This window comes from Alosa sapidissima, chromosome 21 (assembly GCF_018492685.1).
Source record: "Alosa sapidissima isolate fAloSap1 chromosome 21, fAloSap1.pri, whole genome shotgun sequence".
In the NCBI taxonomy this organism is placed as follows: domain Eukaryota; kingdom Metazoa; phylum Chordata; class Actinopteri; order Clupeiformes; family Clupeidae; genus Alosa; species Alosa sapidissima.
The window spans coordinates 29,211,760-29,281,932 of record NC_055977.1 but is presented as its reverse complement, the minus strand read 5'-3'; the positions used below and the strand labels follow the sequence as shown (position 1 = coordinate 29,281,932).

Here is a 70,173-nt window from a genome sequence, read left to right as displayed (position 1 = left end):
AATCCCATTGGCCATGGAGGGTTCTACAATGGCCTAGGCTTCAGCCCTTCCCCTGGACCTGTTGGACACTCCCACTCACTGACCCCACCCCCTTCTCTGTCTAACCACGGCTCCTCCTCCAGCCTCAACCTTGGTAAGAATTTGCATATTTGTTTTACGTTCCATCATACTGAACCTTTAACTAAGCCAACTCCTCATGCATCTGTGATTGTGTTGTAATCTGAGAATCAAACTAATTCTGTATGCGAGTAGCATATTGCCCAGGCATGCAGTATTTCTGGGCTCTATACATGTCATGATGTATCACTTTATCTGTATGTGTTCTAAATGTTCTGTGTCCCACATACTCTGTATTCTGTTTCAAATCTTGTGATGAGGCATCTCTCGCAATCGCAATCTGACTCAATTTCACCTTTTCCTGCTGTTTGCCTCCTCTTTGATAGGTGGTTTGACCAACGGGAGCGGTCGTTTCATCTCCGCAGCCCCGGGGGCGGAGGCCAAGTACCGCAGCTCCACCTCTGGCTCCTCCCTCTTCAGTCCCAGTAGCCAGCTGTTCCCATCGTCACGGCTACGCTATGGAATGTCAGACGTGATGCCATCTGGTCGCAGCCGCCTCCTTGAGGACTTCCGCAACAACCGCTATCCCAACCTGCAACTGCGAGAGATCGCTGGACATGTCATGGAGTTCTCCCAGGACCAGCATGGCTCCAGGTTTGTGTGTTAGAATTGTGTGTTCTTTTCCACAAGGTTTATGAATGTGTTAGAAGAACATAGGGCTGGGGGGCACTGTGGCGCAGCAGGCTACAGTGCCTGTACCATGTACGGGACCGAGTGCCCACGGGGACCCAGGTTCAAATCCGACCTGCGATCATTTCCCAATCCCACCCCATCTCTCTCTCCCACCTATTTCCTGTCACTCTTCACTGTCCTGTCCAAATAAAGGCAAAAAAGCCCCAAAAATATACAAAAACCAAAAAGAAGAACATAGGGCTGCACAGTTAACAAATTGTAATCTTGATTTTGGCTTCTCACTACAAAATAACACGATAGTCGGACATAAAAAATGTGTGCTCCTGTCTGGTCATGTGCCTGCATGTCCCAATCTCAGCTGTAGCGTGCAGCCTGAAGTTTCCTGACTGCGCTGTGGACAAGTAGTATTGTGTTAAAAGGCTAAACAAAACATAACAGACGGTCAAAACAAATATCAATTGTCTGCCACCGCAGAAGGAGAAGAGCTTGTCCCTTGAAGTAAATCATCCGTTGTTAGAAAATATTTCATATTTAGGCCAACTAATGTTAACCAAGAGAAAAGCAAAGCAGGGCTATCAACTGACATCGATGTGGGTAGCATTTCAAGATACAGCAACACTCAAAACGAGCACAAAATCGTTCAAATTCATGCACCAGTGTTCGACTTAATCAACGAATGACTGAATGACTAAACTCATGCTAACTGACTGCACAGTGTCAGTGGTGATGTTTGGCTGCTCTTGCAATGCTCATGTGAACAGTAGGAGTGTAGTGGGATAACCGCACCCTTCAGCGTCATGACCTGACTGAAGAATTGCATGTCTGTTCACTCACTAATTGTGAGCATTTTCTGTCGGTTTATGACGTTTTTGGGAGTTGAAGACGGTGCAAGAAACTTTTGAATCCATTCCAGTTATTGCTTATCTCATAAGTAGAAAATAAGAATTCTAAAGAATACCAAATATGGCGACATGGTTCCTCATCCCTTTGACTGGCACCCAGGCAGATGTAGTGATGTCTGGCTGCCACTAGGTGGTGCTAAAAGAAGAGCATCTATATTTTGACTCATATTTTGTTTACCCTGTTTCTGCCAGTTCCCTCCCTTCTCAGACTGTCCAGTTGTCCATGAATGGTCAGTTAGGGTGGATTTCTCCCCCAACAGATTTAGTGCTAAACGTGTTTAAGTATTGTGCACCCTGTCAAACTAATTGCATTAATGACTCCTAAGAAGCATTGTGCATGAGCAATGATGGTGTATCAAATAACCAATGTTGTGGTTTGGTTGTTGCTGCAGGTTCATCCAGCTGAAGTTGGAGCGGGCCAGTCCGTCTGAGAGGCAGCTGGTCTTCACGGAGATCCTGCAGGCTGCCTATCAGCTCATGGTGGACGTGTTTGGCAACTACGTCATTCAGAAGTTCTTTGAGGTGTGTGGGTCTGAAATTGCCCACAGACATTTCTGTGGACGTGTCCTTTTGTGTGGCCCTGTAAAATTGACTGACTGAGTTGGTGATTTGGTACAAACTAAATGATCAAGCCAACAGCTAACATAAGTAGTCTAGGATTTCTTAGCTGAAAGGGGCTGCTTTACTACGTAGAGGATTGATATCATACCTGGTGATAACTGAAGTGGTCTGATTTTTTTTTTTTTTTCACCTGTCGTTGTGTGGAGCCTAATATATTATTTATACTTGTCGTGCATGCAGTCAAGAGGCCCACTGAAATTGTACACCTTTTCCCTTGTGCCATGTACTTCATCCTCAGTACTGCTACTCTGTGTGGATCTAAATGTAACTTTAAGGGTAAATGATACTGTACTTCCAACCTGTTTCTTTTGCTTCTTGATCCGTTGGTATGTGCTGGTCTGCTGCTGATGCATTTCCCCCGTGTGTTGTCCACAGTTTGGTAGCCTGGAGCAGAAGCTGGCCCTCGCTGAGCGGATCCGGGGTCACGTCCTGTCGCTAGCGCTGCAGATGTACGGCTGCCGGGTCATCCAGAAAGCCTTGGAGTTCATCCCCTCGGAGCAGCAGGTCATTGTGAGTACAGGCTTGCACCAGCACTTCAATTTGTCCTGAAATGAAAGCTGCTGTTTTTGTTTAGGGAAATTGTTGTAAGGTTACTGTAATGTGTTTTGGAAGGAGTTTGTTGCCTTAAGTGGTTCCACAAAACCAGTAATGGAAAGCCTGTTGCAACAGTCAGCTAGAATGAGCAGTTCAGTTATATAAACAACACTGTAATAAAAAGACAGAGGTCAAAGAAATGATTTACTCATAATACACTCATTGTTGCTAAAACAACATTTACCCTGAACTCTGTTTGTGTAATCGATTTTGTGTCAGAGTTAGCGGAAGGTGCAGACGTGTGCTGCAGGCAGCTTAATCCAAATTACAGGAGCTGTCCAAACACATTTGGACAGCTCCTCATAATATTGTAGATTGATCTGTTTTGTCAGCTGTTTGTATTGATTTGTTAGCAGTTTAATAGTAACAAATGCAAGAAGTGGCCTATGTAAGTCACTATGCCTTCAAAGTGAAAATGGTTGTAAGTCCAGAGGCATTTTTTTGTGTTTTCTAGCACAAAAGCTAGACATTGCTTCTTTTAAAATCAACTGTTTTGCATTACTTATTAGTATTAATTTCTAATGACCTATGTCTGCTTGCACAGAGTGAAATGGTGCGCGAGTTGGATGGGCATGTCCTGAAATGTGTGAAAGATCAAAATGGAAACCATGTGGTGCAAAAGTGCATTGAGTGCGTCCAGCCTCATGCCCTCCAGTTCATCATCGACGCCTTTAAAGGACAGGTGGGTCTTCTTCCAGACAACTGACCACACCATCTTGTTTTGTATAGTGTGTTTTATTTTGTTTTTCTGTGTGTGTGTGTGTGTGTACATCATTAGGGAACTGTAGATTGTGTATACGTTAGGGATGCACGATATATCGGCGGCCGATATATTATTAGCCGATAAGTGAAAAAATGAAAATATTATTATCGGTCCGATAACAGAATTCTGGCCGATAATTTGCGCCGATATTTCCTAATTTAGGCCTACGTAAGGTCTGTCTGGCTACACTGAGCTACTTGAGCTTGGTTGGCTATACTTTTTCCTCAATATAATGTCAGCGGTGTGAATGTATTTCACCACTCTAACGAAATCTGTGGATATGCGTTCATTTGGGAATCTGTGCATCTCAAAATCCTCTCGTGAATGATCCGCCATTTAACCTTAACAGAGCGGAGCTCAGCCCTATCTAGAGCCGTCTTGTGCTGGTGTGTTTGCACTTTACGCGCTGGTCGGGGAAACAAATAAACAAACTCGTTAGTGGGACGAGTACATAAGTACGCCTAGTTCTAAGTTGTGTTTTAGTATTATATTTGCATTACTTTAGCTTGGGTTTTGTATTATTACCTAGAAATATGCTAACCATTCGTGCTTCAGTTGCAGACAGGTCATCATAATAAGTTATTAAAACCTTCGGGGCTAACCCCTTTCATTTCTGCTGCAGCAGGTTGTGCGCAACAGAGTAGACGGACATAAGATACAGTCTGAGGAGTTGCAGCTTTATTCAGTTACCCTCACAAACTCTGATTTAGTCGCTATACTGTAGCTTATTCCAAGCTGAGCCGTTTATGAGCGTTTAGTCCTAAATGAAAACGATTCAAACTCTTTAGCCACTCACTAGCAATTCACTGACGTCAGGTTCACTTAAAGGAGCCACACACTGTAGGGCTAGGCTACTGTTATGTTGTTGACTGCCGTACTATTGAGGACTAGCCTATTATGAGTTCTGTCCATTATTTGGTGGTAGGTAAAATTACTGCAATAAAATTATGCTTATTAAATGCTTTCCCCAAATCACTTTTCACAATTTTTTTTCAAGAGTAATATTATCGGTTATCGTATCGGTATCGGCCACAACAAACCAATAAATATCGGTTATCGTTATCGGCCCTAAAATTCCATATCGGTGCATCTCTAGTATACGTGTGTTTGCTGTGGCATTTGTGGATGTAACTGACTGTGTGTGTGGTGCGTAGGTGTTTGCTCTGTCCACTCATCCTTACGGCTGCAGAGTAATCCAGCGGATCCTTGAGCACTGCCTCCCCGAGCAGACCCTGCCCATCCTGGAGGAGCTCCACACTCACACAGAGCAGCTCGTGCAGGTCAGTTTAGACCACTTTAGACCAGTTCAGTTCATGCAGTCAACATCTTTCACTTCAACACTGGCAAACTCTGTGACAGATTAATCATTAGTGTAAAATAATTTAATTGTAGGTGTACACAAGATACTGAAATTTAATTTGGAGTGTGTGTGTGTATGTGCTTACTGTGCTTCTTACTTGCTAACAAAAGGTAAGGGCTCAGTAGATTTTTCAAATGTCCTCTGTTTAGACTGTAGATTGTCAGTAGATTGTGGGATCAGTGTGGTAATTATACGACCTCTTCCAGGACCAGTATGGTAATTACGTGATTCAACACGTTTTGGAGCATGGACGAGCTGAAGACAAGAGCAAGATCGTCTCGGAGATCCGTGGAAATGTTCTGGGACTGAGTCAGCACAAGTTTGCAAGGTAAAGCACACGCCCTGCACACACCAACACATAACAATAATAACGTAAATAACATTATGGGTGAGGAATGAGGATCACTTAAAGCCTTTGAGTAGTAGATTGTTGAAAGATGCTCATGAAATCAGAATTGGATCAATTAAATCACAACCTCACATTTTTCAGTAGATTTAAGCCTTGTTTTAAGCCATGCGGTTAGAGGTTTTCTTTAAGCCCTAATACATTTTATGATCAATATGATGCATTTTATTTTGCTTCATAGTCTTTTACCTGATGAAGGTCTAAACCAAAATGTTGTATTCTAAACAAATAATTACTTGCGGAATGGTCAGTGTGCGGGATTCTTTCTAAGCTTCATAGTCTTGCGATGCCTCTTGAGAAGGTGTAAGCACTGTCATGTAAATCTTGAAAAGCATCATAAACAAATCCAATGCGGTTGTCTTGGTCTTCCTTTGGCCAGTGTGTGATACTTTGTGCTGGTTTGTGTGGCGCAGTAACGTGGTGGAGAAGTGCGTGACCCACTCCCTGCGTGCTGAGCGAGCTCTGCTGATCGATGAGGTGTGCAGCATGGCTGACGGACCCCACAGTGCGCTCTACACCATGATGAAGGACCAGTACGCCAACTACGTGGTGCAGAAGATGATTGACGTCGCTGAACCCACCCAGAGGAAGATCGTCATGCACAAGGTGAGTGAGGGAATAGATGTTTACTGCATGTGTTAGTGTTTTGGGTGATACTCCAAACCTATATATATATATATATATATATATATATATATATATATATATATATATATATATGCCTTTTGGTGATTTGAAATGGATAGACAATGAAATTATGTCAAATGGGTTCTCAGATGTTAATTGTAAGATTAATGTAATTTGTGATGAATGTAAATCTGTTGGTGAACAATTTGGTTTTCCACGTTAGAATTTCTTTCTTTGTAGGAAATTGGGCTGAACCAGGTTGTGATTATGTGTGAAGACATATAAATGTCTTATTTCTGCTGTGCGTGTGTGTGCCTGTGTGTGTGTGTGTGTGTGTGTGTGTGCGCGTGTGTGTGCGCGCGCGCTTGTGCACAGATTCGCCCTCACATTGCCACCCTGAGGAAGTACACTTACGGGAAGCACATCCTAGCCAAGCTGGAGAAGTACTACATGAAGAACGGCGTGGACCTGGGCCCACTGTGTGCTCCTCCCAACGGAATCCTGTAAGCCCACCCCCCTCCGTGGGCATGGTGCATAAGGTGGCCTTTAAAGGCCCACCTTCAATTGTAACATCATGGATCTCTTTCAGTTATTTTGTTTATCTCTCTACTCTACCCTCTATGAAATTAAAGTGTTTCATTTAACTACTTTTAAAATGATACACATGCACATAAACTTTGGCCAGCACACAACCCAACACTCACTGATAATACAGCCACACTCCCTTTAGCTAACAAATTCATTGTCCTTAAAGGCTAACAGGGCATAATCTTTGAGCATGGGAGAAATATACTCAAATCTTTTTTCTCTAAATGTACGTATTGTATTCTATTTCTCTCTTTCTCTCTCTCTCTGTCTCACAAGCATACTTACACACAGACACATGCACATCTGGTCTTGCTTCTTTAAATGTATGTAGTGTACTCTTGCTGTAGACCTTTGCATATACTTATAAATATATACATAAAGTTTGTAGTTTTTCTCTGGTTTTTGATGTTGACCTGTATCTATACTGTATCCCAGTAGTGCTGACTGCTGTATAATTGTATATTTGTAAACCTTGTGTAAATGTGGAATCCTTTTTGAGGAAACAGATGATAAAAAGCGATTGATTACCGCTGTGAGCGTGTGATAGCTACGCTCTGTAAATCACTGCATTTGCTGTATATTGTAAATTGTAATATCAAATATTTTGTTTTGTTTTCAAAATAACATAACAAGTTGATGATGATTTTTTGTTTTTGTTTAGTTTTAACATCAGCATCACATGCTCACTCTTTCCACCAAACTTGCCCATAATGCTCTTCTCTCTTTTTAACCTCTTTTATAGTCCCTCTCTCCTGCAGTGGTGTGGATGTGGGTGAGAGGTTTAGGTTACGCTTACGGCGAGTGTGTGTACAGATTTTGCCATTCTGTGGTCTAATGTAAGTGACTGTATAAATCTGTTCATTTCTTTCCTTTTTTTTGATTTGTTATTTACTCTTTTGCTGCAGTGTACATTTAAACAGCGTTGTGTAAATTTCCTGAGTCACACACACCCTGCAGCATCTGTGTATAGAAGTGTGTGTAGTGAGGCCTGGCAGCAGCGTGCATAATGATTGCCTGGATGTTTTGTATCTCCTGTTGTAGATGGTCTCGATACGCTGTGTGACCTTTATTTTGAGACAAAAAAAAAAAAAATCAAAAATTGTAAGTGGTGTCTTCGTGTCTTTAATTATTTGTGGTTGAAATGTTGTCCCATACACTCATTCGCTACACACACTGGGGCACGTCGTGAACAAGCCTTTTTCTGTTGTGGCAGTAAAGGAATCCTTTAAATGACATGCTTTTAGTGTTGTGGCAGTAAAGGAATCCTTTAAATGACATGCTTTTAGTGGATTGCTGAGACCAAAGACCTTAGTGGAGCGTAGCGCTGCAGAATCTTTAGCCAGGACTGATTGCAGAGTGTCAATGTTTCATTAATGTAGTGCAAGATGCTTTTAATGAAGATCCTTTATTCTGCTGTCATCATCTGTGGGTCAGCATGCATATCAAATCATTTCTTCCTGTTTTCAGTTTCACAAAGCTTTTAGCCACTTAAAATCTGACCGTGTTGTTTTGTCACCTCAGACATGACCGCTGTAAAAGAGGGATTGGCCCAAAGAGCAGTCACAACTGCACTGAACTTGTTGGTCTTTAAGTACATCATGTACTCTTGAGGTGAGTTAAGGGCTAGCAAAGTATCCTCAGAAGAGCGATGACCCCATTGACATGATGGTGATTCCTCTTGAAAAGTCATGTTCTTCAATTAGAGAAACCATTTTCATGGTTATTTTTAAGAATACAAAAAAACTCAAATATGAATATATGATTCCACAAAACCATTGACCAATTTAGCATTTACTGCACAAACAGGCACATGCAGTATGAACCCCATTACATGAGAGTTCCACAAAGTACATTGTACACACTGACTGTGATCCCTGAACTGTGACACTAGAGGCCCCTGTTGAGTAATCACTGAGTGCAGAACTCCTGTGTGTAGTATCAAGTGCAGGATGCTTTTGCAAATTCTGTTTGTTGTCCTACCACAAAAGTTTTTTCTGCATATATCTAATGTTGAGGCTGAGTGTGTAGCGATGAATGCTGCAGCCTTGGTGTAAATGGATGTGCATGCACATTCTAAAGAATAATGTTGAGCCCTTTGGAAGTAAGCAGAAGGTAGCCAACAGTTTACACCATATGTATACCACTGTCAGATGGAATTGCATGTGCCTTAACATTTCAGTCTGGGCAGTTACACTGTAGTTGCATGATCAGATATCCCCTTCATATCCGTTTTAGTGCCAGATACGGATTAGGCAGGCAAGGAATATATCAGATCTTCCATTTCATTGTGTTACATTTACCATGTAATATAAACAACCATTTTGAAAAGGATAAGGCTCCTATTTTGCATAACAACTGAAGGCATTTTAACACTCACATCTGTTTGCGTAGATGTTGTAACACAAAATGCACATTAAATAGAAAAATAGAATGTATTACAGAGTAACGGGTTATGAGAGAAGAGTTATGACACAGACTATATACTTAAAATACAACCAAACAGCACTGTGCATGTGAGAAAACTACAACCATACCAAATTCAATGTCCCTGAAATACCAGGACCCATTCTTTTTGAAAAACCAGCAAAATGCCAATTGAATATTTTTGTACAAAAGTAGTGGCCAACTGAAGCTGTCCTTGTGTAAAAAATAATAAGCAGAATGGACAAGACTGATCAAAGAAGGGAGTAATTATGGAGTAGAGAACACTGACACAATTTTATTTTGTCAGACCCCTTTCAGTAAGTGATGCTGCGTTGCATTTTTTCAGATGTTGGATATCCATCTGCACTGGAAGAGAAAGGGGAGCTTGTGCACACTATTTTGTGTACAGAGCCTGGACTCTAAACTCATGCAATTAACCGCTGTTAGTCATCTGGAAGAGAAATTTGGAACACTGAAATCAGAGCACTTCTGACAAATCGTGACTTTAGGGCATGAATTTACAAACGACAAAACAACAGCCTCTTTAAGCAATGCATGACTTGTTCGCCCTAGTGAATGTAATAAGATTAGCTAGTGGGGAAGAAGAATATGTTCCATGACTATTCAATATATATCTATGGTCTGCTATAGACTTACAGCCACAACAATAACATCAGAAAACATACAGCTCCATTAAGGGCTTTCAGACCAGCAGTGTTTGGTCTTTAGTACGATTACAGACAGTGATGGGAAAACTGCTCACCATATGCTATGCGGTTGTTGGGCTTCTAAGGTGTGGTCTCCTGATACAGTCCAGGTGAGGTTACACACCACATCTGTTACACTGAATCAATAGAAGCTGGTTTAGAAAAGTATGTGTGTTCCCAATCCTCTCAGGTCTCCTTCGTACCTGTGTGTCCAACCCATAGAAATATTCAGACAAAGTGGATCTGACCGCAGCACTCTTGTAAGATAACTTTTCAGGCCATTAAGGAAGGGCCCTGACCTCATCCATAGTTTTACGTGGCTATGGGGTGTGTTTCAACCGATACAGGGGGGAAATGCACTCTGCACTCAATTGGATAGACCTAACCAATCAGAGCAAGGAAATAGCTTACCATGAATCCTGTAGGAAGAACACTCAAACCATCCTTCTTCACAAATGCCTTAACATTGTTTTCTGGTCGTTTTTTGTTTTTGTTTTTAAGTTAGGCCTATTGTGGCAATATTTTGTACAACAGACACATTAGCGAAATCTGAATGTCTAGCACAGCATTTTTGTTGCAAACAAAATCAACCAAAGCGTGCTCAGGCGACGTGATTGACAATGTACTGTTGCTCATCTGTCCATCATCATATAAAGCCCGCCCAAACAATTTGATTGGTTCGAACCGCTCTGGTTCTGGCAGAGTTGCTTCTCAAAGGAATAAGTCCAGACCGTACTTCAAGTTTGGGCTGTCTTGGGCAGGCTAGACTTACCCATTGTTACTATGGACAATTTTTCGCTGGTCACTATTACTGTTAAAAGAATACTACAATATTAATTACAAGGTGATAACAAGGTAACACTATTGTCATGTAAGGTCTCTGTCTGCCCCTTCTAGATATAATAAATAAGGGCTATCTTACTTGCAGTGCAATAATAGAATGCTCTCTGTCCCAAAATATATTGATGGAATTCCCTTAATTGCATTTGTGTTGTTGTGAGATGCTTCAGGCAATCCAACAAACTTTGTGTGCCACTTTCTGAAGCTGTTTGGATCTCATTAGCAAGTACTGAAACCAAGGAGAAACTACTTTTTTACAGGGAGTTCTCCAACGTCTCAATCAAAACAATATATATATATGTTAATTGATCATGCATTTTCTTAATAATGATATTAAGAAAATGCAGAGGCCTTTGGAGGGGTAGGTTCTCAAATTGAAAAAAGGCACATGGAATAAGATTTCTAAACCTTATTATGTGAACATAATTTACATCATACTGCCCTGCTGAAAAAAACAGCTAGAAACCAGCTTATGCTGATAGCTGGTTTTAGCTGGTCTTTGTGAGTTTTCTTCCAGCTCCTGCTGGTCTTTGCTGGTGTAGCTGGTTGGGCCACCAGCTGGATATGCTTGCGTGACCATCTGTTTTTTTCAGCAGGGTGAAATTAAAGCCCTATAATTTACATACTGTATGTTTAAATATTAAGAAATATTGGTAATTGTATACAGTTTAACTTGATGTTTTGATGAATAGCGCATTGTGACTAAGAGAACAACTCTAGCTTTCCCTAAAAAAAACAGCCTGGCCAGCTTAAGGTGGTTTGCTGGTTGACCAGCTTGTTAACCAGTTTGTTTGACCACCCTATGATGGTTGACCAGCTAGACCAGCAAAGCTCTTGCGAAAACATACCTTCAGCTGGTTTACCCAGCTTACGATGGTAATTCAGCTGGTTTTGCTTGTTGTACCACCTCAAGCTGGTCATTTTAGCTGGTGTTGCTGTTCTTGCTTTGCTGGTTTAACTGACCATGCCAGCTTATGTTATGGTAATTTTAGCAAACCAGCATGACCATCTTACACCAATGTCAAGCTTGGCATGCTGGTCACCAGCATTACCATTTTACACCAGCTGTACCCCACATGACAGGCTGGTCACCCCAGCAATGACTAGCTTCCTCAAATGGTCATGCCAACATGTCCACTTGGTGGCTCAACCAGCTACACCAGCTTAAAACAGCTACCAGCATAAGCTGGTTTCTAGCTGTTTTTTCAGCATGGTTGTTTGTTTGTGCCACATTGATAGCACTATAATAACAATAACATGCATTTTTGCTCTTGCATTGTGTATGAGACATTAGACCTACAGCCATTACAGCCTTGTTTGTAGTAGTATTACAATTATGTTAATAATTGCTGATCGCCATCACTGAAAGTGGTAGGCTACTCAATGTAGGACAATTAAACTGTATTGAGACCAATTACACAAAACGAATTTTTGAAGGCTACTTTTAGGCCGATTGCAGCAATATATGCTGAATTATTTTATGAAGACAATGCTGTGCCTTTGTTTTTCTATGCCTATGACAGGTAATTTCCAAAGCCGTTTTATAGGAATGCCGTATGGAAAGGGCATTGCATACTAATGTGTTTTTTAACCATGATCTTTACGCACAGCTATATGAAAAAGTCAGCTGAGGGGGGTCTGCATTTTGAATTATCAATAGCCGGAGTGTTTACTCTAATTGCCAGGTTGGGGTATTTCCACAGTCATGCTACTGCTCTTGCTGGCTACAGGGGGCATCCGCATACACAAGAGTAGTGTCGGCGCACACCATCCTGCACGCGTTTAGTAGGCTAGAATCGAGGCAGGAAAGCAGCAAGTGAGAGGGTGCAGTCTGGCGCCTGCCGACTGTGCATCTAGCAGGTCTCGTAGACTGAACTAGTATCCTTCAGAAAAAAAACGGGAAGGCCGCGCACAGATCGCTTTGGGTTTCAATAGCCGCGCATGAGCTTTAGCGGGATTAAACCGACCAAGATCACGGGAAGCTGGATGTAGGAACGGTCGCGCTCATTGAACCAGGATATTTAAAACTGAAGGAAAACCTATTTCATTCACCGAAGACCGGGCGGAGGAGGCTCGAGGCTGCAGCATCATGAAGCTCGTGTGCTGGATGGCGTTAGCTCTCCTCCACGGGCATGCCGCATCGGTAAGCGCGAGCAGTACTCCTGGCCATTGTGTTCTATTGTTCCTAGGAAAACCTCGGACCTGCATAGTCCGTCGCCTAAAAGGGGTAACCTAACGCCCTCTTCGGATTGTAGGTTATGTGACTGTGCGTGAAATTGGTCCTCTGGACCTTGGGTTTGGGTTACCGAGTCAGAGCGCATACGGATACTCTGTGTGTGTTTGTGTGGTGTGTGTGTGCGTGGTGTGTGTGTGTGCGTGAGATAGTAAGTGTGTGAATGAGAGCTGGATATGCTATGGTGATAACGGCATTAGAGAATCCGCTGGGGTGCTGGTGTGTGGGTGTGTATTAGTGTTTGGGAGGGTTAAGAACCCACTGTCGCCTCTCTCCCCTCCCCCAGCGAGACTGAGACAGCCTGTTTGGGTAGCGCGTGCGATCTAACTTAATTGCCGTGTTGCAGTTAATTAGACTAGACTAGGCTACTGTTTAATTATGCAATCACTGGGTTTTGTTTTCCTGTCCTCTGCTCACGCCTATATTCCTCATTCGTCAGAACTAGCAGGTTACTCCATCACAATCGCACGTGCAGAAGGGCCTACCTGACACAGGGGATAGCTGAGGGAAAATGTAGGTTATCTTAACGACTGCTCCTCACACGCAGCCATAGCATGGAGGTGGGGTTTGGTTCGTAGTGGTGGTGGCTGGGCAGACAGGGTGCAGAAGCTCGGGGTGGGGCACAGCGGTGCTAAACCCCGCCGGGGACCAAGGAGGGGTGGGAGGGGGTGGCTGGGTCGATGACGACATCGTGAACCGATTAGTGAAGCAAGATAGCGGAACCATGCCTCTTTCAGCTCTCGCGAGAACGGGTTTGGGCAGTAGAGAAATTAAGATAATAGCCTATATTTTAAAACCTTACGGGAGATTCGATGACGCAGTTGACAAAAAGATGTCTAGTAAGCTAGTGTTCAGGTAATCAATATCCATTGGGTGTTAAGCTATTGCTATTGCTGGATGTTCCTCCATGGAAATATGATAGCCTAATCTACTTAGGTTATCCTCCATCTAATTTAAAAGAGGGGAGCGCTTTCTTTACTGGGAAATTGAGTACAATTCAGAATATTATTCTGCTACACAGCAATGACAAGCAAACCTTATATGGGTTACTACTACTGCCATACATTTGGGTAGATAGGGGAAGAGTGTACTGGCATGGACACTTGAAAAAAACAAAAACATAATGCATGAACAGGTGTGAAAGACTAAAACAGATTTTACACACATACTTACTTTTGTAAAGTAGCCGTAGGTCTATCTTTAAAACAAAGTTGAGCTAGAGTGGAACTAGTGCAGATTTACTTTGATTTACTTAGATTGTCTCATCATTTGACCTAAAGGACATGATGAAGGTAAAAGATGTGATAAGCTACTATATATCTATATTGCCATATTTATTTATCTATCGTATTACTTTATAATGTCTTATGGATTTCCCTGTAATATAAATATATGGATTCCCTCAGATTATCTGTGTGCCCTCTGCACGCATGTATAAGTATGACGCACAAATCAAGTACAATCTGATTAAATATTCTCAGTTCATGCTTCAAAGCGAAAGACCACCAGTTAGGGGCATCTCTTCACTAGTCCCCCAGTGTTCTTTCTGACCCCTGATATAAATCCCTGTTCCAGTATATCTGCAGATTGTCTTGCGCTTTACCAGTTGTTGAAATATATCAGAAGCATATTTATGCAACAGCACTTTAAATGACTGTGTTAGTGCTTATAGACTGAGCCAGTTGAAGTACCCTGTTATTTTTGTCCCTCCACTGGCATTTGTTTAGCAGGCTGCAACAGGGGCGGAGAGCTTTGGAAATTGAGGGTGTCTTTAAAAGGCAACTGTAGACTTCCTCGAACAAGTTTATAGAAGAATAAGTTGCAGCATTCTCTAAACACACACACACACACACACACACATTCATCTGATGGGAATTGGGTCAGTCATTTTGCGTAGGTCTCTATCTTGTGTTGATATCCTGGGGTCTTTTTGTCTGTGTTGTTTCTCAGAATAAGCAGGAGTTTAAGAGACCCCTCTATATTTAACCTAGAGCTCTCCTGTGTGAGCAAAACAGGCAGAATGTGGAGCGTGAGGGTGTGTATGAAATTTCATTTCATGTAAAAAAAGCAACGTGTTCTCTCTAGTTACTGCAGAAATGAATCAGTGTTTTGTCTCTCAGTCCACAAAGACGACCATAGAAAAGAGAGAGAGGGAGAAATCGAGAGCGTGTGTGTGTCTGTGTGTGCGTGAGTGTGTAAAAGAGAGTGTGTGTGCATACTTGGAATGTATGACCAGAAATAAACAAACTCAGGAAGTGCAATTTTTTTTGGAAGGGATATTTCCCACACCGTCAAACACTCCACATAAAGAGTGTCTTGTCAGCGGGACAGTGATAAACCAATCCTTTACCAAACCAATACTAGTCCTGGTTGGTAGGCAAGCATTGCTGTGGTCTGAAGTGAAGAAATAACCCAAGCATTCAAGCCCCTCTATACCTATTTTTACATACCCCTAGGGTTTTGTAGATCCAGACAGTTAAACCTCATAACAGTGTTACAAAGAAATGCGGTGAAATTGTATTGTAATTGTAGAAAGTATTGGAAACCTTACAGAATAAATGAGAAGATGTTTTAACACAGGTCCGTGCATGGTAAGCTCTCTCTCACTGTATATGTACCACAGAATAGGCTAATACCTGCAGGATCATGGTATTTGTTGAAAATTATGGGGCAGTGTGTTAGACATTCTGTCTGACCTTGAGGGTGTTCCAAAACATTCATGATTAAAGCAGTCAGTTCAAGGTCTAAAGGAGCCGAATGTGAAATCATTGTGGCTTATCAAACAGATGTAAATTTCCTTAAGAACTCACACAGACTGCATCATCAATTTGAATGATTGTGAATTATTGTGAAAAATATCTATAAATGTTTCCTGTCAGTGTAATATTTTAATATTCAAATACCTTAATAATTACTAGGTTGTTATTCTGACCAAATAAACATATGCACTGGAGGAGAGCCCAAGAATACCACAATCCAGTTGAGTCAATCTCATATGAGCCACTATGAGCCTATACACAATCAATTTTCAACCTTAACCTATATAATGTGTACATGAGAGTGAACATCAAAAGATGTGTTATCTCAAAGAACTGCAATGCCTCAGGGACACTTTTATAAAATATACAAATCTTTTGTTTATCACATAAATAACTTGATCTTATATGTTCAATTGATGTGCAAGTAAACAAAATTAATAAAAAATTAATAGTTTTAAAACATGGACAGCAAGGTTTTGCAGTGAGCTCTTTACATAGAGAATATAGAGTGGGCTATATTCTCTATGCACATTTGTTGCGGTATCTGGACTTTGAAATAATTGAGATCTTAAAACAGTACCATAATTAAAGGAGCCGTATGTAAGAAAAATATTTCAATTAATCATAAAATGGCCCTGATATTTCACTAGACATGAAGAAATCATGTTCATTTCAAATACTTATATCACTGACAACAGTAGTCCGGCCAGGATATTGTCATTTAAAAAGTGAAGTTGCAGCCCTCAACTGATGTTGATGTTGTGTTTTGTCATGTCATGTTGTGTTTTGGCCTGATGCGCCACCCTCCACCTATCTACTAATCACGAAGTCAGTAGTGTTTCGCCATCCGGGTTGGCAACCTCGAGTCGGGGGGTGGGGGGGGGGGGGATACACCTCTCTTCAGTATTTTGAAAGTGATTGCCGTACCAGTTTTGGCCACAATCTTACATATGGTTCCTTTAAGTCTTTTTCTGCCAGGTCGGGATTCCGGTTTGTTAGATCCTTAGACACAATAAACTCTAATAAAACTCCCATTGGTGCTGACAGAGCAGAGCATGGGGCGCTGGTGTTGCAGACTAGAAACTTAAATAGGTATAAGATACTAATTACAAGGCCAATTAAACTACCAGATATATGAGAGAAAACGATTCATTCTCTGCTTTGATGGAACACCAACCCAAGTCAATAGCTATAACCTATATCCTAGCTCTAAGGTTAATGTGATTGTGATTCTACCACCCCTCTGCCCTGCCCTGGAGTCATTGTGTTGTTCATATCTCAAGTTGTGGACTCCTTGATCTCAAACAGAGGCGGATGTTTCTTTTTGACGTCCACTGTCAAAACAAATACATCAGATTAGAAGCTTCATCTGTCTCAAGGACCCCTTGTTTATTTTTTGAATCATAGACATTTATCTGTGCTGTGCAGACAATATGGATACGTCAATTGAGATCAAGAGATTTTACAATTCTACAAGGTGAAACAATGTAGTGCTTCAGTCAACACAGACTACATCTAATCAGGTGATTTTATTTGACATAACAAGTAGCCTACTATACAATATATTTGGACATGTACACATCAGAAGCTTCATTGTTCATTTCTGTCCTGTTTCCTTGCCCATCTTGACAATTCATATTCTTGTTGATTTGGTACCACAAAAAGGCCTTGACCTCTTTCATGTTGACGAGTTTACACCAGAGTTTTCTATTAGCCAAGATTCCAGTGTCTCATTGCAATGCGTTGTGTGTTACATCACACAGCTCACTAGAAGTCTCGGGTGCATCTATTCAGTCAAACATAAAAAAGTTTTAACTCATGTTGTCTCAGCTGGCAGTTTCTTGTTTATCTTTTCCCAAGTGTGTAAATGAAACCACGCCAAGAAACCAGTAGCAGACTGTTGTTTTTATTTGAATTCACCAAAGGATTTATCCTTTTTTGGAAATTATAATGACCTTGGATCTCAGGACTGATTTTCTTTCCAAAGATAATAATCAGTTGTGCCGCTCCCTGAATAAAGGTTGCCAGGTTAATCAGATGTGGATGTGCTCTGATCACTGTTTAAATTGTGACACTTGTACTTACACATCTTGGCTAGTGGAGACAAGCAGTCTGATGTGAATTAAAGGAGTTCAAACTCGACAACAGCTCAAATTCAGCCATGCAGCACAGATTTTCCCATTTACAGCTGAACAGCCTTCAAAAACATTTCAATGCTTTCTGTTTCCCCTTATCAGTTTTTTTATGAAATTGCTTTTTACCACTTTTAAATATGCTCTGTTGACTTGGAATCGGAAATTAAATGGTATAATGTGAAGTTGCATGTTTTTAAGACTCATACAACTTACTTACTTTTTGTAGTTTTGTAGTCCAAGACTACAGAACTACCTACGGCATAGTGAAGGATACAAATAGGTTTATCTGACCTTCACATGACTGTACAATACACAAAATGAATCGGAAGATGATACCAGAACTAAATCTATTATTTGTTCCTATCAGTGCCAAGGAGATACTGCATTGTGTTTTCTTCCTGCTGCTTGCGAGCCATGGCACCTTCTGCATGTTCTGATCAGGAACAGGAACCACCCCCGTAGGACCTCTTTCAAGGCCATTTGCAGGGGAGATCTATGCGGCCCTGAAACTGTTGGGTGGTTGACGCTTTTTGCTTAAACAAGACATTAGTGGGAAAACAAAAAACAGCACCATCAAAACAGCCAGAATATTTGCATCTGACCTTCCAGTGCAAGGGAATTAGGGGAGTTAGCATGTTGCGGTTAAGGTCACTGCGGTATTATACAATGTGTAAGCAAACATACAGCTTATTATTAGTCAACAGTAGTGTCATTTATCAAGTAATTACAACTGCGTTGGCTACTTTATTGCAAAATTCAACTGCTGAATAGACATCGGGGTAGTCCTACCTGTACATGTAACGTAATGTAATGTTGATGCTACTGCTGGAAAACATATTTTGTGGTGCTTGGAGCAAAAGCTGCACCAAGTAGGTGCGGTAGCTCTTACACCACAATGGAAACAGAGTGGCTGAAAGGTCCCATTTGGGGGTCGTTCCTGTAAATATTTGGTGTCTCCTGGGAGGAGCCCCAAGTTCCTGCAGGGGAAAGTGCCTACTCTCTCAAGTTGCACACACCAAGACTGACAATTTCACTCATGCAACACCACTAATGATAAATACACCACTGTCTGTTTAGCCTGTACTTACCTTTATTAATATGTCTTTTTTACTCATACTATGTGCTTTTTTACTATTGTGCTGTTCCTTCTGTCGCCGAAACACTGCAAATTTCTTCATTGTGGGATCTATGATGGAGTATCTTATCTTTAGATAGTCTATGGAAACTAACTCCCACCTTACAACATAGAGATGAGGTTAACTCCATTCCTTTAAATTTCCCTGTGCTTAGTTAGACATCTCCGCAGAGCATTACAGTAGATATGGTTTGGTTTATGTAGAAGATGATGCATGATACTTCTACACTCTCTTGAAGATTATTATATTGCAATATTAGTTGAAAAGGAACAATAAACTTGTTAATGAATAATACAGTGAAAACTCAGTTAATATCCTGGACTTTTATTTGGTTCAATCACCAATCTCAACTCAACTTAAATTTTGGATAGGTGTCCATATGGGCCAGTCCTTTATTCATTTCACACAAAACTTTTGCTCAGCAAACATGGGAAATACTACCAAATGGATTATTTTAAACAGTATGAACATTTGCCTACTTGTATAAAGATTAGGCTATCCAATCAATTGTACGAATCATTCAGGTCTATGCAGTCCAGATAAACCGAGAGAGTCAAACAGAAAGAGAGAGAGAGAGAGAGACCTTTATCAAAATACCAGTAGTCTGAAAGGATGAATCGAGGAATGGACACATATTCAGACTTTATGACCACTTTGAATTTGCTCAATGCAAACAGTAATACGTTAGTCATCTTGTCCTAAATTCAAGAGGAATCATGTTAAACTTTTGTTAGGTAGTAGTAAATGTATCATTCACAAGGGCTGATGGAATGAGTAGTTCCTTCGCTCTGAATTTTTTTATATCCTGTAAAACTACCAATGAGGAACCTAACACTCACTGGAGATGTGTTGATGAAAAGGAACTGGCCTTTATTTCTGGCCTATATATTTGTTTCTGGTTCAAACACTTTTCATTGTGTTAGAGAAAAAAGTATTTTTTGGGGCTGAACGCTTCGTCTTGCATTACCCTGTGCCCAGTACAATATTTTGTTTAGGTTGAGGGACAGGGAATACCAACAGTTACCAATTAAAGAGGATTCATTATTTCGCTTTTCCAGACTTTGTAGCAAGCTAAATGCCATTAGATCATTATGCCTTTTGCAATAGCATTGTCATGATGCTTCTAGAGTAAATGTAGCAGCACCTTACGTATGGTAGGGAAATAGACAACATTGAATCATTCATTACATGTCAACATTTTCTGGACTGAAGAAGTACTTTGCTGTTATTTCTGAGGAATGGAAGAATGGACAAGACAATTGAAACACACAACATCAGGGTGTGTGTGTGTGTGTGGGGGGGTGGGTGGATGTGTGGGTGTGTGTGTGGGTGCTTATACAGGGCAGAGGCCACAACACATATCTGTGTATGGCTATATCTGCTAGCGTCCTAGCCTTGAGGATGTTCCAGCACATTCCAAATTAAAGCAGTCAAAATAAGGTTTAAACAGACCCACAGTAAACTTACCCAGACTAAGCAGAGTCAAGTGTCTCGCTGTGTTTTTGCAGAACTTCTCACAGAATTGAGCTGAAAACACACCCAGAACTGTCAGTACCTGAACTAGTGTTACGCTGGTACGTGATGTCCCATGGAAGACCATCTGCAAAACACAACTCCCATGGTTATGTAAGGAGGTTCACTGTGTTATTCAGATCAGTCTAGTCATGGATATCTTGAATAATGTTGAGTAGTAGGGGTGCTTTGCACAGCCCACACCACATTAGTCACAGCCTCCTACAGCAGATTAGGCTTTTAAATGCATAGCTAAAGCTGTGATCTATGTGCTGCTGACACACTGCTGAATAACAGCAATAACAAACCCCCAGTGCCCTTAAACAGCAATGTTAGACATTTGGCCTTAATCCAGTGTACACACACATCTATGACCCTCTGCCCTGTCCTGTGTCTCCTCCATCTACATCCCTTGACTTAAGTTGACTCTTGTCTTGACTTGTTTTGCTCCTATAGAAGATAGTTCTCTTTGGATGAAAGCGTCAGCTAAATGAATGAATGCAAATCTAATGTGAACATTCTACCAGTCCACTCCATGCGTTGGCATAGCTCACAGTACTGAAGAAGGATGATTATAGACTCCAGAAGTCCAAGATTGAGTTACTCGTGGAATGCTTGACCACTGTTGTTTAGAACAACACAGCTGTACTCCCGTGTCTCTGTGGCAATCAATTTTGAAAACATAGAAGTGGGTATAGAGTTCCAGATAGTGCTTCATAATGATCATGTTCAATGAAGACTGTCTGGAAGTGAGGTGTATAGTCTAGAAAACGCTCTCTTATTATAGTGCCACTGACCGGTAATGTGAGGGTGCTCCATGGAAAGGGCTGTGACAAAAAGGGCATGATGGCTCACTAGATGATGACAATGCTGTCTTTCTGAAGAAGACAATGCCCAAAACAGTGTTTCATAATATAGCCATCTTTCAATTTGAGTGTTTTCTATATTGTCAGATTGATGTCAGAAGAATGTTTTGTAAGGGTTCATGACACTATTGTGGTCTAGCGCTGTGCCTGGCGTCTGATTTGTTTTGTGAAGGTGGCACATTCTGTTCTCTATTCCCAGTGAACTTAAGAGTCACCCGAGCAGATGTCCCTGCTTAGTGCGCGCTGTTTGTTATAGCCTCCACAATGACCCAGCCAAAGGTCAAATCGTGCTAATAACACTTCACTCTTGCATATGATGCAGGGCAAATGTGCTTCACTGATTTATTTATGCACTCACACACACACACTCACACACACACACCTATATTGAGATAGAAAGGCTGCAGGATGGGGTTGGCTGGAGGTGGAAAGGAGAATGAAATGAGCAGCCATGGAGAGAGGGATGAATGAAGGAGAGAGAGAGAGAGAGAGAGAGAGACAAGAAAGCGAGCGATGCTTAGATTTGGGATAGGCCTGCTCTCTGTATCCATGACAACTAAAGCTGCTGTCATCATTCCTTTCCCTCTTGTTTTCTCTCACTCTTATTTTCTCTATCCCTCCATTCTCTGTCTCCAGCACTCACAGAGCTAATTAAAATTCTGCCCCACAAGTCTGTTGGGGGAGGGGAGCAGAGGGGCAAAGCAGGAAGTAGAGAGGGAACGGAAGGGGAAAGGGATTTTTGTGGGATTGTGTGTGTGTGTGTTTCTGTATGTGTATGTGTATGTGTGTGTATGTATGTTTCTGTGTGTGTGTGTGTGTGTGTGTGTATGTGTGTGTATGTATGTGTGTGTGTGTGTGTGTATGTGTATGTGTGTGTATGTATGTTTCTGTGTGTGTGTGTGTGTGTGTGTGTGTGTGTGTGTGTAAGGGAGAGAGAGCGCATGAAGATCTGACAGACTACAAAGGATTCTGGGATTTGAGTACTACTTTGAGATACACATCTAAACAGCTAACTTGCTGTATGTGTGCCTAGTAGTCTTCTCCTCCCACAGTTGAGTTAGATGTGTGTGTGTGTGTGTGTGTGTGTGTGTGTGTGTGTGTGTGCTGCTACTTGTTTGTTTGTTTCAGTTGCTCTTGTGTGTATGTGTGTGTGATAGTGTGTGAGTGTGATCGTTTAGAGTTTGGGAATGCGCTGTGATATCCAGGGTGGAGCCATTTGAAATCTCCGGAAATTTTCTGTGTGGTGAAATGTCAAAGTTCTTGTGCGCTCACACGCACGCTTTCAAGCATGCACGCACACACACACACACACACACACACACACACACACACACACACACACACATCTGTATCCATGTCAGTATGGGGTTAAATGGAGGGCTGATATATTTAGCCCCACTGATGTTTGAGATTGTCTCTGTTCGTATGTGACAGGGTGGGGGTCTCCTCTGTCTCGAGGACTTCCTGTAGGGAGGAGTCTGAATAATTGACTAGATACAGTAGTGCAGGGATCTCCTAGCCTGGCTCTGCCAAACCACAATTTATTCCATTCATCGCAGACTGGAAGTGTTTGATTGAACTCTAATTGAGAGAGGGGCGTATGAGTGTCACTCCAAATTACAGTAACCATTAGCACTAGCATGTGTAAGTGGTGTAAAAACACAGGATTTAAGAACACATTAAATAAAGTGTTTGTTCGGATTCTAGTCTGATTTCTGTCTAAAGCTGCCACTGGATTTGCTGTTTTAGTGGTGTTATAATGACCAATCATGCAAAGGGGAAGGTGTTCACGAAGCTGTTGTTCCCCGCCCAGGCCACTGACCTAGGGTGAACGATTTGGGGATAATTACAATTTTTTTGAAAACTTTTGATCTGGGCACCCATTTAGCGCTAAGGAGGTACCCAGTTCATCAAGGCCATGCTAATACTTGCACATACAGTACCCTCCAGAATTATTGGCACCTTGTTGACTAAAAACAGGCATGAAAAATAATCTGTTGGTGATTTATTGTACTCTCACAATGAAAACAATGAGGCATCAAAATGATGTTATGCTAAAATAACTAGCCTTTGTTTCTTTAACCAAGCTTGGAATCCCTCCACTGCACATCTGTTGACTATGGATATTTGTGTGGTTAAAAGGCATGTGCATATAGTGAAAATCATGAATAAGAAGCAATCATGAATGGTTTCAATTAAAAACTTTCACAACATAGTCTGAAGGGCCCTAACACTGTAGAAGACAAAGGCCAACATGTTTGTGCCATGAGCTCTGTGTCCCACTGAGGAAGTATGTGTGAATAGACCACCTTTTTCCAGTTGTCAGTGCCAAGATACACGCATGAAATACAGAACTATGGCTTCACACCACTGGGCCAAATATGCACTGCAGCAACATCCTGTCATATTGTGCTGATGCAGACAAGTGTCTAAGAATAACTACACTGATACATAAACTGTATGTATCGGCTAAAATGCTATCGGCTGGTCTCTTTTCCATTTGTTATATTGAACATTTTTATTAATGGTTTTTAAGCCACTATTGACTTCCTGAATTTCCTGAATTTCCCCTTGGGGATCAATAAAGTATCTATCTATCTATCTATCTATCTACTTTTGGCCACTTTGTGTACCCTGAAAGAGGAAAACACCAGTTTAGGCTAGCAGTCATCAAATGATAAATAATTAAGCCTGTCTGTCCAAGAGACGAGACATGTAATTGTATGTGTTCAGCTGGAGTCCAACTGGGTTTAAAGACTATGTATGGAACTGTATGAAGTGTTCTGCTCTTCAAATGTAGTTGTGTTAATGAAGAAATCACATTTAGATTAAACTTGTTTCCTTGCTAATTTCCATGCATTTATATACCCGACACTGTTGAGATCTCATCTCACCACTACCAGTATCACGCACAAGGGTGAACTGGCAGCAGCCATTGTCTGACACTGTGGTCATAGCCTGTCGGGTGTGTTGGGGAGATGAGCAGACACATAAGCAAACTGGTGGAGTCCAGGCCAATTTGGGAATAGTCTGTGGTTGTGAAATAAAGCGTTGGGGCAGTCAGGGTCAGAATTCTGATATTATTACCGCTGACTTCACACGGATGTGTCTGGGGATATTGGGACCACACTGGGACCAGTCTCATAAAAAATGAAAAGCTTCATTTTTATGTCTCACCCTGTTAGAACACAGTGTTCCACCACTGCAACAGGGCAGTAGGGTCCAACCTGACCAAAGTAACTGACCCCATCGCTTTTCTCTTCACCAACTTAATTTCCCTGAGGAAGTTTTCCATCCAGGCTTCAGCATGTTACTTCTTGTGAGCTATGGATTATGACAGGGCCTCGCTAATATTCCATTCCATTCCAGGTGGAATATTTGCTTGAGCTGAACAATGAGTTTTGTATTCCTTCCACAAATTATTCCATTTTCTATTCATTGTTGAAAGGAAATAGGTGATTCATGGGAGCCCAGTACACAGCCATTTTCTAATATATTTTCATTTTACTGAATGCAAAGTCACCAACTGCAAAGTAAAACCACAACAAACTAAAAAGGGGGTTCCTCTGCATGTTTGATGTTCCAGGTCCGCTGCCTGACAAGCTCTGTACAGAAATGTATTTTTATTAGTGTACAAATTGAAGTAGCTTTGATGTGAAGTGGCACCATTGGCAGGGTGAAGTGAAATGGGATTTAATGTTCAGGGCCCGTAATCCACATAGACATTCTCCCTGTTTACTCACTTTAGATGCCACTGTCACACACGCAATGTATTTTCAACAAGTGCACACATTTATAAACATGCAAATCAAAGCTCAGAAGCTCACGCAGGCACTCACATGCACAAAGGCAGTGTCCCAACCCTCTGTTCATGTTGCATTTTTTAGCGACTCTGAAAAGTTTCTTAGAAACGCCAGACACCTCATAAAGCCCCGGAGAGGCAGCCGTGAGGGAGGGAGAGAGACTCCATTCACACACACACACACACACACACACACACACACACAGGGCCCATGAGCCCATTAATCAGGTCAGCCTTCAGAAAACACACTCTTATTGCACTCACATATCTCACATGCTTATTTTCACTAGACTAAACACTTAATATTGCTAGTGTGCATGATCAAGACAATATACACAAACAGATGCATATGGGACTTATTTAACACAAAACCCTTTACACTCCATGGACATGGCACTCTGGCATTACTCCAAGACTGCAACTTAACAGCACATTTGTATAGTGCTCAGGCTTGTATCCACAAATTCCTATGCGCTTACCCATGTCACTGCTATTGTATTGCCATTGTTTCCTCCATAAAGGTTTATCTTATTTAACATAATCAGAATGATTTGCAACTGTAAAAACGACATGTCATTTTGTCGTCTAACTTACTTTTTTGTTGGTTTGTGTTAATGGCTTCCAATATCTATTTGAAATACTAAAATTGGCATTTGCAATATTTGTACTGTTATTAAATGGACTCATGGCTCCCATTGCGAGGATCATATTGAAGTAATTGGGTATGAAAGCGCTGATTCTCAATATGTTTCTATATTGGTTGTTTAATCACCATGCAGTTCTCATGAAGAGGTTGCGTAAAGAATATCTTGCATGAATAAAATCCTAATAGTTTTTATGTTTAAGAGCGCAAACACACTGTGCATAACAAGGCAATAAAGATGAATAAGAGGAAGCCCACCACTGGCACTCTGAGTCATTTCCACTGGGGGGGGTGAGAGACGGATGCACCTTTCACATGCATGCTGTTTCCACTGTGGACTGATGTCCCACACCAGACTTAGTAACAGCTAAGGGGAACATGACAAGCTAATATGTTGTGCCACCACTTTACTACACCACCACATAACAATGCCTTCATAAACTGTCACATGCTAGGTTTATATCACTAAACATTTGATATCTAAAATGTGCTGTAACTAATAAAAGCTGGCAGTTGCAAATGAAATGATAGGATATGAGATTATGACGGGGCCATATTATCCACGCCAGCCTTCAGCAGCAGTGATTACCGTGGTTTTGTTCCCACTTTAGTTTTATCTCTCCATTTACTGGGTGTGTCAAATCAAAACAGCACGGACTTTGGCTTTCTTATCTGATGCGGTGCAAATTTGTACCGGATATTTGCCGACAATTGTTTGCTTATATTGCTTTCATCTGCTATGTCTCACTGTTTTCCCACATATTTTCATGATGTCTTGAGAACAGCACCTTGCGAGGGTGATGATTCTGATAGTTATGGATGGGAAGTTTCCAATTATCAAAGGTGCCAGCAGTGACATCTCTAGGGTCTGGGCTAGCAGTGACATGTCTAGGGTCTGGGCTAGCTAGGGGGGCAGAAACACTGCAGGCTATACAGAATGGAAATGATTAAAATAGTGTAGTGTAGTTTGGCACACACTCAGATTATGACTAGACTCTCAGTAAGCACCCCTCAAACACAGCGAGCACTGACACACACCCGCACACACACACACACTCACACAGGCATGCCTACAGCAGCATACCTACACACACACACACACACACACACACAGGCATGCCTACACAGCGGCATACCTACACATGCACACACACACACACACACACACACACACACAGGCATCCCTACACAGCAGCATACCCACACATGCACACAAGGCTGTTGATATTTCTCAGTCTCTACATCTGCTCTATGTATTCATTTGGATGAGTCTTATGTCCAAAGGGAATTACAAGTGAGGTAGAGTACAACAAAGAGAAACAGCTGATCAAGGGGGAAATGCTGAAAATATTACCCAGCATGCTTTGGATTTCCCATTAACAAGGTCAATAGGCTAGATCAAACAGCAGGGACACCAGTCTACGTCTCTGTCCAGTCCTGTTGCCCATATGTGTCTGTGACATGCTCTTAATCTCAGAGGATTGTGGGATTGCTTGTTGGGATTAAGGATTGTCGCTAAGAAACAGCTGTCCACACATACACAATAGCATGAAACTACTATCAATAAGATACTACAGAGCAGTAAAACAGTGCTCAGACATATTTTGTGTGTTTTTGTGTATATTTTTGTACAAAAATGTTAAATGGCTTGGAGGAGTTATAGACCCTTATGAGGATTATTTTATTTACAACTGATTTTCTGCTGAAATAACATTCCTGATCCTGCTGCAGTTATTCAGTCAGAATGAACATTATGAGCCAGCATGTGTGCAGATTGTGTAGGAGACTCTTAAACTGTAGGCCTAATATGGCAAATACAGTAGCCTAGAGAAATCGAATTCTATCACAGCACGTGCTGCTGGTAAATAAACTCAGTGAAAAAGGTTATGTTATCGTGATGCAAAATAACTTTTTCCCCCATTATTTGTTCAAGTACAGAAAAGAGCTGGCTGAAGGTCATGGGTGCAGCCCTATGAGAGTGATTAGATATGGATGCTCTGTCTTGTCACAGCTACAGCAGTCCATCTCCTACTACATTAGTATATCTCATCACATACTGGGGTGCGTTTCCCAAAACCATAGTTGCTAACCTGTAACTTAGTTGGTTAGTAATGGGAAATTGCATTGCAACCAACAAAGTTGCTAACTTAGTTAGCAACTGTGGTTTTGGGAAACGCGCCCCAGCTCTGGAAAACAATAAGAACCACTGCACATTTTTCTGATTTCATCTCAAGGTTGCGGAGTGACATTCGAATGAGTTGATGGTCTTATTCAAATTTGCAGTGGTTTCTTAATTTTGAAAATAATGGCCGTCAACTCATTTGAATGTCACTCATAGGATGGCAAAAATGTGCAGTAGTCGCTTTTTTGTATTGTTGTATATTGTGTATTAAAGTTGTATATACACTTTGATACTAAAGCCTAGTCAGTCACCATATGAACATGTTTGTAGTTGTACACTAAAATTTACTGCAAAGCAGACTCACGAAAGAGTAATTTGTTCACAGTGTTTGCCTCACGCAATAGGATAGTCAAAATGACTTTGATACCTGTATCTATATAGATCATTACAATTGATAATACATCCAATAGCAGCAGACTAATTGAACTGTTATGTGAAATGTCAATGGATGCAAACTACACTCCCTTCTTATTTGCTAATATCATGTTCATTGGCAAAAGATCCTTTCAAATGAAACTGCACATTTTATTTAGAAATTCAGAGGATTGTGCACAAAACCAAAATAACTTGGAGGCATGTTAAACATTATAATGTGTATCACCATTGTGCAATTGTAAATTGTAATGCAAAAACAAAAACAAGACTTCAGCCTTTCTGGCAGAACATGAAAATGGCTCAATAGAGGCCCGAGTTCTGAAATACTAACATTAGTCATAGATTCCAGATCTCATGAAATGTTGCTCACACTATGCATTTAGGCATATTTAACATTCATTGCACAAGACAGAAGACCTGCACTGCATCAGGCAGGCTAGTGAAATGTCTAATATTAATGACTCTGTAGACTGTAGAATGTCAACAGCACTTTAATCCTTACAAAAATAAACATGACAAAGGATATACACAGGATTTTCATCCAGATCACCACAGTGGACTTGGATGAGTTATAGAACAGATCAACTCAAAATGAATTATTCTTCTTATCCTAGCCTTGAGTCCTGAATTTGTATTCTATTTAGAGATTGCTTTTACACCTAGATGAAGCGGAAGCAAGTCTCAGCCAATGAAAATGTACATGAACAGAATATAGTAAAATGTATTCTCACGGTCCTTCAACTCTGCCCAGTGCTTGCACTATAACACATTGGTGTTTATACACAGTTCTGGTGTTGTGAATGACAAATAAACAAAGTGATTTGAACACAACTGCAGCCAATTAAAGTTTACTTTAGGAGCTCTGAAGGGAGGGGCGTATTTGATTGTCAGGTCAGCACAGATATCAACCATCTTAAACTAGGGTCAAGGACCACACCTTAAAGGGTAGACCAATGTTTGTTTGAAACTGATAATGGCAATGAATGTCTGTATATTTCTTTGTAGGCCTGGAATTAACTGGGTGACTGTGTCAGAAATGTTTATAACACACATTGTTTTTTTGCCCAGCTTCAATATATCTATATGTATGTATGCAAGTATACATTTTGAGTCAAAGTATGTAATTTTGGTTTCTGCCTACTAGTGGCTTCATAATTGATGGTTTGATATGCTTTCTAATCAGTTGGTCAGAATTCCTAAGACAAATTCTCTGCTGACAGAAGGATAAAAATAAAAGCGCACTGCCTTGTAAACTCCTCTGATTAATGGTTTAGTCAATCGTCATACTAAAGCTCATACTGAATAGACTTAAAGAGGTGCCATCATGGAATGTTTCATTGTTTCAGTAAATCAGTCTAGCAAATTTCTGCCCTGCTAGATTTGATGTTAATGTTGAGGATCAACAGTAGATCAGCCATGGAGTGGCAGATCACACAAGCTCACAGAATGGGATTGCAAAGTGCAGAAGTGCTCATAGTGTGTCTCTGTTGTAATACTGCACTGGGGTCTTTGGGACAAGGCTGAGCAGTGGCACACAAGGCCAAGACTACCACATGCAATGCAGAGCAGAGCCCTGTTTGGGCTGATGTAAAGCACTCCATCAGAACTCAAGAGCCCTGTTTGGGCTGATGTAAAGCACTCCATCAGAACTCAAGAGCCCTGTTTGGGCTGATGTAAAGCACTCCATCAGGACTCAAGAGCCCTGTTTGGGCTGATGTAAAGTACTCCATCAGGACTCAAAGCCCTGTTTGGGCTGATGTAGCACTCCATTGGACTCAGAGCCCTGTTTGGGCTGATGTGACGCACTCCATCAGGACCCTAGAACACACTGGAGCAGACGGCTTGTCTGGCCTCACACTTCTGGCCTCACAGTGTGATGGAAAATTTGAAATTTGCCTGATTGCAACAGAGCAGTTACTTCCTGAATGTATAATGCTTACTTTATAGTGTGGTGGAGGAGGAATAAGGGTTTGGGGATGTTCTTCACCTTAGTTACAGTTAAGGGAAAACTTTCTGGTAGAACATACAGTAATATTTTAGACAGTTGTGTGCTTCCAACTCTGTGGCAACAGTGTGGTGGTTTCTCTTTTCTATTTCAGTAGGATGATATTTCTGTGCACAAAGAGAGCTCTTTAAAGAATTGGCTCCTAGAGCTTGGTGCAGAAGAACAAAACCAGTCCTCATGGAGCCTCAACCCCATTGAGCGCCATTAGGATGGATGTTGACTGTGAGCCAGGTCTTATCACCCAACATCAGTGACTAACTGCACTAATGCTCTTGCGGCTGAATGGGACTAAATCCCTGCTGCCAGGTTCCAAAAGCCTTTCTCAGAAGATTGGAAGGTGTTAAAAAAGCAAAGTAGGGGTCCTGTCGTGTACTTCTTTGGATCTGTCATTATCCCTCACTCACGGTATATTTGTCTAAAAAAAGACACTCACAATGGCTATTGAAATTTTACCAAATCAAAAATAATTTTTAAACTGTAGTCCATTTAGAGTAGTTCAAGCTACTCAAATGTTTAACACTCACTGAACATAACCATTAAATGTGTGGTTACATTTAAATCAAATTAAAATATATAATCACCTTGATATATGTTTAATCTTATTTTAAATTTAAAATGTTGGCAGATTGTTAGATATTTACTTGACATTTGTAACAGTCCTATTTGATGTCTTTTACTTGTTATGTAAGTCCTAGATTGTTGTCTTAGTTGGCTTGGTTGCTCGGGTGGGTGGGGGTGGTGGGTAACTTTTGGTTTCCCATAACAACTATCCTGACCATGAAAAAACCTCACCCACTTTCTCCTCTTCTCACAAATACGACCCCCTCTAGTTCTTCTGCTGTGTCTATATCCCTCTCCTGCTGTTTCCTGTTCTCTCGCTCCATCTTTCTCTCTTGCTCTCTCTCAATCACATAAGGCAAATTGAGTTCAGAGTATGAAAGGGCTTAGACTTTGTCTTTCTCTCTCTCTCCCAGGCTCAGCAACGTCGCCTGGTAGATGACGAGGGGTCAACGGACGAGTTCTATGACGACGAGGATCTCTTCTCCGGCTCTGGCTCAGGCTGTGAGTCTGTGTGACTGACCGAGTGTGTGTGTGTGTGTGTGTGTGTGTGTGTGTGTGTGTGTGTGTGTGAAAGAGAGAGAAAGACCAGCTGGTGGTTGTACCAGGAATCTACACTGCAGATTTTAAGACAACAGCTGTCACTTCTTATACCAGCAGGACTCATGGATGCACATACATCCACTCCCCACCCCAGCACACATAGGTTACTGAGCAAACATTAGCCTGGACTCCATGTTCTCTCACATGTGGCCCCTACATACTCACAATGTACCTAACATTATGAATTGCTCTCTGCTCTGTTATTTGGGTTGTTGTCTTAAGTGTGTGTGTGTGTGTGTGTGTGTGTGTGTGTGTGTGTGTGTGTGTGTGTGTGTGTGTGATCATCTGATCTGTAGTAATCTGATTAGTGTAAATAAGATCAGTTAATCAGAAGGAATCTGGGTGTGGATCGTCTGTCTTTGTGTATGTGCTGTGTCTTATTTAAAGTCTGTTCCCCTGTGTGTCACACAATATTCACATATTTGAATATAGTTATTTGTGTTCTATCTATACGTGCAAATTCTACATATCATAAGTTTGTGTGTTTTTCTATGCTACATTGTTTTGTTTTGATACGTTTATGCTGGTTAAAAAAGTTTGTTAAGTCCAAATATGAATGACTTACTGTGCAACTGTGTTGGCATTTAGTAACATGTGGCCATGGAACGCACACACACACAAACCACATCAAAGCTGAGGTAATTGAAAACATGTTGTGGGGAACAGTGTGTCTGGAATGCCTCAGTGTTACTGTATGCCGATAAAGTGCATTCCACAGCACTTTAGGTGGATAACATAGTCCTGTGTGCCCCAGTGCTGCATCCATGAGTGTGTCTCAGTGGGGCTAAACAGACAAATCAGGTGTTGGGGCATGGTCTTGTGGTCTTGTGTCTCTTTGTCCACTCTCTATCCCTGCCTGCCTGTCTCACTCCCGGCTCCCCTGTTTTGTCGCCATCTCGTTCTCAGTCGATCCTGATATGGAGGTGAACCCGACGAGGCTGGGTGCGTCCTTCACCACTCCCGAGCCCCTTCCTCTCTCCACCACCCAGGCAACGGGCAATGCCCCCTCTGCCCCCCCAGCACCTGAGCCCAGCGGCACTCCATCCCCCTCCCCTGCTACCGACAGAGCCAGTGGTGCAGAGGAGAACTTCACAGAGGAGGAGGACACCAAGAGGCAAGAGGAGGAGGAGAGGGCGAGAGAGCAGGAGCTACTGCAGGAGAGAGAGAGAAAGAAGATGGAGAGAGAGAGAGAGCGGGAGAGAGAGAGGGAGAGAGAGAGGGAGCGAGAAAGGGAGAAAGAGAGGGAGAGAGAGCAAGAGAGGGAACGAGAGAGGGCCAGGGAGAGAGAGAAGGAGAGAGAGAGGGTTAAAGAGCGAGAAAGAGAGAAGGAGAAAGAAAGGGACAGGGAGCAAGAGAGGGAAAGAGAAAGGGGGAGGGTCGCAGAGCGAGAGAAAGAGAAGCAGAGGGAGAGAGAGAGGACAACAATTTCCCCGTGGGCCTCCTCCATTCCTATGGTAACCACAAGTCCAGCTCCACCTCCTGCTCCTGATGTGTTAGCCCCCTCTGGTGGCCCAGAGGAATTCAGCACCGCTGAGGAAGAGGAGGAGATTTTCCTCACGGATGAGCCCAGGCAACCCTTCCCAACAATCCCCTGGGACAGGGACACGACGACGGAGAACCTTCCCACGGAGGAGGACACGCCCTCGTACAATGACGCAAGCACGTTCCCACCAGTCACCACCGAGCCCACCACCCCGACACAAGAAGCTGCCGACGATGAAGAAATAGAGGAGGAGGAGGAGGATGAGGAGGAGGAAGAAACCACACCCCCTCTGCCAGCCACCACTGAAAGTACCACAATCATCCAAACCACTTTCACAACTCAGGTAAACACACTCACAGTGCCAGCTTCCAGCTCACCTCCACAGGTACAAACACACACACACACACACACACACACACAATTATGAACTTGATTCCAGCTTGTTTTTACATTGGCAACAGATGACAGGGATATTTGCGCTGTTTGCTCATTTGTGCATTTTTTTAGAAGGGCCATCATTATAAACCTGATTACTAGATGGTTGTAAAGTTTATCATTGACATCTTTCAGATCAGTTGGATTGTAAATATATCCAATATGTCACAGAGATAAAGATGAAAGTATAGAGGCTCAGGAGGAATAGGAAGAAAAGGCAAGGGTCAGGGACACTTGGGGTCAGTAGACTGTTTATCTGATTTAGATCTCTGTTCTGGGGTTTGTCTTTCTCTTTCCCTCTCTCTCTCACACACTCACACACACGCACACACACACACACACACACACACACACACACACACACACACACACACACACACACACCTGTTATCTTTCCTCAGACGCAGGCATCTGACAAAGAGGTGAATAATGAAGTGGCGGTGGCACCCAGTGACGACTTTGAGATTCGTGACAACAACAGTCGCCAGGACAACGACCTGGGAACTGACAGAAGTGTGCCAGAGCAGGGGGCCGAGGCTGACCTGTCGGGCAACACAGTGGACACGGTGGGCAGCTCGGCCGCTCAGCTCCCACAAAAGAACATCCTGGAGCGGAAAGAAGTCCTCATAGGTGAATATTCATATAACAGCCCATCTTTTCAGACACCCTTAACTAATCTCGTATCAAAATACAGTATACAAATCTGCAGTATGTGTTGCACAACGTTGAGGGTGATGCTGGGTGCAGTAACAGAAAGAATTACAGCTTTTTGAAAGAGTGACTGTCAGGACAAGAACGTCTACCTCAAAAGGGGATCTTGTCGTTTAATTTCATCATTCCTTTTTCCATATAGCTGTACATTTTCATCAGTCATCCGTGCATCAAAACCACTCATGAACTATTACATTTTAAAGACATTTTGCTGGACTTGATGTTCAAACTTTTGGGACTCTTGGGTGGTAGCCACATTTCTGCACTTCTTAGATGACCTCACCATGTCCAAGCATAATGACTGCTTTGACGGGAAGGCCCATGCACATGCACACTAATTGCCAGGCATTAGGTTACTCTCCTGAACGTAGGACGTAGTGGAAACGGTCAGTAGGTGGTTTTAGCCTCCGGTGGTCTGAAACACCAGATCTTTTCTTCTGAGAAAAGGTACAGATTATCCATGATGGTGTTATAAGACTACTGTATGTTACAGAATGCTTTATCCATGATGGTGATATAAGACTACTCTATGTTACAGAATGCTTTTGAAGTTTTGACACCCTGAAGAAGGCTGTTTGTGTCGCCACAACTGGGTTGCCACTCAGCTTTGTTTCACATATATACTACATGTTTTTAAAAATTCAATTATCAAATATCCATTGAAATAAAGGCTTTATAATTTATATATATATATAATACAGGGAATATATTAGATATGAATTAATAGATTTGTAAAAGAAGAGTGCCTTGGATTCTTTCTTTCCCTCCATAGTCTTTTGAAGTGTGTACTTCTGGACTTTTGCACTTCAAATGACAAGATAAGGGTTTCACTTAAGACAGACAATACACTTTCTTGCCCATCTTTACAAGTGCACTGTACTGTAAGTACAGGTATGACTATAGCCTGTTCTTTGCTTTGTTACACTAGAAGGAGTGTTACTATAGAGGAGTATAATAGTAGATGGGTTATTCTAGTCTAGATATTTTCCAGTGACTTTTATATCAGGAGAGGCATGCTCCTCAGCATGTTGAACAGCTAAACACAGCCCCAGGGATCTTAATGTCAAAAAGTAAACAATATATACAGCAAATGCAAACATCACATGATTGTTTACATCTAAATTTCCTTTCAAGGAAAATCTCTCTCTAACTCCTCTACTGTCACGGAATGGAATGCCATCTGACTCTGCTCACTGACTCTCCTTCCATTCCTCACTCTCAGTCTCTCTCTCTCTCATCTGATATGTCTCCTCAGCTGTATTGGTTGGTGGGCTCTTTGCAGTGGTCTTTGCTGATTTCCTGGTAATAGGTAAAGAGGAGAAATCTGAGATGATTTGTAGTCACATTAGACCGTGCCTATGGTGTGCTTATTGAGTTTGTAGAAAGTTAAAAAGCTCCTGTTAGTATCCCTGTATTTGTCTGCTGCAGTACTATTAGATTTGCAACCTTCTGAAAGACCAGTACAGTTCGATCTGTTAAATTAGACCAACTAAACCAGTAGTACAGAGTAAAACTATGTAAAGACTGTGTGTGTGTGTGTGTGTGTGTGTGTGTGTGTGTGTGAGCAGTTGAATGCCCTTTTGTTTAAAAAAAGACAGCTAAAGGAGGACCGTTTTCTTAATAAGCTGTTCTGCAGTAATTACAGTGCCCATAATGAAGCCCTGTTTACCCCTTCCTTCCAGGCACTCCCCGGCCCTGGCCCCCCACCCCCCCAACACCCCCCCTTTTCTCCAGTAGGGAACAAGACCTTTGGGGCAGTTCCATTTGAAATCCTTGCAACAATCTCTGCAAGCCATTTCAGAACCCTGTCCAGATGCCTTTCCAAACATGCTTCTGTGGCCACATAGACGCTGCTTTCTGAGAAAAATGCTAACTTGTCTCCGTCTGAACTCCAAGGGCTCTACTTTGTGGCCAGTAACATACAATTTCGAGTGTTCCTGAATTGGAACTGGACCGCTAGCTAGTTGGTGTGCTCTTGCACTTGCATTTAATTCCAGACGTCAATGCAAGTTGATGAGCGTGCTAGCTATCGAGCATTCCAGTGTACGCATGGATGGTATCGGTACATTTTTACCACTTACCAAGTCTCATAATATGGTCCTAAACATTTTTCGGTCTCCCTCTCTGTAGAGGTCATTCTATACATTCTATAGACTATAGTAGGAGCGAGTATAACAGCCTATAGACTTCCCATCAGCAGTTGTATTGCAATGCAGAGGTGTCAGTGGCTCTTCTGTCATGATAGTGTTGATGGTGTGTGTGTGTGATTCGGACCGCTCCCTCTCTCCCTGTGTCTGTAGCGGTGATCGTGGGCGGTGTGGTGGGCGCCCTGTTCGCTGCCTTCCTGGTCATGCTCCTGGTGTACCGCATGAAGAAGAAGGACGAGGGCAGCTACACGCTGGAGGAGCCCAAGCAAGCCACGGTCACCTACCACAAGCCTGACAAACAAGAGGAGTTCTACGCATAACACACACACACACAAACGTACACATCACATCACACACACATATCAACTGAAAAGGTTTACATATTACGACTAATAAGTTCTGTAATTTATTCTGTAAGTCTTTTACTTAGCTACGCTTTTCTCTCCTCGTCTTTTCTCTCATCTCCTTGTCTGACCTCCCTTGTTGTTCTCGCCTCTGTCCCCCAGAAGAGTTTCTGTCTCCCGTAAGAGTTTCTGTCTCCATAGAGATTAATTATTTTCCATCGACAAATACAAGTGAACAAATAGAAATCTAAATCAAATTGAAAGGAGGGTGGGTTGGGATTGATAGGGACAGTTGAAATCTAGGAGTGTTTTGGAGTAGCTGAGTGTCTAGAGTTGGTCAATCTTGAATGACTATTTTTAAAACATTATTTTTTTGTTATCGCATGAAAGTAGACAATAAAAAACATGGCAATACGACAGAAACACAGACAGCTGAGCAGTGTCTAGAGCACATGAGGAGATCAGTTGAGGTGAAAGGTCAAGTGGTGCCTTCCAATCCTCTGGTGCTATGAGAGACTTAAGGAACGGAGACGTGAGTGTGGGTCAGCGGGTCAGTGTGGTGAGCTCTGGCAGACTTACCTTTCCCTGACCACGCGTGCAGGTCAACTTCACACTAACCGCCATCTCGAACAATCTCTACTGTGTTTCTTTCTCTCTCTCTCTGAATCTCTCATTCTTTTCCTCTTTCAGACATATAAACACACATATACAATGTCTCCCTCTGCTGGTGGGTGGGTGTTAGTGAACCTGGCCTTTTGTATCAAGACAGAAGCTTAAAGAACGTTTACATAGGTCCAGGAATGTTTATAAAACTGGTCAGTGACACTCAGAAACAAGAGGATTGAACGCATCCTCTGCATTGTACAAAGACAATTAGCTATCCATAGTAATAGTATTAATAATAATGATGATAATAATCAATAACAATATATCATGGGTCGTGGGGGAATGGTGAATATTCTATTTGTAGTGGGTAAAGGGGCTGTATTAGCTGTAAAATAAAGTTTATCTGTAAATACACATTGTTCTTTAATTTAAGCTCATAAGATACATCTCCACGGGCTCAGGTCACACACACAGAACTGCATGCACACAAACACATACACTCACAAGGCATCTTGATGCAGCTTCATGGTTCCTTTTGGTCTTCTTGTGACATATCAACTATCAGCAATTGTCAAGAGATCTCATTGGGCATATCTCTAGGTCATCAATATTGTATAGCAAAAGTCTGTACCTGCCTGTACCGTTATTGAATGCTACAGGAAACCCAAACTTTTTTAAGATGTGTTATCACTCTGATTGGATAGATTCTGGATTTGGATATTTGAATGCATGTTAGTTAGTGTTATTTTATTTTATTTTATTATTTTTGTAATTGTTGGACGTGTTTCATTTCAAATTGGATATCAAATGAAAGAGACACTACTTAGCCTTAAGGGAGCACAAGCACAAAAACACAGACACAGACACACACACATACACCACCAGGGCATGTTTGTCAGACTCTGACTAAATCCTCCTTTCCGATGGTGGTGTGTGTGTGTGTGTATTTGTGTGAGATGCCGCCTTGGCTGGGAAGTATCCTGCTGCAGCAGGTGTGTCCTCATATCCAGCTCATCCCAATCCATACACAACGTTACACTCTCTGACCTGTAAAAGTCTATACTGTACATATACTCTTCTTTTTTTTACATACTGCTGACATGGTCCACCTGTTGGCCCGGGCCCCACCTATGTGCTGTTTGACCTCTGACACACATGTACACACAGATGTCTGCCTACTGCAGAACGTCTAGTGCTCACAGACACCCTTGTTTGTAGAATGTGTGTGTGTGAAACTGAAAGACTGGTTTCTATGAGTCTGTCTTTTTTCTATGTAAACTTTGGATGTTTGTACCCTTAACCAAATATGAGGCCAAGCATTACAGTGTTTATGTTTTTGAGTGCATGTGTGTACACACATACACACACACACGCGTGTGGAACTGGTATGGTCGCTCATTGTGTTTTTATACATTAGCATTTTTAAAGTTGTCTTTTTTTGGTGAGCTTTTGGCTCTCCCCACATTCACTAACTTGCCACTCTGTTCTCAATAAAACACCTGATTAGGTGACCTGAAAATCTCTTGTAATCTTTGTGGAATCTTTGTGTGCTGTGTGTGTGTTGGGGGGGGGGGGGGGAGAATTTCAGTGCATCTTTAGCAAATATCAGGCCTCAGTGTCCTTTACACTAAATAAAGTCAGTGTGCTTTACACTAAATAAAACTGCTTAAAATGTAGCATGCAACATCAGTCAAATATAGCAAAGAGGCAGAACACCAGAGCAATACCTCAAGCAGGAGATTGTAGTGAATAGTACCAAATAAATTCAATACAATGCATGCTACACTAAGTTTGTTGACAGATTCAGTCAAATAAACACATACAAATATATTTCTTTATCAATTTAAGAAAATGTAACCAATTTTTAAAATGTTTGTCTTACAAAAATGTACATTGTTAATAAACTGTGTCCTCACAACATGGACATTATTATGACCGCCGCGCAGCGAAGCGGCGGTCATATAGGTTTAGTCAGATTTTTTTTTCTTTCTTTTTTTTCTTTTTCGCATGCCCAAATTTCCGTCAATGATTCCCGGGACACTGAAAGACCGGGGTACACGAAACTTGGTGGGCATGTAACCCCACATGGATAGCATGGAACCATCGTTTTTCGTTTTGATCTGTAGCCCCCCCCGCTGGACTGGACCCCCCGAAAGGAGGGTAGGGCAGACACAGTTTTCTGTGAATATCTCGAAAACCGTAGGGTTTAGGAGGACCATTTTTTTTTGTATGTTGATCTCAAGGGGCCATGTCAACCCATTCCATAACCACTCATTTCATGTATAGCGCCACCTAGTTAAAGACAAAAAAGTAAAAATGAGGTGTTGTAATTGAAGGTATCTGTGACCTAACATAGTCAAAACTGCACGAAATTGGAATTGTAGGATCATTATGACACCCTCTGTATGCACGCCAAGTTTTGTGGAATTCCGTTCATGGGGGGCCACACAATAAATTAATTTATGTTACTATACACCAACTGGCCTGTAGGTGGCCGGAGACAGTTTTCTGTGAATATCTCGAGAACCGTAGGGCCTAGGAGGTCCACCTTTTTTATGTATGTTGGTCTTAAGGGGGCATGTCAACCCATCCCATTACCACTTATTTCATGTATAGCGCCACCTAGTTAAAAATTAAAAAGCAAAAAATTAGGTGTTTTCATCACAATATCTCTGGCTGACAAGGTCAAAACTGCACGAAATTAAAAGTGTAGGATAATTATGACACCCTCCGAATGCATGCCAAGTTTTGTGTACTTTCGTTCATGGGGGGCCTTATAATAACATAATTTATGTGTACATTTAGTGACGTACACCAACAAGGATTCCCGGGACACTGAAAGACCGGGGTACACAAAACTTGGTGGGCATGTACCCCCACATGGATAGCATGGAACCGTCATTCTTCATTTTGATCTGTAGCCCCCCCCGCTGGACTGGACCCCCCGAAAGGAGGGTAGGGCAGACACAGTTCTCTGTGAATATCTTGAGAACTGTAGGGCCTAGGATGACCAATTTTTTCCGTATGTTTGCCTCCAGGGGTCATGTTAACCCATTTCATGTGCACACATGACACATACTCACACAGTATGACATATGTCCGCTTGCATGCACAGGCACATACGCAGGCACACACACAAGCACGCACACACACACACACACACACACACGCACACACACACACACACACACACACACACACACACACACTCACACCCACACACATAACATAAACATAACACAAACAATCAAGAATTTCTCAGAATTATGAACAGGCAAGATGGAGGTGGCGTTGTATAAAATGAATTTTACATGTGAAATCTATGAACTAATCATGTTTTGGTACTTGTTGTCTATCAGATACCAGTGAGAATTGAGTGTGGATAATGCAATTTAGTGAGACAGTTAGAATCATATAGGCCTTTCAGCGTGATTTCTTTTTGTGGAAAAAATGTGCTGGACTGGGCGGCGGTCATATTTTGTACCGCTCTGCGGTACATCTAGTTATTATACATGTAATGAGGTCAGCAGAATATGTAGGAAACTACCAGTGCAATGAATGTCAAACTAGTGGGCAGCCGAGAAGCCTGTAGATAACAAGTACAATGTATATCGCCCCCTGGTGGCTGCCCACTGGACAAGTCTGCTTGCTGTCAGTTCAGTGTTTCCATGGAAATGCCTACTACATGCCTACTTCCATTGAAATGTTCTACATGTAAAGTTATGTTAAATATTATCAGTTGCAGTGCATATGTAGAGAAGAAAAGAGCAGACGTGAGTGCAGTTGTGAGATGAGATAAGAATGGAGAACATGAGATAGAGGAGAGGTCATGAGATAATTTGAGATACGCCTCATTTCCTTGTAACTGCAAAAGGAGGCTAGCCTGGCCCCACCTAGATCTTCTTTCAGGGACAAGAAGATCAGACAAGAAAAATGTCAGGCCAATCAGCAACAAGAGGGGAAGATGAAACCAAAACTTATTGTGATAAACAGAAGCAGCAAGACCTGCAAATGTAAAAAAAATGCATTTGAGAAAATGCAGATATGTATTTACAGCAAAGGTAGACCCACATACATTGTTACCTAACTGTTGGTGCTGTTTATTGTCAGTTTGTAAAGTTTAGGTGAAGTAGGAAGTAACATTAATGATCAAAGTGATTGGTAACGCTGGACCAGTGATTTCGAAGTTAGTGTCCGTCACGATGCAAGTGTTGCAAACGATTCCCAATCGGGGGTTACCAGCCTCTATTCACTTTGTGAATGAGTTTAGATATTTCCAGACTAATAGGAGGCATTTGAAAAGTGTGGACTAGATGATTGTTTGTCATTAGGAAAGATTTTGGCTGCTCAAATAGCCTCAGGCAATCCAACTGAAATGTTTTCATGTACACAATACTCCAACATACATCCAAACACCCGAAACTATCTCAGCAACAGAGACATGAAACTGCTCCAACTGGTCTCAGAGATGTGGGAAAACATGTTGTACACCCAGTGCAACGCGGTGCAAAGTGCGACGCAAGGCTTATTCAACTACTCCCTCCATGCCAGAGCAAAACTGTGACCACACTTATACCTTCCTTAATATAGTTATATAGACTTTATTCTTGCACTGTTGCACTGTTTGACTTACTTATTTGCACCATCACCATGACACTTATTCACACAGAGCACCTTACCTTACCTTATGCACAGAGAATCACAGGCTCAGTCCCTGCCTCAGCCATTGCAAGCACATCTTGATTGATTAATCAAAGTCAAAGTCAAAGTCAAAGTCTGCTTTATTGTATATTTCTTCACATGTCAAGACATACAAAGAGATCGAAATTACGTTTCCCACTATCCCACTGTGGAGACAAGACATATTTTACCAATTAAGTCCACAGACAAACATAACATTCAAGTAAACAATATAAAAAGTAAATAAGAAGGCACATACAATGAAGAAATAAGAGCAGCAAAATTTGGGTTGAAATTGTGCAATTGTGCATAGACAGGCCAATAAATGGCTGAGGTAGTTCTGTTTGACCTAAGTATGCAAGTGGCATAGTGGTGCAAGTTATGTAAGAGCAGCAGAAGTGTGTTCAGAAGTGTTTTCAGGACAACAGGACAACAACAACAAGTTGCAAAGTGTGCAAGTGTACAAGTGGAGTAGTGCAAGTGGAGTAGTGCAAGGCAGCCATTGTGGGTCCAAAGTCCAGGATGTTATGTAGCTGAGGGTGGAGGGGGGAGAGGGGGGAGAGAGTTCAGCATCCTAACAGCCTGGTGTATGAAGCTGTTGGTGAGTCTGGTGGTGCGGGAGTGCAGGCTTCTGTACCTCTTCCCAGAGGGCAGTAGATCAAACAAATTGTGAGCGGGGTGACTTGCATCACTCACAATTGTGGTCGCCCTGCGGGTGAGGTGGGTGGTGTAACTGTCCTTCAGGGAGGGGAGTGAAGCACCAATAATCAGTATTCAGTGCAGCTTCTGCCTCACACAGCGATACAGCTGGAGAGGATGCACTCAATGGTGCCTCAGTAGAATGTTGTCATGATGGCTGGTGGAGCACTTGCTCGCCTGAGTTTCCGCAGGAAGTAGAGGCGGCGCTGAGCTTTCTATAGCCAGTGATGCATTGTTGGTGGTCCAGGAGAGGTCTTCACTGATGTGCACCCCCAGGAATTTGGTGCTGCTCACTCTCTCCACCACAGCACCGTCGATGGTTAGTGGCAGGTGTTGGGTGTGACCTCTCCGGAAGTCTACAACAATCTCCTTGGTCTTGCTGATGTTCAGCAGGAGGTTGTTGTCCCTGCACCACGTGGTCAGAAGGTCGACCTCCAACCTGTATTGAGTCTCGTCGCCCTTGGTGATGAGACCCACCAGGGTTGTGTCGTCAGCAAATTTCACTATGTGGTTGTTGCTGTAGGTTGCAGTGCAGTCATGCGTCAGCAGGGTGAAGAGCAGCGGACTGAGCACGCAGCCTTGGGGGGCCCCCGTGCTCAGTGTGATGCTGCTTGAGATTTTGTTGCCAACTCGTACTGCTTGAGGCCTCTGACAGAGGAAGTCCAGTTGCCAGTTCCTCTGTCCACATCACCCACTATGTGGATAGTGTTGATTGATTGATTTAGATTAAGTGTTATTTGGTATAATTTGTATTTTAGTATATTTAGTATTTAGTATATATTATCTTCTACTGTCCTTATTGCTTAGTTGTGTTTTTTTATATTATATACTTTTAGTTACGTTCTGCTGTTAGTGAATGTGTGTGTGTGTTGTCTGTATGCTGCTGTGACCTTGAATTTCCCCTGGGGATCAATAAAGTATCTATCTATCTATCTATCTATCTATCTATATCACCCAATCAGTGACAGTTTTCGCCATGCGCTCCACTATGCACCCAGTGGTGTGGCATATGGTGTTGTCTGACGCAGAATCCAAAAATCGCTATCTTACACCCTCTAATAATCATTATGCCACTGACCAAGAGAAACATGTTTAGAAACCATTGCTGTGAAAGTAACGGCTGCGCTGTAGTCCATTCCAACATCCCCTAAGCTCAACTACAGGCCTATCACAATCTGCCATACAGTAAGTTGGCTATACATGCAGTTACATTAGGCTTAGCCTGACATGCTAGTGAATACATTCAATTTCCCATGACACCTGACAGACAGGAGCGTGCTAGACAGGAGTTCTGGGTGAAGAGTGGGTTTCCTGGTGTGCTGGATGCTATAGATTGCACTCATGTGTAACTTCGTGCCCCATCAGAGAATGCTCTGATCTATATAAGCCGCAAGGGAACCCACTCAATAAACATACAGGTGATTTGCGATGCTACATGTAAGGTCATGCATGTGTTTGCAAATTATCCTGGCTCAAGTCACGACTCCTTCATACTGGCCAATTCTGTCATTCCTGCAGTCTTCCAGAGGGAACCTCCTCCGGAGGGGTGGCTGTTAGGGGACAATGGCTACCCTACCATTACACCTGACATCATTAAAAACATGGCTGATTACACCTTACATCATGCCAACAAACAGTGTAAGAATTGTCGTTCAATCGAAAACACGCAAAAGCATGCGTCGTCATTGAAAGAACATTTTGGTTGCTAAAAATGTGCTTCAGATGTTTGGAGAAGTCAGGTGGCACATTCCACTACAGTCCTCAGAAAGTTGCAGCATTCTTTGTGGCATGTTGTGTGTTGCATTGCCATGTGCCATAGATGTCTAGTAGACCTAGATGAGGAAACATTACAGGACTGTAGAAGATGTGATGCTGAATTGCATGTGCAGATGCCACTGAAACCAAATGCAGCAGCAGCAGCAGCTTGGGAGAGGAGGGATCAGTTGGCAGAAGAGCTGACACATCTGTAGCCTGGTAAGCAACCCAATAGTTTGATTTATTTTGTACTACTACTATTAGTAAACTAGGCTACTATACACTACTGTAAAAATAAAATATATATAAACATATCCATCTGTTCATAAATTTCTATGGGATGTTTGGACATCCCCAATGTTGACTGGTTACGGCCTTGGTGTCACTGACACTGAAAGCTAACTGACACTCAGAAGCCATATGGGGAGGTCGGACTCCTTTGGATCCAATTCTGAGGCACTGGTGTAATTCTGTGCTGAATTGACCGTTGGACATCATCCTTAAAAAATGTAATGAGCTCGTTTCCATTAAAGGTTCTCGGTCCACCCAGGTAAAGGGCACAGGTACAGAAATGCCCTGCTATTCAGCCCTTTCAGCTGTTGTGTCTCCGCCGCATACAGGACCTACAGGCCCTACCTGTATGCAGCCATTGCTCTGTGATGGTGACACTAATTAGGTTAACCAAAATGCCATAGCAAGCAAATACTCCCCACATAACACCTTGTCTAAATCCTAATAAATCTAAATTTGATTTGACGTACCTTCAAATGGAGCAAACTAATTGAAATGTTTCTTGCTTAATGTGTAGATGTACTGTATGTGTATATGTATTTTATTTTTTATAATTTTATTATGTTTTGAAAACAGCACTTCAGCATAATCTGTGTATAAATGTGCAAAAAAATATTTTACTTACTGATAGGCTACCTACTGTATGAACAGCTGTTCCAAATTAAAGCTTGCATTATGCTGGCTTCACCCTGAGGTAGGTGCTTGTTTCAGCCCTGTAAAAGTTCTTGAAGATCGTCTTTTCAGCACCGTTCCGGCAATGGAGATGCGCAAACGGTTGACACCCTGTAAAACTACCCCCAAGTTCCTTTAGTGGAAACCAAACGTCTGTCTCCTTCCCATTTCTCAGCGTAGGATAGGTCAATCTCACTACAAGACAACACAGCATATATCACATCAAGATGTGATGAGAGGGTGTCTGTTAAAGCAAACTGCAAATAGTGCTAGCTCAGTACTACCTGAAGCCATGTAAATCCATTAGGCTTGTAATCACAGTTTACAATTCAGTGGTGCCCAAACTACGGCCTGCGGGCCCGCCACCTCATTTTGGATGGCCCCCCAAAACATGTCTGTGGTATATAGCATCTGGCCCGCACGGGACCTCCGTAATTCCCCCCATTCATTCTCTATGGCGAGTCTTAACAATACACATGTAATACTCTTTTTGTCCACTGGTGGTTGTTTTGGCGCTGTTTTGCGTTTTCCATCAAAAACGGAATGAACCTACCTGCAAACTAGATGTACCGCAGAGCGGTACAAAATATGACCGCCGCCCAGTCCAGCACATTTTTTCCACAAAAAGAAATCACGCTGAAAGGCCTATATGATTCTAACTGTCTCACTAAATTGCATTATCCACACTAAATTCTCACTGGTATCTGATAGACAACAAGTACCAAAACATGATTAGTTCATAGATTTCACATGTAAAATTCATTTTATACAACCCCACCTCCATCTTGCCTGTTCATAATTCTGAGAAATTCTTGAATTGTGTTCATGTGTGCATGTACATGTTTATGTTATGTGTGTGGGTGTGTGTGTGTGTGTGTGTGTGTGTGTGTGTGTGTGTGTGTGTGTGTGTGTGTGTGTGTGTGTGTGCTTGTGTGTGTGCCTGCGTATGTGCCTGTGCATGCATGCGTACATATGTCTACTGTGTGAGTATGTCATACATATGATTATTGTGAATGTATGTGTGTGCGTGTGCATCTGTTTGTGCACATGTGTGCACATGAAATGGGTTAACATGACCCCTGGAGGCAAACATACAAAAAAAAAATGGTCCTCCTAAACCCCACGGTTTTCGAGATATTCACAGAAAACTGTGTCTGCCCTACCCTCCTTTCGGGGGGTCCAGTCCAGCGGGGGGGGCTACAGATCAAAACGAAAAACGATGGTTCCATGCTATCCATGTGGGGTTACATGCCCACCAAGTTTCGTGTACCCCGGTCTTTCAGTGTCCCGGGACTCATTGACGGAAATTTGGGCATGCGAAAATAAATAAATAAATAAATAAATAAATAAAAAAAAAAAAAAAAAATCTGACTAAACCTATATGACCGCCGCTTCGCTGCGCGGCGGTCATAATAATGTAAGAGGCCTATGCTGACTGCGTCAGTGCTCAAAGTATTCTAAAAGTTTATCAATTAAGTAAGGGATAATGTATTGTCAGCGGTGATTATATACTTTGCCGGTGATTTATGTAGATTTAACATAGGCCCGAACGTTGGGAAGGCCCATTCATGTGAATGGAACTTTCTGCAGCAATCTGAAGAGCCGTGTAATAATTGTTAATAACTAACTAACTTCTATTCAAGTCATATTTCTGGGACTTATTATATATCTGGGATAATTATTTCTATTTTTTATTTAGCCTACTCTTCAAATGTTCATACAAATTCACAAAGTTCTCATCAGGTGAGTGAAAGTTAGAATGGTGGTCATTTCAGATGTTTTTGCCAGCACTTCATAAAACTCTCCAAGTTTGAGAACTTTAAATTATTTGTAGGATATTGCTTGTTCACAACTTGACAAGAGTTCACACATTTTAAATAAAATATACTTTTGGGACTCTGCTAATACTTTTGGGAATGCTAAAGTCTTTTTATGAGTATTATTTTCTTTGAGCTACATTTTACATGGCATGATGGCAATATAAACACAGCTAACAATGGTATTACAACAGTCCATTACATTTAATCATTGGCTACTGCAATATTGTCCACAATAACCACCAATATCATCTCTGTAGTAACTCTAAACATTCTTATTCTTTTATGTTGTACTGGATCTCTCCTACTTCCCCCCCTAACTCATCACAGTAACTACGACACACGCACACACCCACACAAATGCATACAAACACGTTCTTCATGAGTTTCACAAATTTGCATGCTACTGCGCTGTCCTAAGCACTACGCTGTGGGTGGAGCTATGAACAGGTGACGCCGCCCCGCACCAGAGGAGACATGTCAGACATGATTGAACAGGTGCTTAAATATTCTCTCACCAACATGCAAAGCAAAGTCTTCTCTCACCCTCGTCCTCTCTCTACCTCCACACAAACACTACAATGATCTACACAAGCACCTATAACAACTGCTTTAATTAGTACATAGACACAGACACACACATACATAGACACACACACAGACACACACAAAACAGGCCTGTTACTTGATCCACAGGTGTGATATTACATCCAAAGAGGAGGATTGTGGGAGATGTCAGTAAGGATTCAAGACAAACAGAGAATGCACTGTTGCCTCTGACCCTGAGACTGTTTACACAGGACACTTTCAAACAGAAAGGTGTGTGTGTGTGTGAGAGAGAGAGAGAGTGTGTTTGCATGTGTGTGTGTAATAGTGTGTAGTCACAATCCAGCCTATCTATGCATATGTTGTAACAGAGAGACATATGCGGGAGGAGAAAGAGACTGGTAGAGGAGATGTGTGTGTATGAGTGTGCTGGGTGTGGTGTATCAGAGCAGTGCTGGCACATTCCTTGCTGAACCACACCTTTTAGTTGCTTCCACTGCCTGAGCAGCTTTTTCTCCCCAGCTAAACACCTATCAGGTGTTAGCAATATATCAGTAATATACACAAGCTTAAATATACCTGCAGGTGTACAGTGAGACTGACGATATACACATAAGCATATTATAGTAACTGATGTTTAGGTTAACTGAGTGTATAGCTCTGTGTGTGAGTGGGTGTGTATGTTTGTGTGTATAGGGTGTGTCTGATTGTGCTCATGCAGATAATTTACTTGCACTTTGAACGAAAAGTACACATATAATGCCTCACATGCAGTTGACACACCCACCCTTCGTTTCACACACTGACATTTCATTTTATGATAGACACTGTCAAGGTCAGCTCCATTGCAGAAAATTCACCCAATCCCTCAGTTGTTAATGGAGAGCACCTCAAACTCTTGAGGGGAAACATCCACAGAACAGCTCGGTCAGACAACATGGATTTACTGTCAGATAGGCCATGTAGGCCTAGTAAACCCATGATAATTAATGGCAGGAAGATTGACTGCATGCCCCCACTGTTCAAAAGTCTTGTAGGCCCTATTCCACAAATATGTGTCTGGTGCATATTTTCCATCTGCTTCTTTTTATAGGGATTGTGTGCGAATGGGTCTGTAAGCGCGCGCGCATACACAAACACACACGCATGCGCGCAGAAAGAGAGAGATGAAGCAGAGGACATCTATCTGAAACAATTGACTAACAATATATTTTATAAATGAAAGATTCAATGAGTCAAAGACTGTATAACCTCGGTCAGGAAACTCTATTTTTTGTAGTGCCGTGACGCTCTGTGCTGTGGGAGGGGCCTTTAGATTCCAGACACGGGAAGAGGACGAGTGAGAGCTAACTTTTTCCCTCGTCAAGAGGTAGGCAAGCCTACAGGCAGGCAGGAATCGGCCGAGTGCGAACAGGTTTTGCAGAGCTTGGGTGGAGTCCGCTGTGATGGCAGGAATGTGATCTTGGACTTCGTATGGGAGAAGTGGGAACGGGCACTGGATACTACACCGGAGTTCGCGAAGCGACTGTAATCAAAACGATTAGGTAAGACTCCGCTTGAAGAAACTTAGGCTATGTAGGCTACAGGTTGCAATGTTCTCATGATAAACATGTGAAACAGTGTCATACGAAATGGAAAGATTGCAACGTTACAACTTATCTTTGTAATCTTATGCACACCATAACCTCAAACTTGAATTCTTAAATGCATAGGCTTTGCCCATCTCTGACTGATCATAGTTCATGAATAGTCTACTCTTGAATCAATAGCAGGGCCAGAGTTTTTGTTTTGTGTTAAGGATAGTTAACTATCCAGTTATAACCTACGCTGGAACAGGCAGGATATCGTTGTCGAGATCTTCGTTCAAATGCGGCGAAGGGCAAGCTTAGCTTACCTGTCACCTGACGGTTTGAAACGGTCGAGTATCAGTTGACTCCATGTATTGTGAGAGCAGACTCGTTACATTTGACTGGACGACAACAGACCCTGTGTTGCTCATAATTCTTGAGTGGAATGATTTGGAAATGTTAGATAATTGGTTAAGAAAACCTAAAGCAGACAAATGTAAGCTTATTAAAACATCAGTGTTAAAGAATATCAAAGGGCAGGTTTAATTTGAAATTAATCAAGTAGGCCTAGACAAAGGCCATTGTTACTGCAGTGTTTTCTGGTTTCATCTGCAGCCTGAATTCTGTAGGACTGAAAGTCAAGCCTTTAGGCCTATGTCTGCATGAATAGGGTAGGGCCACATTGGCTACAGGTCTTCATATTGTTTTATTATACTCCTGAGGGCAATCCATGATTTATTGTGAGTCAGTTGATGTGCCTGTATTTCACACATTGGCTACCTTAGTATGTATTATACCTGAAAAGTTCAGTGTAAGGCCTTTGGGAGGGGCGGAGACAATGACACACCCAGTTCACTTCTCAAGACATCTTTCATCCAGTACCTCTACAGGAGATTGCAAGTTCGATTGTCTCTATCCCAATCACAAATGACAACTAAAGGTCCTGACATTGGCAACTTGTTGCAGAATGGTCTAACTTAGTGTTGGTAACATTAGAGGTAATGATTCAATTAACTGGGTTGATATCAGCATTAATACTGACATTATTACATTGATCTGTCTGGTAGGATAAACATCAACTATTATTAAAGTTACAAACATAAATTATTATTAAAGTTAACAAAATAACACAACTTAATGACAACAACAATATAATGTATGCAAACTTTCATGGCAGAATGATTATACTCATTGTTGAAGTTCACAGTGTTCTAGGAGCAGAAGGTAATATGCTGTAGAGTAATACAACTTGGAGTTCATGATTTTCAATTACCTTTGTACCTTAATGTCCGGTATTCTACTTTGACTAGTAGCCTATTGTAGGCTATTGTAGAAGAACATTTTCTATCTGCCACTCATTGAGGCATTAAACCCCTGAACTAACTGACAATATTTGATATGGAAGTACCAACAGTACATTGTAAAAGGTGCTCTTACATTTCTGAAGGTTTTCCTGCCAAACCCACAATACAACATATTGAATAGCCTTCTAATAACAGACAAGTGGAAACAGGAGTTATTTCCATTTCCATAACTATTCATATTTCACTCCATCACTAGTGCTATACCTATCATTGCCTATGGGAACATATCCCTTTGGAGCTGTTGCTAAGTGTAATCACAGCAAGTTCAACAGGACTACCGGTATGCATTCATTTGCAAGTTTGCCACAAAACAAGAGTTAATTCAAACGTAAATCGTTTGAAAACAAAAAATGTTCGAGGACTTCTAATGATGAACGTCAGAGAACATGGCAAATAGGCAGTGTTACTGCTTTCTCTGTTTCAACCTTCTGAGTGTACGGATACATGGCGACCTAATTGACATTATGCATATAAACTTGTATACAAATCCCTTGATGCTTATGTTATGTAGTGTTAAAGGTGCCCTGCCACACAAAACCGTATTTTTTTTAAAAATATGTTAGGTCCATATGTGTTTGTGCTATGTCGTGAATGTGAAAATGAACAGCTACCTTCTTTGTCAACTGAAAAGAGATAAGCGGTGAAATCAGGCCAATTGCAAAAGCTCTTCAGTTTGACGTGGAATTGATTGAGCTCATTCATTTTCATGAGCTCGCCCAGTTGAGTGCCCACAAAATTCGTTTAGCTCTGTGACAGTTTTCGTATGCAAGGATGGCTGAATGTCATTGGGCTTGTGCGCTATACACAAATAGAACTTCAACAATGCATTTTGCCTAAGAACCCAGACTTGAAGATTATGGTTTCAGTTTAGTTTTTGGAACAATACCACAGACTTTGCAAAAAGGTTGCTGTTGAAGCCTGGAGTAGTAGGCTACCATCGCGGCAGTCTACGACCAGTGCCAAGTCCGTAAGTAAAACGTTATTGTCAACTCAAGGAAGTGTTATGTTATACAGGTTTATTACACGGCTCTTCATCATGCTGAAGAATGCTCCATTCACTTGAATGGGCCTTCCCAACGTTCGGTGGTCTGCTAATTCCCAATAACAGACCGTTGCTACTGTAAGTATAACAGACCGCTGTCAAGGAAAATGGGTTTTGTGCTTCTATTTCACGTCTTTCTTATTACTACGCAAGGACTGGAACTTCGTTCAAAAGTGAAAGTGTTCTAAAGAATGTTTGATTCAAGTTCAGCGTGCTGTTGTGAACTATTTGTTTCTCAGCAAAAGTCACAATGAAACGGTAACGAATAGGCTATAGCCTATGCTATGTAGCTTAAAGAGTCATATCGTGGGGAGTTTATTGTTTCGGTTTGGCAAGTAGCCGTGTAATAAGCGGGATAATGTATAGAACGCCGGTCATTATTGTGAAAATAAGTCCCTTTAGGGCGGAACAAGACCCCTCCGCTGCGCGTCGGGGTCGGTTAGCCCTGTCTGGACTTATTTTCCCAATAATGACAGGCGTTCTATACATTATCCTTTACTTAATGCACTCGCTAGCCTAGCAGGTTTTATTTATATCCATTTGGACAATGCTAGCCAAGTTAAGTTCATGCCATGAAGTTAAAATGTCATGTTATGGACGAAACCGACTAGCTGTTAGCCAATCAGAGTAAAGCAGCTCATTGAATATTAATGAGAACTGGCGCAAATCAAGCTGAGTCTTCCTGCTGGCTTTAGCTGCTAGCTTTACCACGCTAGAATGGCTTGAAACAAGGTAACCAAGGCATGTTTTCCACAAAAAATTCCATGGTAGAAATTCAGCCATTACCACAAAGTAATGAAATACGTGTGGCAGGACACCTTTAACTTAAAAAAGTAAGGCTAATTTACAACAGCCCCTCCATGTTTGCCTTTTATGTAGGGAGCATATCTTTTATATCACATGACAGACAATGTACCCCTCAGAGACAGCACATCTGTTGAGCAAAGATACACAAGAGAGGCAGAACACCTCTCGATAGAACCCACAACTGCTGAAGAAAGGACAGAGAACAAAGTAAAGCTAGAAAACAGATAAGCACAGGTCATAAAGGGATGAGAGATAGAGAATGGAGCAGTGGACCCTTTGATAACTAGAGAGGCCATACAGCATATCTGTAGAGTACAGTCAGAGCACCTGGTCAGAGAACACATTCAGAAGGAAAGTAAAAACACAGAGACCAGATCATGAACAGAGGCTCAATTGAACTTGGGTGTAGTTGTTGCGCAAGTAGCAAGGTCATAAAGAAAAGAAGACAGAACTAATGAACCTGCCATATGATGATAATAAACCTGATTGAGTTGTTTAGAACAATTGGGTGTTCCTGTGTTGTTTGGAAAAAGACTTTATTGAGACTCAAAATCAGTGATAATGTTTGATTGACTGAAGTGTGATTGTTTATGCTATCCTGGAACAATTAAGTGTAGTATGTTTAATAAAACAGACACTTTTCTATTCTGACCTACAGTATTTGAGACACCTCCATAGACCCACAAGCATATTGTGAGTAAAATGGGTATATTCAGAACACTGCAAAATACACAGCTCACAGCATGGTGGCCATTTTCACATGGTATAGCTACAAAAATGGCCAACTGAGCTGGAAAGGAGACCTCTTTTTACACAGACTAGAAAATATGTAATGAATGTGGAAATTCACCCATCTGTGTTTTTGTGTATGTGTGTTAGTATGTGCGTATGAAACGAGCCAGCGTTTTCTATGTAGGCCCAACCTGTGTGTGGGTAGGGAAGGTCCTTTAAGAGATGTTTAGAATTCATGCGCGTGGGTTCAACCCAGAAAGAACAGGAAAGCCCTGAGGAACAGGAACACAGTAATGAGTCAGTGTGTCTCCCAGTCTGCCCAATTAAACCTGTCGGCCTCGTCATGGATGTTCAGTCAGGCCAGGCTTTTGCTTCAAATGTTAAAATATGTCAATTAAAATATTACAATGACAATGTTACAATGCTGCAGTATAGAAACGGTTGCAGGGGCATTCCATTGAAGCAGTGCTGTTCTAACATGTCTTTCTTTAACTGACACATGACATATAAACATTTACAGACTAATAATGTAAATATATTTTCACAAATAATAGGCCTGCCGCCTACATCATATCTTAAATGATTTTATGTGTGGCCTATAATTGTTATGGCAACCCTTCCCTTATTCAGAGTCCTTAAGGCATTGTAAACACATGCATAAAGGCGTATAAAGTACTCATAATGCCTCATAAATGTATTATAAGTATTTAGTAATGATTGCACTCATACAGCATGATGATGACTGCGATACAGTGCTGTGCAGTGCGATTTATGCTATATGGTGACTGATTTGTTGTTATGTTGTGCTGTTGAGCTTGGCCACTTTGGATGTGCTGTGGATTGCTAATGATACAGGCTAGAGGGGGCTGCACGGCTGTAGCATGTGTATAGATGTGAAGTATATAGTGAGAAAACTATATACATAGTTATTCTTGAGATAACCTAACATGAAGGGTAACTACATCTGTAGTCCAGATGGCATGAAATGGAGAGCTGCACTTATTGGATGTGGTAGTGAATCCTGCTGGTGAATCACCCAGTGCTTAGTCACAAGAGATTTCTCTCTCTCTCTCTCTCTCTCTCTCTCTGAGTCACTTTCTGTAATCCACAATTCTGTGTCTACTGACCACAAACCACATTGCCATGACAGCGGGGCAAACACACCCATACACTCTACTACTCTATTCCAACGTATGCATGGATGTTTTGTTTCAAATCTCAAACTAGGAACTCATGGAAACTTTGGACCTAATTTTAAGTATGGGGAAATAATGTGCAGCACTGGAAATGGACCGTAATGTCTTTTTGCCAGTTTCATTGGCTAGTGTCTGTTGAAACAAACTTGCCTGACAAGCCTGGAAACATCAGTTCCATAAGATGAGGCTGTAAAGACATTTTTACAAAGAGTGTAACTAAATACTTTTTAGGTCTGATACTTGTGGTTCTGATATTTTGCACTGAGATTCCTCATGACTTCTCCTTGAAACCAGATATCCTTATTTGGCAATGCATTGAGAAATCTTCAAGAGAAGAGAAGTCAATACTAGGTGGCATGACCAGAGCATGTTAGATCCGGTTTAGTCCACAGCCATTAACTGTTCACATGCACACTTGAAGTGAATGTTTTTTGTCATTGTTGTAAGATGATTCATAAAAAAGCACAATGCTCAAGTGTATTGTTTGTAAGATGAGAACAATTCATTTGAAATTCACATCAATACATTTAAGATTATAGAAACAGATGTATGATTTTCCATCAAAGTTTGCATATTTAAACTACAATTGTTCTCCAAATATGAGCACAAATGCATAAAATACCATGATGAGCACGGCAATGCCTCATAACCACAGACAGGTTCTTGAAGGTCAGAAATGGGCGTGTTAGAGGGGATTGGGTGTGTCAAAGGTGTGCGGGCATGCCAAAAGTCGGGTGAAAATATGCAGAGCGTGACGAAGGATGTAGAATTCTTTTCAAGGCTATTGTTATTGAGGAGACTTACATGTAGCATGCTGTTATGCTTGAGCATGCTTTGAAAAAGCATTAGACCTGCATTTTTTGTCCCACACCTAGTAATGTCTTGACTATAATCATGTTATAGTCAAGACCATGCGCATGATTCGGTGGTTTCAACCCCCTTGAACAGTTACTTGATAATTATAGTTGTAAGTTCCTGTTTGTGAGACTGCATGCTTTGTTGGTGTCGTATTTGTCTAATAATGTCTAGAATTTCCCTTGGGATGAATAAAGTATCTATCTATCTATCTATCTATCTATCTATCTATCGAGAACCTTTTAACATGTCAGAATGTTGTGAAACATCACACATACCATCTTTCCATGGACTGACCTTTGCTGGAATTAGTAACACTGTATATTCAGGCAGGAATAGGTAGATTTAGATCAACAATATAGGGTATTATATCTTGAGATTAGTTAATTTTAGACACATGGTCAAGGTCAAACCGTATTGACATTTTGTGTTGTATTGTATCCTCAGGCCTACCTCTCACAGTCCTGTGCCTCAGTGCCCACAATGCCTCATCGGTCTCAGAGTTCGTCTGTGGGGGAGAATCCCTTGGATCCAAACTACCTCCCCCCCCACTACCGTGAGGAGTACCGGTTGGCCATTGATGCCCTTGTGGAAAATGGTGTGGAAGGCTACTACGAATTCCTGCAGAGCGCCAATGTGGTTGACTTCCTGTGCCAGTCAGAGGTGGAGCATATCAAGCACACCGTGCAGTCACCAGAGACCCAGCAGGCCCCCAGCGGATCTTTACCCCAGCTGACGTATCACCAAGCAGACCAAGATGGCTCCTCTGACACCTACTGGCCGATGCATTCTGACCTTGACGCTCCAGGTCTGGACCTGGGCTGGCCACAGCACTCATTTGTAGGCCCTACAGAGGTCACAACCCTAGTGAACCCTTCTGATCCTGAAATGCCAAGCATCAAGGAGCAGGCACGGCGGCTCATAAAACATGCTGGGCAGGTGAGAGCATCATAGAACATATGACAGTTACTCCAAGATATTGCAAAGGTTTTTTTGTGATTGTTGCGGCCAAAAGTAACCAAATTCGTAATTAGGGCTTACTGATTGTTTTTTAGACTCAAGTGCTCAATGACAGGTTTTGCATTGTACATTACTTTTGGTAATCTTTGATCATCTTTTGTAAAGATAATCAAAGTGCTACTCTTTTTCGGCACTAAGTCTTCTGGCGTTTGTGTTTTAGCAGCAGCCATTTCTCTGCTGTTCTGATTAAGTGTCACACAGACAGGGTTCCTACAGTTTACTCCCATTTTCCAGGCCTGGAGAAGTCATTGAATTCAGTACATTTATTGAAAGTTTAGGAAAAGTCAGGACATTTCTTAAAGTCATACCAGGGATGTACTGTAGGTAGGAGATCGCATACATCACAAAATTCTATTGCTTCCATCAGCGATACAGAGTTGAGGTGAAGAAAACACATTTTATCCAATGTTGTTGTTTAAGGCACATGTTTTATAATTCACACAACCTGTGGCTTGAAGTAAGCAATTTTGTATTTATATGCTGTGAAAAGTCATGGGGCATTATTCTCAATGTCAATGACAAGTCATGGAAAAGTTTAGAGAATTTGTCAGTGAAAATAGGTGTAAACTCTGCACAGAGGAGAGCATGAGTTAAAAAAAAACATAGATGCAAAATTAATTGGAAAACTGTTCATAATCAGTCACGGCAGCACCTTGAGCTCCCATGTACATGCCCCTACAGTGTAGCGCTGTAGCTGCCTGGCAGCGTTAGCTGCTGGCTGTAGCAACTCAAGCTAGGGAAAAACGATTGTTTTCGGGGTTTTTCGTACCAACAGTACTCTGTGACCTTGAGAAAAGGAGATCTATGTGTAAACTTGACAGATTTTTCCTAAAGCTTATCAAGATTAACATAACTCAGGAATACAAAGAGTACTGAGGAACAAACTAGCTTAATGGAACTCAGAACTGAGTATAATATTTCTTTGCAATGGGCAACTTTACCATTCACACAATGCAAAAACTGTTTATCTAATACAGGCCTGTTTCAAGTCAAGTCAAGTCAAGTCACTTTTATTTATATAGCACATTTAAAAACAACAGGAGTTGACCCAAAGTGCTTTACATGGCAATGAGAGGTTAGGCAAGCGGTTAAAACGAAAAGAAAAGGGCCCAGGGATACACAGGTCTGACTAAAGAAATGTATAAAAAAAGTAAAAGGAAAAACAATATTACACAAGTAAAAATTAAGAAGTAGTACATTAAAAAGAAAATAATAATAATAATAATGGTAATAATAATAAGATCAGTAGAATAGATAAAGTTAAAAATAAATATAATATAAAAATAAGAACATAAAATAAATGGAGTAAAACAGGTAAAATAGAGTAAACAGGATATATATTAAGAGAAATGAATAACTAAAAGTGGTAGATAAAAAAAAAATAAAAAGGTAAAAAAAGTGAGCCATTTGGGCAGAGGGGAAAAGGGACACACGCAAGACACAGGGGGCGGAATTACAGGTTGTTAAAAGCAAGAGAGAAGAGGTACGTTTTTAAATTAGACTTAAAACTGGCAAGGGTAGTCGAGGACTTAATGTGGGGTGGAAGGGGATTCCATAAGTTTGGGCCAGCAACAGAGAAGGCCCGGTCACCTTTTGTTTTGAGACGGTTTCAAGGAATTTGGGGGCCCCAAGCAAAATGGACATGGAGCCAGCCCCCCCCCCCAACCGCACGCAAAGCCTACAGGAACCACCACATAGCCATACAGTTTAAGTTCACCCACACTTTATATAAATAAAAAATGTTGACAGTGCAAATACTGCTGTTGCATATATATACTGTGCATTCGTTTAAACATTTGAACATTTGCAAAAACACCACTGTACCATAAAATCCAATATAAATTTAAAAAAGTGCACAATAACTAAATCCAACATACTTAAACACACACACACACACACACACACACACACACTCACATTAACATTTTTCAGTTCTCACAAAGTGAGAAAATAAAACACTGCCATCTTATGCAGAAAAAGGATGCATTGTTCAAACTTTCAGGCCATCTTCATCAGTGGAGGTATCCTTAGGAAGAGCCTGAGGGCTGAGAAATTTAAGCAAAGCACCTTGAGGGAGAAAGAAAAGATATGTTAGCATTTCCATATTTTGATATTTAGAAGGGATGCAGGTGCTTTCACAACTATCAATGCTTCCTGTAAAAACATCCCAAGCTAATGTTATACATTGACCTAGGCCTACTTGTAGCTTAACATAGCATTTAAGCATTCTGCTGTTTGAGAATTAGACAGACTGGTGCTTTAAAGACAGTAAACAGCTGGCGTACATGACTACTACTAGACATGAATGTTACAAGGATACAAGGAAGTTTATTGTCACATGCATATAGTTACTGGAAGTAAGAAATGCAGTGAAATTATGTCTGGTGTCAGCCTATTTGTGCATTTATGGGGGGGGGGTAAAAAGTGCAGTAGAAGAGGGGTTTAGTAGATTAAGTGGCAAGGGCTGCATAAGAAAGGTGGGGGAGGATTGGGATTGGGTGGGGGGCACCAACAAGGAGCACCCAAGAGCAACAGGGGCAAGGAAAAACTCCCTTAGCAAGGAAGAAACCTTGGGCAGATCCACAGCTCAAGGGGCTAACCCAACTGCCAGGGATCTTGGTGTGTCTGTTGGGGAGATGACAGGGGAGATGGGATAGTGTGCTGTGTATGTGGGGAGAGGGCAGTGTGCAATATGTGTGTTGGAGAAGCTTCCTCATGAGACAATGTGCTGTGTATTGGCAGGGGGGGGGGGGGGGGGGGGCAGTGTACTGCAGGTATGGTAAAGGGACTTACTATTGCAAGAGTACTGTATGTACAGTATGATGTATGTGAGTGATGACAGTGAAGATGTGTGTGTGGGCGGGAGGGGAGTGAAGCAGTGATGACTGTGTGTGTGTGTGTAGTGTGTGTGTGGGTAGGTGGGGGCAGTGTGCTGTAAGTATGTTGAGGATGTGTGTTGGAGAAGATCCTGAAGACAATGTGCTGTGTATGTAGGGAGGGGGGGACAGTGTGCAGCAAGTATGTAGAGGAGGCTTACTGTAGCAAGCAGTGTGCTGTATGTATGTGAGGTGATGACAGTGATGATGTAAGTGTGTGTGTTTTTTGTGTGTGTTGGGGATGGGGGTGGGGGGCAGAAAGGCTAGGCAATCAAGGACATAGGTAGATGGAGGAGAAATCAAAAATAAGAAATAAAAAGTTCTATGGAGATGTGCAGTCAGATATATGTGTGTGTGTGTGTGTGTGTGTGTGAGTGTGTGTTTTGACGTGTGATGAAATAAGAAAATAAATAAAAGGTCTGTAGCATAGGGAGAGGGATGTAAAAGTGCTAAAAGTCTTGTAGGTGTGTGTGTGTGGGGGGGGGGGGGGGTCATGAGTGCTGAGGAGTGAATGAGTGCAAAGTCAGTATAGTGTGAGTTCAGAGTTGGGAAATGTTTGAGAGTGCTGAGGAGTGAATGTGTGCAAAGTCAGTATAGTGCGAGTTCAGAGTTCGGATGGCCTGGGGATAAAAACTTCACCTGAGTCTCTCAGTTCTGGCTTTGTGACTACATAGGCGTCTTCTTGATTTCAGCGGTAGGAATAATCCATTGTTAGGATGAGAAGAGTCCTTCAGAATCTTTTGGGCTCTTAGGAGTACTCTTCTGGAATAGATATCTTGTAGAGCAGGGAGTTGAGTTCTTATAGTATGTTCAGCTGAGTGCACTACTCTCTGCAGAGTACTACAATCTCTAACTGTGGAGTTCCCATACCAGGTGATGATGCTACCAGTTAGAACACTCTCAACCGCTGAAGTGTAGAAGGCCTTCATGATGGATGTAGAAACTTTGAATTTCCTTAGCTGACGAAGGAAATAGAGTCGTTGTCTGGACTTCAGAACATATTGAGTGTTAACAGTCCATGTCTGCTTTGATGCACGGAATTTATCGTGTGGTTTTCCTAACCCCCATTTGGTAATAGATTATCACGGTCGAATAGTTAGTATAGCAGAGAAGCTATGCCACTTTCATCAAAACCTATTACAAAGCTATAGCAATGTTATGTCATTAAATACGATAAACAGTGATTCTGGAACAGATCTGCGTCTTCCTTATCCCGTTAATAAACATATTACAGTATGTAACCATATTCCGTCCGTTCGGAAAAAAAAAGTTGCGCTAACTGTTTTTGTTTGTTACAAGCAGCATGGGCCGTCAGGCAGGTAGTTAACATAAACATTTTTTGCTAGGCTAGCCTTCCTGCTGCGACATTACACCATTTGTACAAGACAAGTAGAGCTATTTTATCCAGTGTAATTTATCACTTACCACTATCTTGTTTTTTCTTGTCATCCTCTTCCTTTCTCTTCTGGCTTCCTGATGCATAACTCCACTTCATTATGACTGCCAATGTTTTATATTTTGTCGGCAGCAGATATCACAAACCTGGCTGGCTGGCTGCTGTCAGCATAGGCTGTCAGCAACTACTGAGAGGGGCCCCCTTGAGGGGGATCCCGGTATTGCCGGTAACAGTGTCGTTGCACTTTACTGCATTGACTATCAAAGGGGTGCTCACAGTTTGTCTTTGCATTTTATTCTTAACCAGTCGTTGTCTTGGGGCCCCTGGCCAGCTCGGGGCCCCAAGCAATTGCTTGGTTTGCTTGCCTTCTCGTGACGGGCCTGATCTAATAACATCTAACCAAGTCTTATTAATCTTATATCAAGATAAAAAAAATCTAGTTGAGCAATACCAGTATTGTTTTCAGTATGAAGAGATTTACCTAGTGCTTTCTCGTAAAATCATTTGACTTAATTTAAGAAGAGTTTGATTTCTTTTAAGACGCCTCACCCTGAAAACAAGCAAATTTGTCTGCCAGTGCGTTAAGCAAATTTGTCCTAAAAACAAGCAAATTTGTCTGCTAGTGTGTAAATTAAAAAAAGTTAATTTGTCTTGATAAGACTGCTTATAAGTCAAAATGAAATGATCTTTCGAGAGAGTGCTAGGTAAGTCTCTAAATACTAAAAACAATACTAACAAGATTTTTTGATCTTAATATAAGATTAATAACACTTGGTTAGATTTTTTTTTTTTTTGCAGTGCATGCATTAAGGGAAAACTTTTCAGATGTATTCAGTTTGTTATTTGTCAAAATTAGATTCTTATTTATTATTTCCATTGAATTGTTGTATTTTTTCAGATACGTTATATATTGCCCATTGGCTGCCATTCTCCCCAAGTGGCCATATCTCAACATATCTGTGCACATACCTTTGAACTATAGAGTCTTATCCTGAGATCTACACTGAGACTTATTCTGAGAACTACATTGATGCGTGAGAACTATACTGACAACTATATGAAACATACAGTACATACAGTGATGGCCAAAAGTGTTGGCACCCATGCTAAAGTTGACTGAAACTGAAACAGTTGATCAAACCAGCTAATAGGCTAACTGAAATAACACCCATGCCAATCTCTAGGTATGGTGAAGGGTATGTGATGATGTGGGGCTATTTTAATTCCAAAGGCCAAGGTAACTTTATCAGGATGCACAGTGAAAATAACTGAATGAAATAACTGGCCTTTAAAAATAAAAAAGATGATTTTATATTCCTCTTTTCAGTCAACTTTAGCATGGGTGCCAACACTTTTAGCCATCACTGTACCTGTGAATCATATCTGTCAACCATTCATACCTTTGAGTCATACCTGTGCTGTGTTATCTGTGAAACTTAGCTGAGCTGTGCTGTGTGAAAATTAAGATTCTAACCTAAATTCTGTCTAAAACTGATCATCTGAAGGGCTGACTTTTATTTTTCAGTCTATATCACTAACAAACGTGATCTGTTGCCATTTACTAAGAGCTCTAGCTGTTGCTGCGTGTTCAGAATTACCACTAATGAATATCTAAAATATATATAGTATATATATCCTAGGATGATGGATGATATTATTGGCAGTAGTTTCTGCCTGAGCATAAAGTATTGGCTAGCTTTAAAATAGGTTAAAAAAAATGGGTTAAAACAACTTAGATTTTTGGACTTCCAGTGTGCATTGGTTGTTTAATGTTTATTAGTGTATTCTGAGTATCATTCCACTGTTGTTTCTACTGTACTGTATTAAAACAAAGAATATTGATCAACAGGCCCGGATCTAGGCTGCTCAGATTGGGGGGGGGGGCACAATGAATCCCCCCCCCCCACACACACACAACATTTACACTACGCAACAAAACCGCATAGTGTCACCTACAAATGCCTTACTTTTCACCTTAAAACCCTTATTGAATAATTTAATAGCAAACATGACATATTACATAGAACTGTTAATCATAGAACTGATTTTAATATTTACAGATATCTAGGCTATATTTAACATTTATTTTCTATGTGGCCTGTTATGAAATCATGTATTGAACAATTAAGCACAGTTCAGCTTTAAGAAACTCAAATAGTCTACATGCATGCATAGCATTTTGTGATCATTAAGGCTACTTTGACAAACTCTTAGTCAGCTGATTTTAATATTTACAGATATCTAGGCGATATTTGTAACATTTATTTTGTATTTGGCCTGTTATGAAATCATGTATTGAACAATTTAAACACACTGTGAAACCTGAAGCCCAAAGTTGGAGACATGCATTTAGACATTGCTGCAAATGTAAAACCGGATTACTCTGGAATGGCTAACTGTACTTTAAACCTTTGTATTCGGTAAAGTCTGCTGTTTCTTCTGATATATGGTTTGTCATGTGTTCGGGTAAAATTCGTGAAGTATTCCACCGAGATTAATGGGTAGGGAGATGGGCGAAGAATATAACATGAATAAATTAAAGTTACTTTTCTTGCGAACCGTTTACCACAACCACCATCGTTTAAAAGCTGAGAAAAAGCCCTTTCGTGTGATGTGATACATGTAATATCTGTGTGAAGAGTAGGCTAGTTCAGCAAAGAATGGGTGAATTTGGACGCTTTCTTTCTTGCCGTGCGCCGTCACATTCTCCACTGCGTAAAAGACATAGGCTAAGCTAGTCTGATGCAAAGCAGAATATAGAAAGAAAGGGGCACCAAGGCCACAGTGGCCTGTGAACCTCCGATTTTCAAAGGGACATCACGGCCAACGCAAGGGGCAACGACGTGGCCGCCGTAAAATTCCCACCCTGCTTATAACACAATTAAGGAATGACCAATGTTAACAAACTAACTGGCTAGATCACCTTAGAAAGCTAACATGCACATTAGCTAAAAAACAAACCTTATTCAAAACGAGAATAATAAAAACACTAACACTACAGTTAAAGGTCTTTATTTAAACCAGCAACAAGAATCTATCTAGTAGCCTATAACCTTTATGGAAATATAGCTACTGTAAGCCCTCTCTACTGAAGTATGAAACAGCAAGTGATGCACAATGTGTGGAATGGTAGGGGAACGCTGCTGCTCCGGTATTTATACTATCCAACCAGCAAATCAGCACCCTCGAAATTCAGATGGGACGAATTAGAAAAGTGTGATTGGCAGATTCAATAGCTGTCAATTAAAATTGACCAATTAGGTGGGGCAGAAGAAATATTTGGGGGGGCATTGCCCCTCCCAGCCCTATTCTAGATCCGGCCATGTTGATCAATATTGAATTAACTGACTGCCATATACTCTAAGCTAACATCTCACATAGTAAGTGGTTTTCAAGAATACTGTAAGTCTATGTAATCTCAATAATCATACTGTAAGTAATTAGTATTTTTTTACAATGTTTACACAGCAGCCGTTTTGCATTTACATGCAATGGTAATCTTTCCTTAGAATTACATTTTCTAGTTTGTATAAATGTCATTGTCAGAATTGTCAGAATTCACTTTTGAAATTTGACTGAGGTGAAAATATGTTATATGATAAATGAAGATATCATTCTTTGGTTTAATACATCTTGTAAGAATAATAACACCAGCCAAGCCATGCTGATGGTTGATGATGGATTAAATCAGACTGAAAACAGATCAATCTGTGAATGTTAAGATAGTCAACCTTTTAGGTCAGTCCAAATGCCCGTCATATTTTGGAGATCATTAAAGCCTGGATTGGATAGTGTGATGATAAGCAGAAATGTTACTTGGCAGGCCCTTATCTTCTTTTTAAAATATTTGAAGTTGCCTAGTCTAAAAGGTCGTTCATTTATTTATTTATTTTTCGCCAGGTCATTGCTGTGGTAATGGACGTGTTCACTGACATTGACCTCTTTGCTGATCTCCTGGATGCGGCTGCACGTGGCGTACCTGTCTACATCCTTTTAGATGAACAGAATTCTCACCACTTTGTTTCTATGGTGACAAGCTGCAAAGTTAACCTAGAGATGATTCATGTAAGTTTTACTCTGGGAATTTTCCAGAAGATAAGGTGCCATGACACAAAAGCAAAAACACATTATTTGCTCTGCTTACACTAATAGCCGACTCAGCGAGGCATACTTTTATGGTGAGATTACTACCCTTTTTCAATGTAAATCTTGTTTATGTTGTAGATGATGCGTGTACGGACAGTATCAGGTGTCACATACTTCTGCCGGACAGGAAAGTCATTTAAAGGTCAGGTGACGGACCGTTTCCTGCTGACTGACTGCAGAGCTGTGCTCAGTGGAAACTACAGGTAAGAACAGACACATTTCTTTGGAAAAAATAAAAAAAAGTGTAACCAGCCCACTACTACTCATATAGTATGTCTGTTCTGTGGTAATTATTTTAGATCTGGGTTATTGAATTGCATTACATTTTATGAATTAATCAAAATCAATGGACTATTATACCCCTAATACAGAAATAAATTATTTTAACATACTTGGTTTTAGTTTACAGTTACACTAATTAGTAACCTCTTTTGTGTTGACAGCTTCATGTGGTCTTTTGAGAAGATCCATCGGTGTATTGCTCATCTTTTCCTGGGGGAGTTGGTAGCCACCTTTGATGAAGAGTTTCGGATTCTTTTCGCCCAGTCAAAGCCCTTGGTAGTGGAAAATGCACTAGTCCCTTCTGATGGTAGCGGGCATTTTGGTAACCAATTTGGCATGAAAAGGACTCAGTCCCTGCGTCTGCAACGTGGCTACTTTCGCCAGACAGAGCTTTCTGCGTATTCATTTGGGGACCGCATGGATTCCGGACTACCCTTTAGACGTGAGGATCCCTTCCGTCACACATTGGAGATCGGTGCAGCAGGCCTGCAGATGGGAAAGTACTCCTCACAGCAGTTCCGTATGCAACAGGGCGTTGTGCAACAGGGTCGCTCCATCATGGCCTCCCAGCAGATAGAGAGGAATGCTTTCAAGAGGCACAGTTATGCTGAGGGGACCCAGGAGAGCTACTCTTCCTCCCGCCTATACATGAAACAGCGTGTCATGGGCAACCTGGACGAGATGGAACAGCACCACCAGCGGGAGAAACACATGTACCAGGCAGAGGGCTGTTATGAGCAGCTCCGCAGCCGTGCTTTACAGCAGGACCAGCACTCTGACTCTGGGTACCTACCTGAGTTAGAGCCACCATCTGACTATAATGTCCTTTCCTCCGATGATCTCAAATCTGGACATTCTCACCCACGTGCAGGGCACTATGACCCAACAAGTCACAAAAGACCCACAGTAGGACAGGCATATGCATGCCAGAATTCCCCAACACAGACCAACCCGCCAGACCTAAAAAGGTTTCCTGGGGCTAAGCAAGATCATGACGCAAAGGACCCTGACGTAAAGCAGGGAATGAGGGACTGGAGAATTAGCTCTTACCTGAGTGCGTATGAGGATTCAGGGCAGGAGTGCTTAAATGAACCTCTTGGGCCTGATGCTTTCGATGACGTCCAGCACCATTCTGATGAGAGGGGATTTGAAAACAGGGAGCGTCCCAGCAACCCCCACAGGCCCAAACTGGACCTTCATCCAAGATTTGGTAAACCTATCATACAAGAGAGAAAAGGTTCTAAGGATCTCAGCACAACTGACTATGAGTCCAAGATGAGGTCAACAGACTCTCTCTCGTCTTTGGGAACAGAGGGAGAGGAGAGGGAGACAAGGGAATTGGGCCTCACCAAACATGAATCCTTCCGGTCAAGAATCAACCCAATGCTCCAAAGGAGCTCTCGTCTGCGGTCTTCACTTATTTTCAGTTCTTCAACATTAGAGACGCATAATACCTCAGGCACAACCAAAACCGAGAGAGAGAGTGACCTAATAAAAACCTCCTCTGCAGTGGCTGAAATCCTTGAGAAGAGGAGATCTTTATCGAGGGAGCCCTTTGACTGGAACAAGCACAAGAAGACACACGGTACTGATTCAGACAGCAAAGCCGTTGCACCCACTGATGAACCTAATCAAGACCCCAAAGAGGATGCAAAAGGAAACAAAGAGGAAGCTACCATTACATCCATAGTGGAAGAGTCAGAAAACCCTGCAAAATCAGAGGCTAAGCTGAACATGAATGATCCTGAAAGCCGACTCTTGTACTTCAAGGAACTTGCAGCTAAACGAAAAGCAAAAACAGTTGAGTACACCACAGACAAAAGTAATCAACCAGCACTGAAAAAGTCAGATCTCCTCAACACAGAAGAAAAACTCACCAAAGCAGAACCACAGACAGACAAGCCTCCTGTGGCGACATTAAAACCAAAACCTTCTGAGCTAAATATTGAGAAGCGGACCACAAACAGCACAACACAGAAAGAGGAAAACTCTGAGGTAAAGAAAGATTCAGCAGGTGCAAAAACTTTGAAGCCCTTCCCCTCACCAAAGTTCTTTAAAAAGGACCCACTGAAGTCTTTTAAATCCTCCTCCCTGTCACGACGTGTTTCGTGTGATGAAGACATGACAGATGCCACGGATGCAGAGAAGAGTGAAATGAAAAAGTCACGAAGCCAGAGTTCATCCAGCATGTCTCGCTCTGAATCACGTGAGAGTCTCAGCCTCACTCGCCAAGGCTCCATCACCTCACTCAACACAGAGGGTAAAGAAACCAAAGCTCTTGACTTCCTCAAGAAACAGACACAGAGGCTCAAGGGTATCCTTGGACCAAAGGGTGATAAGAAGACATCAGGAACAGTGACTTCTGACAGTAAGAGCATGAAAACAGTTCCAGAAATTAAAGAAGAGACGGCAGATAAAAAGTCCTCAGACACTCTTCCAGAGAATCATAAGGCTACAACTAAACCAAGCCAATCTCGGTATCAATCCTCCACATCCAATGTGATCTTCAGCAGTAACCTGAGGGACGACACTAAAGTCATCCTGGAGCAAATCTCTGCCAACAGTCAGAAGAACCGAATGGAACAGGCAAAACAGATTGATGCAGCTGGGAGAGATGGGGGCAGTGGGGACACTGGCCCAAAATCTGATCTGGAGCAAGAGAACCCTCTCAAATACCATAGCAGAAACCGGTTTGCTCGACCTCCCACCAACCCCGAAGAGCGAGAAAACCTGCTGAAGAGAATGGAGAGCATGCGAAAAGAAAAGAAAGTGTACAGCCGGTTTGAGGTATTATTTCATAACGTTACACTACATACATTAGCTAAAATATGTATTACATAGGAAGATCTTAATAAGAAAAAAAGAATAAAGCATATTTTAATTTTGGAAAATAGACAATGATTATCAGGGCCCAAAAATGGAGGACTTATTTCAGAATTATTTTCTGAGTTTCTCTAAATTTATATTCTCTTGAAATAAATTTGAATGATAGCGAAATTCATGTTTTAAATTCAGAGTGGCCAGTTTCATCTGCGCTTAAAAAAGTGTGGATTGCTTGAATATGCCAGAGCATTGTAGTCTCTCTAGCAGTTCTCTTTTCACTTAGAGGATATCTGTGCTTCTGCACTCCTTTTGCTGAATAGTCTTTCAATCTGTCAATAGTATTAAGTTACTGAGTATGGGAGAAGCTCAAGGCCACTTTGAGTTTGTGACCTAGATCACAGTTCCCTCTAAAACAAGACATCTGCTGGTATACATAAAAAACGTGTTCACTGCTCCTTTGTAATGGTACTGTAACTCTATAGATCATGAGGAAAAGAGACATGAGTCAATAGACAAGTTTTGAAGACAAATATATAGATGCGCTCACATTGTTTCATCTTTTTTTCTTTTGACAGATGGGGAATAACTTGGGATAGTAGAGCAGTGAGCTGCTACTATTCATCTGGAGACTCCTTACTTGGATCTACCCCAATGATAACGTTTTATTGTAACAACTAATGAAGATGATACAAATTTCAGTTGCAAAGATCAACCAACTCTGGATCTCTGTTCTGTAAGCAGACACTCATCAGCACAACTGTGCTTGCAGTGTGTAGAATGTTTGAGATCAGATACTACATCCTGGCAGTGCCAACGAAAGTCTCTTTTCTCAACTCAACCTGGCCTTATTTGGGAACAGGACTACTGTATTGGACACAGCTTGGACTAGTGTGCAGTGCACAGAAATTCAATCCGGAACACATGGACACGACAAACAAGCATCAGTGACTGAAATGTCTATATTCAAAAATACTGGCTATAAAAAATGTCTACACGCACCATGTATATGTACATATCCCCAACCACCACAGAACAAAGTTTACCCAGGTCACGTGCCAACAAAAACTGCTGTCAAAAAAAGCCAAATAAGGCTGAAAAGTCTTTTAAAATCTTTGGCAAAGCTAAACCAGAGAGATGAAAAGAGAAAGAATCAATGATGAAAGAGAAAGTGACGTAATTGTATGGGCAAGAGGTAGTGCAAGCACCGAGGTGCAGAAAAACAGTCAATGACATGTAAATATGGTGGTTAATGATAACATATTTTTTTTACATTTGGAACAGTTGAACAGGACAGACAGATTTGTGTTTGAACACAAGCACTGTACCTTGATTTGTGGTTGTTAATTAGATATACATGTTTCTTATTAGGGAAACCACTCAGGGAAAGGCCATGCCCCATCTAACCAGGCAACCTTCTATCCAAAGGCACAACATGCATTTTTCCACAGAACATCTGGTACAGACACATTTACATGGATTCTTCTATAGAAATGAACTAGAACAGAAAATTCCTGATCCGATCGGAATGAAAAGAGGTGGTGTAGTCCGTTCCTATTCCGAATGAACAGCAATGTATAAGGTCATTCGGATTGACCGCTGCATCTTCTCAAGGAAAAGTAGGCAACAGTGGCTATTCCGATTAGAAACAAACTAGAAAAGAAAATTCCTGATCCGATCAGAATTTTAATCGGAATGAAAGAGGTGGTGTAGTCCGTTCCTATTCTGAATGAACAGCCATGTATACGGTCATTCGGATTGACTGCTGCATCTTCTCAAGGAAAAGTAGGCAACAACGGCTATTCCGATCAAATATTCTAAAGCGTTTGAGAGCACCTGATGTGAAGAGAACATAACCCATGTAAACAGATGGCATACATTTTTCAATCGGAATAGTTTCATCGGAATGACAAAAAAACTGTCCATGTAAACATGCCTACTGTGTTTGCACTTTTTTTTTTTAAATGTCAGTCATGTTTAAGGGAAAGGAGATAGGCTCTTTCAACAAGGGACCACAAACTGAGACTGTACGAATTTTTTTATCAAAGACTTTAAAAAAAGAACTGTTAGACTGACTTTACTATTAAAGTTGCTCAGTAGGTGTTTGTATGTAGTATTTTTGTTTATAAATGTATTTAATCAGACAAATGGGACATGAATCTCAATTTTCAAACAGTACCTGAAGATATTAGGAAATAACAGCTGTTGTTTTATATGTCACACTTTTACAGGAACAAAAAATCCCATTAAATACTTGTCTTCCCCTTGTAACAGGATTGTGAGTGTGTATAGTTTTTGTGTGTGTCCCTGGAATAGTGTGTCTTACATATAAGACTAGTCTCTAATTAGTTAGGAGAGACATAATATATACGCCATTTCCCTTCATTATTGGCCATGTATACTATACTGCGCATGCACCACATTCACTTTAAAAGAGCAGACTTCTCAAAACAAACTTGCAATGACAACAGTATACAGAGGCAACACTGGAA

At 41.5% G+C, this 70,173-nt stretch overlaps 3 protein-coding genes across 7 annotated transcripts in view; all 3 read left to right on the top strand.

Moving 5' to 3' along the window:
• Positions 1-7,716, top strand: part of pum1 (pumilio RNA-binding family member 1) — a 24,515-nt gene extending 16,799 nt beyond the window's left edge. For all 5 annotated transcript variants that reach the window (XM_042076726.1, XM_042076727.1, XM_042076723.1 and 2 more), the window contains 9 exons: positions 1-133; positions 444-711; positions 2,045-2,174; positions 2,649-2,783; positions 3,412-3,549; positions 4,785-4,910; positions 5,197-5,318; positions 5,810-6,002; positions 6,399-7,716. The exon at positions 1-133 is cut by the window's left edge and continues 86 nt beyond it. In XM_042076726.1, coding sequence (XP_041932660.1) covers positions 1-133; positions 444-711; positions 2,045-2,174; positions 2,649-2,783; positions 3,412-3,549; positions 4,785-4,910; positions 5,197-5,318; positions 5,810-6,002; positions 6,399-6,530 — 1,377 coding nt within the window. In that variant the 3' untranslated portion in view covers positions 6,531-7,716. The remainder of the gene's footprint in view (positions 134-443; positions 712-2,044; positions 2,175-2,648; positions 2,784-3,411; positions 3,550-4,784; positions 4,911-5,196; positions 5,319-5,809; positions 6,003-6,398) is intronic.
• A 4,628-nt stretch (positions 7,717-12,344) lies between these two features.
• Positions 12,345-38,638, top strand: sdc3 (syndecan 3). Its single transcript, XM_042077543.1, has 6 exons — positions 12,345-12,725; positions 31,205-31,292; positions 32,298-32,596; positions 32,699-33,217; positions 33,711-33,939; positions 36,321-38,638. Exons 1-6 carry the CDS (start codon positions 12,672-12,674, stop codon positions 36,485-36,487), a joined length of 1,356 nt encoding a protein of 451 aa, XP_041933477.1. The 5' UTR covers positions 12,345-12,671; the 3' UTR covers positions 36,488-38,638.
• A 10,278-nt stretch (positions 38,639-48,916) lies between these two features.
• fam83hb (family with sequence similarity 83 member Hb) lies at positions 48,917-69,957 on the top strand. The gene is made up of 6 exons (XM_042076893.1): positions 48,917-49,121; positions 55,589-56,080; positions 64,334-64,498; positions 64,658-64,782; positions 65,023-67,648; positions 68,260-69,957. The coding sequence occupies exons 2-6, from the start codon at positions 55,625-55,627 to the stop codon at positions 68,278-68,280; spliced, it is 3,393 nt and encodes a 1,130-aa protein (XP_041932827.1). The 5' UTR covers positions 48,917-49,121; positions 55,589-55,624; the 3' UTR covers positions 68,281-69,957.
• The last annotated feature ends 216 nt before the right edge of the window (positions 69,958-70,173 follow it).

What these genes read in the sequence shown, in the direction of transcription:
- fam83hb (XM_042076893.1), top strand. Translation starts at nt 55,625, where the DNA reads ATGCCTCATCGGTCTCAGAGTTCGTCTGTGGGGGAGAATCCCTTGGAT. An exon ending in GTGCTCAGTGGAAACTACAG is followed by an intron (nt 64,783 to 65,022) that starts GTAAGAACAGAC and finishes TTGTGTTGACAG; the next exon opens with CTTCATGTGGTCTTTTGAGA. An exon ending in AAGTGTACAGCCGGTTTGAG is followed by an intron (nt 67,649 to 68,259) that starts GTATTATTTCAT and finishes TTCTTTTGACAG; the next exon opens with ATGGGGAATAACTTGGGATA.
- sdc3 (XM_042077543.1), top strand. Translation starts at nt 12,672, where the DNA reads ATGAAGCTCGTGTGCTGGATGGCGTTAGCTCTCCTCCACGGGCATGCC. An exon ending in TCCACGGGCATGCCGCATCG is followed by an intron (nt 12,726 to 31,204) that starts GTAAGCGCGAGC and finishes TCTCTCTCCCAG; the next exon opens with GCTCAGCAACGTCGCCTGGT. An exon ending in AAACCACTTTCACAACTCAG is followed by an intron (nt 33,218 to 33,710) that starts GTAAACACACTC and finishes ATCTTTCCTCAG; the next exon opens with ACGCAGGCATCTGACAAAGA.